Source organism: Danio aesculapii, chromosome 11, assembly GCF_903798145.1.
Source record: "Danio aesculapii chromosome 11, fDanAes4.1, whole genome shotgun sequence".
Taxonomy (NCBI): Eukaryota; Metazoa; Chordata; class Actinopteri; order Cypriniformes; family Danionidae; genus Danio; species Danio aesculapii.
The window spans coordinates 41,145,564-41,217,652 of NC_079445.1; the positions used below are offsets into that span (position 1 = coordinate 41,145,564).

At 36.5% G+C, this 72,089-nt stretch overlaps 3 protein-coding genes across 10 annotated transcripts in view; 2 read left to right on the forward strand and 1 right to left on the reverse strand.

Moving 5' to 3' along the window:
• The window catches only part of si:dkey-264d12.5 (cingulin), a 30,909-nt gene extending 26,772 nt beyond the window's left edge, over positions 1-4,137 (forward strand). For all 5 annotated transcript variants that reach the window (XM_056468634.1, XM_056468636.1, XM_056468638.1 and 2 more), the window contains 3 exons: positions 701-837; positions 3,784-3,889; positions 3,983-4,137. In XM_056468634.1, coding sequence (XP_056324609.1) covers positions 701-837; positions 3,784-3,889; positions 3,983-4,042 — 303 coding nt within the window. In that variant the 3' untranslated portion in view covers positions 4,043-4,137. The remainder of the gene's footprint in view (positions 1-700; positions 838-3,783; positions 3,890-3,982) is intronic.
• Positions 4,138-14,064: 9,927 nt separating this feature from the next.
• On the reverse strand, positions 14,065-50,377 carry znf362a (zinc finger protein 362a). 2 transcript variants are annotated; one of them, XM_056467875.1, is made up of 9 exons: positions 50,275-50,377; positions 40,125-40,188; positions 36,504-36,750; positions 34,865-34,990; positions 27,242-27,575; positions 25,019-25,243; positions 22,386-22,464; positions 20,970-21,128; positions 14,065-17,990 (listed from the first exon to the last, which is right to left on the reverse strand). In XM_056467875.1, the coding sequence occupies exons 2-9, from the start codon at positions 40,185-40,187 to the stop codon at positions 17,874-17,876; spliced, it is 1,350 nt and encodes a 449-aa protein (XP_056323850.1). In that variant the 5' UTR covers position 40,188; positions 50,275-50,377; the 3' UTR covers positions 14,065-17,873. The 2 variants fall into 2 exon arrangements, with proteins under 2 accessions (XP_056323850.1, XP_056323851.1); XM_056467876.1 differs by lacking the exon at positions 50,275-50,377 and adding an exon at positions 49,570-49,740.
• A 3,734-nt stretch (positions 50,378-54,111) lies between these two features.
• LOC130237615 (uncharacterized) lies at positions 54,112-65,146 on the forward strand. Of its 3 annotated transcripts, none has more exons than XM_056468609.1 (3): positions 54,112-54,230; positions 59,023-59,180; positions 62,491-65,146. In XM_056468609.1, exons 1-3 carry the CDS (start codon positions 54,171-54,173, stop codon positions 62,687-62,689), a joined length of 417 nt encoding a protein of 138 aa, XP_056324584.1. In that variant the 5' UTR covers positions 54,112-54,170; the 3' UTR covers positions 62,690-65,146. The 3 variants fall into 3 exon arrangements, with proteins under 3 accessions (XP_056324584.1, XP_056324583.1, XP_056324582.1); XM_056468608.1 differs by having other exon boundaries at positions 58,944-59,180; positions 62,491-65,145; XM_056468607.1 differs by having other exon boundaries at positions 58,956-59,180; positions 62,491-65,145.
• The last annotated feature ends 6,943 nt before the right edge of the window (positions 65,147-72,089 follow it).

Genomic DNA, 72,089 nt, shown 5'->3' on the forward strand with positions numbered 1-72,089 from the left:
ATAGATGATTCATCTGAAAAATCGACCTTCTACTACTTTTCCAAATGATCAACTAGAAGCCAAGTTATTATTTGTTGTTCTTGTAACTGGGATCGACGACAAGACTTTTATCAGGTACATAGGGTTCCCATGCTTTCATGAACAGCAGATTCAAGGAATTATTAAAGCAACAATAATTTTAAATCAAGCACATTTGTAATTTATACCTCGGCATATGTAGAACCATTGAAAGTCCTTACTGTATTTAAAATTTCACTTACACTAATTATTTACATTAATAATGTCAAAGTAATATTCACAAATTTACCATTTTAAACAGTCATGTTCAAAGAACTTTAATAACATTTGCTGAATTCAATACTGGTAATTTTCAAATGCACTTTCTGCATTATTAATAAGATGTGCATTATTTGTCAGTGTTATTGTACAAGATTTAAATGTAAGATTTTAAATTCAAGATTCTCCCATTTTTTAATTCTGTTTTTGGACAATTGAGTACAATTATTGAAATAAAATCATAAACAAATTATTTAAAATTTATTTCAAGCTCTTTCAAAGACCCGTGTTTGTTTTTTAAACTATCCAGGCCTTAAATCAATTCAAGTACTGAATTCAAGTACTTTAAGAAGAGCGGGAACTCTGAAATGAAGAAATAAACAGTGTGTGTGATTATTAAATGCTGCTGTTTGTGTCTCATCAGATGTCACACATGATGAAGATGGTCATGTCTGAAAACCAGAGTCTGCTTCAGAACAACACAGATCTGCTTCTACAGCTGCACGATTCTGAAGAGATTCAGAAAAACACTTCACACATCGTCTCCACCATGCAGAGGAGGTACTGTTTAATCCACAGTAGATATATAGTACTGTCAAAATACTGAGAATTCAGCTTTGAATCATAGAAATAGATGACATTTTAAAATACAATTAAGGTGGGAATGAAATCAAAATGTACTATTTAATTTGCTAGTGCACGTTGTTATTCTTTAGGTGAACAATTAATCCGTGCAAGTACATTTTTAAGTTGACTTTAAACAAATGATTGTTTAGGAAATTATCAATTCAATCTGAGAATTTGCTTTTCCGATGTCAGTTTGACTCCTTCAGCCACATTATTCTTGACCACGCCCCTTTTACCATTCGTTTGCTGTGAGGGAATGATGTGCAAAAAGAAAGCCCCTCCCCCTACTCAATATTCAGTTTTAGTTGGAAGTACTTTAACAAGCTGAAATAAAAGTCTCAGCAACCTCCGGTTCACGGGGACTTTAAGAAAACAGTTATTTGTAATTTTTAGGTCGGTCACAATAATCAATATATCAATTTATCACACAACACATGGACATGACCTCAATCGCCCATACATAAAAAACAATTCTAGCAATATATAAGCTGATTGTGCAACATCTCTATCTCTATTGGGGGTGTAAGTATGGTTAAACAAACACTATAGTATTTACTATAAATGACTGTAGTAATTTTCATTTGGGTGTCTGACGACTGAAAATAGATCTGGTAGCAGATATCACAGCCTCTGTTACTTTTTACCTTGCACTGTTTTATTAACATTTATTATTATTATTTATTTAGAATATGAGTTTTCACATTCTGAATCCACTGCCCCATTATTAAATTGTTAAAATGACTATAATTAAATTAAATATTAAGAATAAAATATGATGTGTTATTTAGAAGTGTACTTGCATTGTGATGATATTATATTGTCATTCTGGCATTATATGACGAGTGGAATAAAATGGTCTTAAAATGACAATAATATTGTTTATTGCAATATATCGTACAACAAAAAATAGATAGTGTGACAGGCCTAGTTATTTTTACTGAAGTAAAAAAGATATAATACTCTTTTTACAGTATCAAACCAGTGCAATGAATGACCTTAGTCCCTTCATGCATCAGGGGTTGCCACAGCAGAATGAGCCGCCAACTTATTCTGCATATGTTTTAGACAGAGGATGCTCTTTCAGCTGCAACCCAGTACTGGGAAACATCCATAGGCACTAATTCACACACATACACTATGGCCAATTTTGTTTACTCTATTCACCTATAGCGCATGTGTTTGGACTGTGGAGGAAACCGGAGCACCGTGAGGAAACCCATGCAAACACTGGGAGAACATGCAAACTCCACACAGAAATGCAAACTTGACCCAGTCAGGACTCGAACAGTCTTGCTGTGAGGTGACAGTGCTAACCACTGAGTCACCGTATTATTGCGACTATCTCAGATTGAAACAATAATTCTGCATTTTGCTACTTTTTATCTCAGAATTTGTTTGTTTTTTCCTCAGACTTTACAACTTAACAAGCAACTCATAATTTTGACTTTTTAAGACATAGTAACTTAAATTTTGGACTAAATCATAATTTTGACTTTTTTGAAAGGGGTTTCATATAATTGAGACATGCTGTATTTCAGAATTGACTTAGCACTGTAAGATAGTCACAAAAAAAGTTTCTAAGAATGAAAATAATGTTTTCATAAGAGAAAAAAGTATGCAAGTTAGTAAGTGCAGTATGTAAGTTTGACACACAGTGGTTGAACTAAGTATTGCAATCCTGGATCAAAACAAACGCAAGCGCAGGTTGCCAGATTGAGGACCAACAGGAGCGAGTCTGACGATTGAGCCTAAAGGCTGATTTAAACTGTGTTCTAAATAAAAGCAACGGCACACAATAGAAGGAATATTTTCATTTTAAAAGGAGTTTTTGTTATAACCAACCCTTAATATATTATATATATATATATATATATATATAAATATATATATATATATATATTAATATATTAGAAACAGCTCCTATTTCTCACAGCTGAACAACAGAAAACTGACATTGATCAGCTCAGGTACACCTCATGTGCTTTAATCAGTTTTAAATGCTAATAATGAGAGTTTGAATTTCATTTTACATGACATTTATTGCCATATACTGAAAGCAGCAGCAGATAGTTCAGCTCAGATCTGGAAAATAAAAAACTTTAGAATTGTGAAATAATGCAAACCAACACATATCAGTGATTCAGCATCTACATTTAATCATGTTAAAGAGGTTTAATATGTAATAATTACAGTATAAACATTACCATTTCATAAGTGCACCATTCTGTGCTTCTGAATGGCTGTATTTATATTTCGTGTGTTTATATTTTGTCGTGTTTTGTCTGGTGCAAACAGCCAAATTGCTTATCACTGCATGTCTCGTCAAGTAGCATGTTGTTAGGACACAGGGTTACAATGTAACCCGCTCACCTAATGTTTATGTTTGTAATATTTATATTATTTGCTAATTAATAATAACCACCTAATGTGGCACTCTGAATCTGCGCCTTATATCGCAGTCTGCTACTGTCCACCTGAGGTCACATTTCAGTCACGGACGCATGCTTTGAGAGCCTTCATGACTGAATGAATGAAATAAGCCGTTTTCCGCCAAGGCAACCCGGGGTGCTAAAATATATTTGGCTAAACTGGCAGTGGGCGGGTTAAAAAACCAATACAAAGGCAGAAGTTCTAGCACGTAACTCACATTTTCAAAGCAGAATATCTGACTTCAGCATTGGTTTTCAGATAAACAAGAATGTTCACTTAGCATGTTTCTGAAATATCCGCAAACTATTATCGTATATTAATGCTTTAGAAGAGTCAGAAACGTACATACAGCACCTTTAAACAAAACAGACTTTCACTAATAAATCTCACATTTTTTAACAGAATTCTTCACAACCCATCCAAACCGTGTTTCTCGTTTAACTTCCTCAGGATTAATTTGCTTGAAGAAGAAAACAGTCGACTACAACAGACAACAGCACAGATGTCTGAGCACATCGAATGCCTGACGACACTGGCGGAGACCGACTGTGATGATGTAAGTACATTCATTTAAATGTAATTTTGCAATGTAACTATTCTGTACGTTTACGATCAGTCTAATGATCTTTGTTCTCTCGTTTTATTTCAGGAAGTCAGTGCTGGGAGTCGTGTTATCGAGGGTGAAGACCAAACCACTCTCCCTACATAAACATCTTCATTTCTCTTTTCATTGTGAATCATTTAAATTATTTTTGTAAACTCAAATATTTCTAAATAAATGTCTGCGTCTAGATCACAACAAAACCTTCCCTTTTCCTCATGAGACATAATTGGCTAAACTGGCATTGGGTGGGTTAAAGGGACCAAAAAAAAGACAGACGTTCTGACATGGAACGCACATTTCTTAACTTCATAACAGAAACTTGTACTTTATTGACTAATACATTTATTTTATTTTCTGCTTAGTCCCTTTAATAATCTGGGGTCACCACAGCGGAATGAACCACCAACTCATCCATCATATGTTTTACGCATTGGATACCCTTCCAACTGCAATCGAACACTAGGGAAACATCTATACACTCATTCACAGTCATACACTAGGGACAGTTTAGCTTTACCCAATTCACCTATAGCGCATATGTTTGGACTGTGGGGTAAACTGGAGAACCCGGAGGAAACCCACACCAACACGGGGAGAACATGCAATTTCCACACAGAAATGCCAACTGACCCAGCCGAGGCTCGAACCAGCTACCTTCTTGCTGTGAGGTAATCGTGCTACCAACTGCGCTACCATGCTCCCCTTTTAATGACTTTATCATTGTTTTTCAGATAAACAAATATGTGCACTTAGCATGTTTCTTAAATATCTGCAAACACATCCTTGTATTTTTTAGGCTTTAGAAGAGTTAAAAATGTACATACAGCACCTTTAAAATATTTTTCTAGTTCCCTCATGTGTTTTTCAATTCATCTTACACACCAGTATTCAACAATAGTTTTGTTGGATATGTTCATATCTAATATAATCTTACAATTTAGGACATGCTGGGTGTCCATGCACTTAGGAAGTCATTAAGAATCAGTGCACATCAGTTTAAGGAGGAGCTCTTCTTCCTGAAGAATAACAATGAATGTAACTTTTGCAGTCACGCCGCTAAACAAACTCTAAACAAACTGTAGTCCCCATGCAGCACACAAGGTTTGAGTCTATGTATATTCTACTACATGAACTTCAGGCTATCAATACAGACTCCACAGGTACTAACAGCAGCCTGAAAAAAAATCAAGAGGAATTTGGAAAAATCCATCAAGGTTTGCTCCTCCTTATCTGCTCTCACTTCTGCAGATATATGTACCCTCCAGAAACTTGTGTTCTGTGAATGAACGTCGCCTCGTGGTTCCATCCCTAAGAGGGAAGAAATCACTTTCCCGAACTCTCGCATTCAATCTGCCCAGTTGGTGGATTGAACTCCCTAACTACATCAGAGTCACTTGCTGTCTTCAAGAAACGACTAAAAACTCAACTTTCCTTCCTAATCTGTAACTGCCTCTCTGGCTATACCACTAACTGTACTCTCTCTCTCAAAAAAAAAAAAAAAACATTCTAATGCTTTGCTTCTTAGACTTTACACACCTGAAACTTGTCTATAGCACTTGTTCACTGCTGCTCTTATAGTTGTGTAAATTGCTTCCTTGTCCTCATTTGTAAGTCGCTTTGGATAAAAGCGTCTGCTAAATGACTAAATGTAAATGTAAGGTGACCCGCAACATCAGCACATCATCAACTGGGGAAAGGTTTGTTTTATTTTCGCACATTTGAGATTTTCTCCTTAATAATATAATTTCAGGAAAGTATTGTTTGCAAACTCTAAATAAGGAAATCACATAATCAGCCAATTACTATCAAGACACAACACAGTTTACAGTCAATTAAATAGTGCTGTGCTGCTTTTGAAGCAACACTTGCATGCAATTTCAGACCTGATATTCAATTTAGCGGTAAGCAATAGCAAAGTCTCTTTTATATTCTATTGTCTTTAGCAAGTCATATAAGGCATGGGCCGGTATAAGATTCCTTAATAACCTTGGATAAAAATATCCCGGCTTGACCAGATTGTGATCACTGCTCTAAAACATATTATTTTTAAATGTCTGGGTAAAAAACAACATCTTTTTTCCCCTTTGAACAATATATTTTATTTTGAGAATGATTTAAAATATTTTGGAGCAGTAAACATGTCCGGCTAAAGAATTTAAATAATCACTGACTTCTGCTGTCTTCATTAGTTTTAAAAAAAAAACACATATTTCTTTACAATTTAAAACGACATCTTTGGATATCTTTCTCATGGAGATAATGTTGTCCTAAAAAAACAAAATAATAAAATAGTCCACATACCTTAGGAATGGTATAGCAAAAAATTTGGCGGTTTTAAAACCTTGACTTTTTTCAATTCAATTCAATTCACCTTTATTTGTATAGCGCTTATACAATGTAGATTGTGTCAAAGCAGCTTCACATAAAAGGTCACAGTAAATAGAACCAGTGTAGTTCAGTTTGTAGTGTTTAAGTTCAGTTCAGTTTAGCTCAGTTCAGTGTGGTTTAATAATCACTACTGAGAGTCCAAACACTGAAGAGCAAATCCAACGATGCGCAGCTCTACAGATCCTGAACCATGCAAGCCAGTGGCGACAGCGGAGAGGGAAAAAAAACTTCACTAAAGGCGGAAGTGAAGAAAAAAAACCTTGAGAGAAACCAGGCTCAGTTGGGCACGATCATTTTAATTTCTCCTCTGGCCAAAGGTCTTGTGCAGAGCTGCAGTCTCAGTGGCGGAGGCTGGAAGCTGGCCTCAGCGAAGACTCGTCTGTCTCTGGAGCGTCATAGGAAACAGTCTCATGTTCTCCACTCTTCCATGACCAGCGCAGTAGTTGTTCAGGATTCGGCCAGGTCCAGGATATGGAAACCTTGGGATCATCTCGTCGTTGGTCTTGGATCGAATCAGTGACTCTGCATAGTCTGAGGGCCTCGGGAAGAGTATCCCCAGGTGGAAATGGAGAATAAAGAAAATAATTAGCGTAGCTGATGTTCACAGTGTATATCAGCAAGATGCATAACCTGTGTGGAAGCCCCCTAAGTGGTGCACTAAGTGTATGCTTTACTGAACAGATAGGTCTTTAATCTAGTTTTGAATTGGGAGAGTGTGTCTGAGCCTCGGACGTTATCAGGAAGGCTATTCCAGAGTTTAGGAGCTATAAATGAGATTTACATATTTAAATTAGAAATTAGAACTGCTTACTGCGGTACTTACTGTGGTACTTTTCCAAACTGCGGTATACCTTGAAAAAGGTTATCATCCCATGTCTAAGTCATATATAGTGTTACAAGTTGTCAATGTTCAAAATTGAATGAATGTGCAAAAATAAAACCAATAGCTCAATATAACATCACTCATCCTGCACAACAAACAAACACAGGCTCTGCTCTCATAGAAACCACTAGGCATGGGATGATAACCGGTTTTAAAGTTTACCACGGTTTGGAAAAGTCAAGGTATTAAAACCATTACGTTTTCCTTTTATACCGTTCCAAAGGTATGTTTAAGGTTTTTCTTTTCCTTTTTTTTAACGTGTTTTTACGATTATTTTAGTTAGTTTAAAGCAACAGTACCACCAGCAGAAAAGGCCCTTCCACAGCAAAAGCTGCTGGTCAGCCCACAATTCAGGGAACATCTGAAAAACAAATCACTTATAAACCAACATACAAACATGCTATGAACCTGAAGAGTGCAGTGGGCTTCCTTTATATCCAAAGAAAGATATCCAAAAATGTATTTTCAAGTTGTTTCCTTAAACTAATGAAGCTAGCAGAAGTCAATGGTTTATTTTATTTAGCCTGACATGTTTACTGCTCCAAAATATTTGACCCAGACATTTAAAAAGAACATTTTAGAGTAGGCATGGGACAATAACCGGTATACCGCGGTTTGGAAAAGTCAAGGTTTTAAAACCGCCAAAATGTTCTGCTATATCTTTCCTAAGGTATATGCAGGATTTTTTATTTATTTTATTTTTTAGTTTATTAGGACAACAGTATCTCCAGCAGAAAAAATAGAAAAAGCATGCACAGCGGCCTCTCGTGGATTTGCGAAAACAAAAACTGCAAAAATACATACCTTCCAGGACGTATTTCATGGTCTCCAGAAACGTCCATGGGACTACGTTCTCAGAATGAGCCTGGGTTGCAAGATATCCAAAGATGCCATTTTAAAAATGTGTTTTTGAAACAAATGAAGAGAGCAAAAGTCGAAGCTTAGTTTTTATTATTCAGTCTGACATGTTCACAACAAACTGAACTACACTGTTCCTATTTACTGTGACCTTTTATGTGAAGCTGCTTTGACACAATCTACATTGTATAAGCGCTATACAAATAAAGGTGAATTGAATTGAATGTTTACTGTTCCAAAATATTATAAATGTTTTGTGTTCAAAGGGGAAAACAGTTTTTGTTTTACACCCAGACATTTAAAAATAATATATTTTAGAGCAGTAATCACAATACCGTGAAACTGTGAAATTTTTATCCAAGGTTATTATACCTTCAGAATCTTATATCAGCCCATGCCTATTTTAGAGTAGTGTGCACAATACTGTGACATTTTTATCCAATATTTTCATACCATCAGAATCTTATACCGGCCCATGCCTAGATATCACCAAAAATATCAACACACACACTGAATCTAGTTTATTCAAGATGCAGCACATCACTGTATCTAAATAACAACGTTTAATTCAACATTTACTCCACCATCACTGTCTGGATTACGATGATTAAAAACGACTGAATGCATGACAAAAATTCTTTAAAACAGTCTAAATCAGTGGTTCTCAAACTGTGGTACGTGTACCGCTAGTGGTACGCAGGCTTTCTTTTAGTGGTACATGGAGGAATCTCTAAATAATTAAAGTGAAAAAAATGAACACACTTTTAACCCTTTGTCATGTTTGATAACCCCGATGTGATCAGTAAAATGACTTTAATAGGCCAAACCTTTAATTTTATTTTCAATTTTCTAATGTTTGTTATGTGTTCTTTCATTTGAAGCTAATTTTCTTCCCATATTTGTAATGGTTGTTGGGGGTGTATCTCGTATTTTTATATCCCAATGTTGACAGGTATAGTTTAATCTTGCTTTTCTGACACACAAAACCCACTCTAATGCGCAGCAAGCAGTTCTAATTTCTAATTTGAATATGTAAATCCAATTCATATATTTAAAATACAAGGTAATGTTTAGATTTAAAAGATATACAAAGTCATATATACATGCAACATATATTTCAAAATTTATCAAAAAGAGTTTATATATGAATATGATGACATAGAGCCTATATTTATGAGGTCCAAGGAACATTTCCAGGTTTTGTTGAGATTACTTTACATTTAAGTACAGCCGTTTTCTTTTTAAGAACAGTGGTATATTTAATTAACTTTTAAAAGCACATTTTAATTTAAAAATAATGTTGAAAGTGGCTGACTATAATATATATTCATAATAATAAGAATTAATCTGCCACGTTTTTAAACTGTGCAGAGTTTTAGCTGCTATTTCTACTATGCTACTGTATTCCAATACCGGTCATTATGGTAGAACTTATGTTTTTTCCGAGGTGGTACTTGGTGAAAAAGGTTTGAGAACCACTGGTCTAAATAAACTGTAGTGTAACAGTTTCTCATTTACGTCAAACATTAAGCACCATTTAATACAAACATGAAGCTATGATACAAACACAAGCTAAACTTTACTCCATTCAAACTGAGCTACAGGTTAGCATCGCCGCTAAGGTAATCAATAACACAATCAACATACCTTTTGCAAACAGCTTTACTGATGGGTTTTAAACTCCTGGGGTTATTTTGTGGAATCAGATGTGTCCAGATTCAGCCTAAAAAAGCAATTTTGGAGGTAAATGGTGAGAATCCAGTATTGGTGTGTGTGTGTGTGTGTGTTATTTGTTTGTTGTTACTAACAAGGAGCACATCAAACAAAAATCTGGCAAACTGAGAAAAGGCTGGTGTGCGTTTTTATACCCCTCTGCGCACTTACGTCACTACGCCCGCTCTCCAGAGTTTGCAATCACGTGGTTCTGGTGACCCGCGAAATTCAGATGGAGGACAGGAAGTAAAAACCTTGATTTTTGATTCATTTTACAAAATAATTAATTTTGATGAATGCATGATTATTTTTTTGAATTGTAAAACTGGCTATGATACAATCGATAATGTTTTAAGGTTGAAAATTTTTCTTGGGAAGTTTCACATACACAAGGCAAAAGTAATGTCTATTACACCCTCCTTTAATTTTTTCTGTAAAGATTTTAAAATATTTTATAATTCTTTGACCTCAATAACAAGAAACAATGAAGCTATAAAAACCTCTCTAATAATGAAAAAAATTATCAGTACAATCTAATAATTTTAATAAGATGGATCCCCTCAAATATGTTTTTTTTTTTTTTGTTTAATGTATGTTCTGCATCACTAAGTTTTGTATTACTGTTACACATGTTATCATATAATCCTGTATGCTTGTCAGTTATATGCTCCAATTAAAAAAATAAATAAAAAAAGGAAGTAAAAACCTAATGGGAGACACAAATAGCAATTATAAAGCATTAAACAGAGCACCTGAAACTATTGGCTGTAGGTTGTGTGATTTCCCCAAAGGCCTAAAATTAAGATTCCCATATTATTTATCTTTTATATGTGTAAGAATGATATGATTTACATTTTGTTGCAGCTGTTATTTGTTTCATATTGCAAGGGTGCCCTCATGTGTTGTACTTGGGAGCTGCAGACATGTATCGTACATAGACATTATAAAGGCTAAAACTAAAAGGGTTCCATTAGTTATATTTCACAGTTCAGTAAAAGTGTTGACCAAATACTGTGTCTTCCTGCCCTTTATAGGGAAAACTGGGCTGCAAATCCATACCGAACCAAAGAGAACCAAGAAAAAGTCTTTAACCATTTATGGTTTAACCATTTAATTCCATTTATGGGCAGTTGCCATAACAGGAAACTTCTTTAAGTCGCAATTCTGACTTTATAACTCGCAATTTTGACTTTGGAGTGTTTTATTTTATTTTATTTATTTATTTATTTATTTATTTATTTATTTATTTATATTCAGTGGCGGGAACGGGCGTCCATACTAATGTTACTCAGTATTGAAGTATCAAAGATAAATATATTAAGAAGATATTTAGGCTATTCATATTTTTAAAACGTTGTTTGTAGGCTCAATTAGCGTGTTTTTTAAACATGTTGATGAACTGCTACATTTCCTTTCGTTAAATATTTCGATAATACATTGATGTTTTGACTTTCTGTCTCCAAGATTGCAATGCAACTTTCTAAATTATCTAAATTAAAATATGCTGTAAAGGTGTAGGCTAATAACCAGGGGCGTTGCTAGACAAAAATCTCTACTGGGGCACGTACCCCCTTCCCTCCTAAACCTAATTAGGTTTGTTAAGTCTTTACCTCCCTGACTCCTCATCCCTCCTTTTTGCTTCATACAGAAAAATCTATCAGGAGTCATGCTTAGTAAGATCACCAATATATTGTTTAAACTTTAGTTTTGTCCACTTGCAAAACAAAAAAGGCTGTTACGCTGGTTTTACAGCACATGAGCGGCGCGTAACAAGCAGCCTGCTTTTTTGGCGCGCATGTTAACTATCGGGACTCTCAGAAGAAGAGCAGCGCGTGCGCAAGCAGCGCATGCGAGAGGCGCGCGTGTTCTCTGCGCACACGCGTAGATGCGTCAGTTTGCTTTTTGATTACATTGCTTTCACCAGCGTTGCTTCAGTTGCACATAGAGAATAACGTCTTTATTTCGGAATTACCACTCTTAATAAATACACTTGCATATGAAGTAAATCATATCTCAATGCATTTACTGGGGCACTGGAGATTTTCACTGGGGCACGTGCCCCAGTGAATTGGGTCTAGCGACGCCCCTGCTAATAACTATTTTATCTTTGACTGCAGCCGATTAAAACTGCTGGTTTTGTCTGGCCAGAGGAGAACTGCACAGTGTAAAGCTGCAATGGACGCAATAGCATTCCGTAAAAGGCAATATATGTTTAATCCTATATTTTACAGTCTATGGTTTAATCCTTGCGCTATTTTGAGTGAACGTAATTAGAATCGATTCTGGAGTCGATTCCACTGACTTCAAAATTAGGAGCCGAGAATCAGAATCGACTCCAAACAAACCTGGCTAAAGGTTTTCTTTTTTATTATACAAATATCATTAAAATGTATTATTTTACCAATGTATTATTTTGATCGTTAAACCACTCAATTAAACAAACATATATACATACATATACATTTATATTTCTTGTTATTCTGACGTAACCTAAGCCGTTTGCTGACGAGACTCTTGGCAGTTCGCGCTTCGACTAGTTTAAAAGGATGATAACGTTTAACGACAGAAGCTACATTATACGACGTTTCAACCTTCAACAAACTAATGTTTTATAAGCTGTTTGGAGTTCAATTTTGACGGCATCCATTCACAGCACAACTTAATTGGTTAACAAACGACAAAATGCCAAATTTCTGCAAAAAAACAAACAAACAAGCATAAACCTACTGAGGGTAAGCTCATTTTCATTTCCCATTTTGTGGCGGTTAACTACAACAAGGTGTCTGCGGGGTCTTAAAATGTCTTAAATATTAAAAGAAACCTACATTTTAAACCTTAAAATGTCTTACACTTATTAAGTCTTACTCAAATATCGTGTTGTTGCTCTCAAATCTTCTGTAAATAAGTTAGGTCTTAATTTTCTTTTGTTTATATAGAACATTACCCAATCTGGCCGTTAACACCCATACAATCACCAAAAATCCATCTTGATAAAACTTTTAACTTATTCCATTTACCATAATGGTTAAATTATTTTCCTTTAAAACTATAACAATAAAACAAAAAAAATTGTATAAAAGTTCTACATGTATTTACTGCTGAGCAAGCTGACCTGGACAGACTTTTGTGCATACATTAAGTTTATTATAGTTTTTAAAACCTTTAACTTAAAACATTTATCCTTTTTTCCCTTTTAATTTTTAAGAAAGCTTATGTTAAAAACTATATAGGTATACAAAAAAAGACTTAAATTTACTCAAATGTTGTGTTGTAGATCTTAAATCTTTTGTAAACAGGTCTTAATTTTACTTTGTTCATATATAGCAACCCAATCTGGCCATTATCACCCATACAATCACCAAAAATACATCTGAATAAAACGTTTAACATTTAAGAATGTAATTTTTAACTGTATTTACTATAATGGTTTAATTATTTTCCTTTAAAAAAGTAACATTGGTTTAAAGGTTCTACATGTATTTACTGCTAAGGAAGCGGACCTAGACAGACTGTTGAGCATACATTTAGCTTATTTTAAGACCTTTAAAACATTTAAAACAAGATGTTGAAAAAAGGTGCATGTATACAACTAGAGCTTGTCTGTTTTGACACAATTTTTAAACTATTTTGCTTAGATTTAACTATTTCTTTTTTTAATAAATGATCATATAATTAAGTTCATTAAATTATATTAAAAATGTTTGATAGGGCAAATTAAAATCTTTTCCAGCTGAGCAAATCGAAAAACTTATCAACATTTAGCCCTGTATTAGTCTAAAATTTCATTCATAATAGTCTTAAAGTAATGTACTGTAATGTGTGTATTTATTTAGTGCATTTATTGAGTATGGCCATACACCCAAAGTGCTTCACAATCAGGGGGGGGGGGGGGGGGTCTCTCCACACCACCACCAGTGTGCATTCACTTGGATGATGCGACGGCAGCCACGGGACAGCGGCGCTAGTGCGCTCACCACACACCAGCTATAGGTGGAGTGCAGAGACAGTGATAGGACCAATTCTGTGGATGGGGATGATTGGAAGGCCATGATGGGTAAGGGCCAAGGAAGGGAATTTGGCCAGGACACTGGGGTTACACCATTGGATTACACCCCTACTCTTTACGAGGAGTGCCCTGGGTTTTTAATGACCAGAGAGTCAGGACCTCAGTTTAACATCTCATCTGTAAGTCTTCAATTTAACTTGCTAAAACCTGCAGACACCCATCAGACATGTATAATATTGTGGTAACCTAGAATGCAAAAACACACAGAGCACATACACCAATACAGAAGTTTCTCATTTATTTATTTGCTCACTTTTACAAAGTCTTTTCCCTCTCCATGTCTTGACTTTGCATGTAGCAGCAAAGGCAAATCTTATAGAGTACCACAATTCAAGACAATTAAAAAGGTATATTTTATAATAACTAGACATGTAGTCATTTCATATAAACTGGTTAACACTTAAGTACTGTATAGTTTATTTACAGCATGTCCATGCTAGGAAATAAAATTACATAAAAGTACTGAGTACACAAGTAAACACCAATATGGTATAAAATATATAAATGTGATGGTAAACAACTAGTGATAAAATGGTTAAGGCTTAAAATGTGTAAAATTAACATGTTAGTCGTTAATATTTAAACATGATAATAAGTATAAACATGTATAATAAGCCAAGGAGGTATTCTAGACATCAATACAGCTACACAAATCTCATGGGCAACTCCACATTGTTATCCAGCTGCTTCTTTCCTTTTTGTTTCACCAAATTTTGTGCACATTTTTGAAGGCTGAATTTTCAGAAGAAAGTGTCCGAAATCATATTTTATCCAAACAATATTTAAAAAAAAAAAAAAATGAAGATAATTTCAAACATTTTCCCAAAACTCCTGAAACAATGATTGAATTACTATAATGCAGTAATAAAAACTGCCTGATATTAATTTTGTCAAATAAATATTTCATATTGGATGAATAAAATATTTTAGCACATCAAATACTACAATAATGTATGTACTCTTTAATTTAAGTACTAATGGGCAGCATGGAAATAACACATCTGTGCTTCAGAAAACAAAAACAAAATCTTAATGCAATATAAAACGGAACATTTCTTGATCATTTTAAGTCAAACGCGTGCTGACATCTGTAACATAACACAAGGTGTTTGAGTCATTGCACATTTACACTTTTTGTATAAAGTGTATATTATAAACCAAGTGTTTCTATTTAGAAACCTTAATCTTTTGCCTTTTTCATATTTCACTTTTGGCACTAGACCAGAAAAATCTGATCTGTATGATCTAGGGCTGCACGATTAATCGAAAAAAGATCACGATCTCGACTCGACCACCCACAGGATCTTAATCCAGCATCTCTATGATTCAGCTAATTATATTTTTAAGTTTGGGAGAAGAATAGAGGCAGTCGCACAAGTCTTTACTTTGTTTTACATACAGTTGAAGTCAGAACTATTCGCTCCCCTTTGAATTTTCTGTTCTCTTTTTAATATTTCCTAAATGATGCTTAACAGAGCAAGGAAATTTTAACAGTATGTCTGATAATATTTTTTCTTCTGAAGAAAGTCTTGCTTGTTTTATTTCTGCTAGAATAAAAGCAGGTTTAAATATTTCAAAAACTATTTTAAGGTCAAAATTATTAGCCCCCCTTTAAGCCATATTTTTTTTTCGATAGTCCATCGTTATACAATAACTTGCCTAATTACCCTAATCTGCCTAGTTAACCTAATTAACCTAGTTACGCCTTTAAATGTCACTTTAAGCTGTGTAGAAGTGTCTTGAAAAATATCTAGTCAAATATTATTTACTGTCATCATGGCAAAGATAAAATAAATCAGTTATTAGAGATGAGTTATTAAAACTATTATGATTAGAAATGTGTTGAGAAAATCTTATCTCCATTAAACAAAAATTGGGGAAAAAAATAAACGGGGGGCTAATAATTCAGGGGGCTATAATTCTGACTTCAAATATATATGCTTCCTTTACAAATATTACTGAGAATATTGCATATAAAATCACTAATAAGCAACAAAAATGGTTAATTGTTGTAATTTACAGCAGGCTATTTATTAAGAAATGTAAAAAAAAATCTTACTTAATAATAATAATTATTATTATTAAGTAAGATATTGCTTATTTTTGTTGAAAAGTCTACTTTTACAATTTGACATTCAAACCACCGCAGAAATGTTCTAACCATTACATTAAATATAACCTACTATAATTGAAACCATTAACATATAATCTAAATATATATTTGTTTTCACAAGCTTTGTAGACGTACCATAAATGACGCTTTTAAATAATAGGTCACCTGTAGTTTTCGTCATGAGTCACAGCTGTGTTCAAAATGACATCAATGTTTTCAAAGTGCACTATTAAGGGAATGCAATTGTCAATATGAAGATCGCTAAAACTAAACTGTATAAATACTTTGAAAGCAAATTACACCAAAGAGAGATGACTTTAATGTTTTTTTAAAATCATTCCAAGTTTAAATGTTAGAATGTTCTAAATGAATAGGGCACGGGGGATAACAGGGAATAGAACACAATCAGGAACTATGCTTCTAACTACAGCTCTAAAGGAGTAGTTGCAAGCGTACAAGTTTGCGATGCAGTTTGCGAATGTTTGTTGGAACGATGAATTTGAAAAAACACCAAATCAACGAACTATGTTTTTAACAACGGAACTGCGACTTTAGTTGACTAACGATGGTTTTCGGAAACACACCCCAGAGCAATCATTTGGGAGTCGTGAGGGAAGTATGATTTGCATGTTTTTTTTCCCTTAAAGTGACGGCAGCCATGACATGAGTGCACTCGGCAGTGAAAGTAAAACCAAAAGCATGCACATCATTTAAGTAATCATATCACATTTTAGAGTTATGATTACGACAATAATTAGATATGTTTTTTCTTTCATAAGGAACACAGAGTGTTGTGCATGAAAATAAATGTTTAACAGTGTCAGTATACCTACTCTAGCTTATATAATGTTGAATATAATGCAAAAGGGAATCTGACAATGACAAATGTCTCATTTTAACAGTGAAAAAAAAGGTCTGATAATGTCAATGACTAAAGTTGTCAATTCAACTTTAGAGTTATGAATAATTGTATTCTGATGTCATCACTTGACTGAGCATTACTGACCAGGACATAATTAAAGTCTAGTCAAGTCCACTATTCAAAGTCTATACAAAATTGAGCAGTAGACCCACACATGGGCCTAATATTATTATTGATATTTTACCATATGTTTGAGAAATAACAATAATATTAGCTTACTCATATTAACCTTTATTTTACATCTACAGAATCGTGAGACAATCGTGATCTTGATTTTAAGCCAAATGACTCTCATTTTAGGCAGAATCGTGCAGCCCTAGTATGATCTCTAATAGATTAATCTCGCAAAACATCTAAATGTGCTGATTTGTCCATCAATTCAGATCTATAACAGTCCTCTTGAAAAGTTCACTTTAACGCTAAAGCTATTTCAGTACAATTTCCCTGTAAGTTAGGAAACGTATTAATGTGAATGAAAACATTTTATGATTGACATTATCAAAACACTCTCTAAACCAACTTTGAGTTGCCCAGAAGAAGGGGATTTTATTCTCCCCCAAGACAGCATAGAAAAATATGAGAGGAGGTACTGGACTTGGTCCAAGCTTAAAACATACAACGTATGTCTTTCTGATTTCATAATGCATAATACCTACAGTCCCGAACGTTTAGCTGCCAAGAGCAATGCCTTTTATTGTCATAACAGACCGGAAACGTTTAAAGCCAAAACTGTGTGGCCTGAAAGTGCTGTGAAACCATCTTTGGATTTCCCGATTTTTCCCTCTCAACCCAACGTTGAGCTGGAAAAGACGAAAGTGGGTGATAGAAACACTAAATCACTGCTGTGTTTGAGCCTCTATCCACACACAGTCTAATACCTTTTGGAATGTTCTCAAAAAGTAAAACAAACTAACAAACACACTAAAAATAAAGCCAAACCACCGAACAGGTGATTTTTGCTTGCTTATACAGGAATGGGGGAAGAATAAGCTCTCAGATGAGGGAAATGCGGACTGGAACGCTGGGAGATTCAGCTCTCGGTGGTGACTGTTGACTGACCAGATGCTCCACCACTGTATGCTTAGACATGTGTTTCATTAGGTAAGTCTCCTGGAAAAGGACAGCGAATGAGCAGTTAAACATATTAGTCAATCGAGAAGAGGAAAAATATTTAGCGTAACACTTAAAGGCTATAAACTGCATGAATATTATCCCTACTAAATCATAAAATTATGCATTTAAGTAAATCCAAGGGCACATGAGAAATTACACATTCCAGTGGTTCTCAAACTGTGATACTATGCAGGGACAATTTGTAAATTTAAATATGCAAATATTTTAATAAAGCTAAAATGCTGTATTCTGTAAACCTGTAAAAAACAACAACAACAACAAAGTATTCAAAGCTAATGACAGGGTTCATACACATTTTTACTACTAAATTTCCTTGACTTTTCCATGATTTTTCCAAGACTTTCAAGTAAATTTTCATGACTTAATGTTTGATGCAATGTCTACATGTGTGGTAAAAGAAAAACAATGCGTGTTAATTTATTACAGCATATCGTAAAACACGCAGCAATCTATTTAGTTTCAATTTATATTTATGTAAAATTGATTCAGATAATGGTTATACCGTACTAATAATGTGAGAGTATGTGATTGGCCAAGGACAGAATAGAAGTCAAGACAACTAACCCAAGGTTTCCGATACATTAATTCTTCCAAGGCAGGGTGCCACACCAAAATTCATCCCGCCACGGTTACATTACAGCTTCTCATTCAAAACATTCAGTCGTTGTTTTTTTAAATAGCGGGTTATAATCACACTAAAACATATTAAAAGGTAAGTAAATTACAACAGCGCGAACTTTTCTGAAATCGTAGTAGTGCTGTGCGTTATTCGTTTAACCCTTTAAGGTGACATGCTGACTGACTGAAATATAAAAGAAATGCACTTCCCGGTGATTCTACAATGGAAATTTAAAATAAGTTATAAATAAACATCTAAATAAATAGGTACATTGCAAAAAGGTTGTTGTCTTCTTTCTAGTCCAAATATCTAAATCAAGAAGCATTTTCTAGACAAGTAAAACATATTGTCTTGTTTTCAGAAATGAGTCAAATTGAATGAATTTTCCCTTAAATCAAGCTAATTAATCTACTAGCTGGGTAAGTAAAATAATGCTGTTTTTATTGTGAAATAAGAATATTTTACTTACCCCACTGTCCGCTTATTTACCTTTTTTGAGGCTAAATATTGGATATTAGATATCTGGATTAGAAATAAGACAAAAACTCTAAGAAAAGCATTTTTGCAGTGTAACATTTTAAATACTAACGCAGTATTATCACCATCAATATTTTACATATACGTGTAAACTAGTACATATTTCACCACAATGCTTTTAAATGTTTTTTTTACTTTAATATGACAATTGTTAGATATAAACACTAGATATTGTATACGGGCCCTGAGTATGCATAAATACCACTGCCTTATTTGTACAGGGCTCCCAGGGCAAAAGTCATTCAACTGCACCAGTCAAGACTAAAGCCAGTCTGAAGATGCTGGACTTTTGCGCTGCGTATGGGTGCAGTCACGAGCAAACAAAGCATAAAGGCAGAACATTTCATAGGTAAGATTTAGTTTTTTACGTTTTTGTATGTTCGAACTTTTGTGCTAAGCAAGTAACGTTATTGATGATAATACAGGGTGGGCCATTTATATGGATACACCTTAATAAAACGGGAATGGTTGGAGATATTAACGTCCTGTCTGTGGCACATTAGTATATCTGAGGGGGCAAACTTTTCAAGATGGGTGGTGACCATGGTGGCCATTTTGAAGTCACCATCTTGGATCCAACTTTTGTTTTTTCAATAGGGAGAGGGTCATGTGACACATCAAACTTATTGGAAATTTCACAAGAAAAACAATGGTGTGCTTGGTTTTAATGTAACTTTATTCTTTCCTGAGCCCCCTCATATGTACTAATATGCCACAAACAGGAGGTTAATATCACCAACCATTCCCATTTTATTAAAGTGTATCCATATAAATGGCCCACCCTGTACAGTCATTTACTGCAGTGACCATAAGGCAAAGTAGCACCAACTTGCACTAAATACTAGGCTTGTGAATAAAATCAGCAGACAATTGAAATATGACAACAAGACGCTGCAATTCTCTGCGATTGGGGGAATGAAAGTACTCCATTTCTCTCTCTCTCTCTCACTGTGGTCCATTTCACTTTTCCTCTCGGCTGCTGGTGTGACTTTTCCTCCCCTCTCTTTTCCTCTCGGCTGTATGCAAATTTCCGAATAAAAGCGCAGGAGTGGTCGGTAACTCTGGTGTAATTTTAACAGGAGTGGGCAGTCTCACAATATTGCTCCCGAGCGAGCAAGCAAGCACGCGTGGCGCGCGCGCGCGTGTGTGTGTGTGTTTGTTTGGTGCTGTCTATGTTTGTGTATGTGTGTGAATGAGAGACAGTGTGGTGCTGTGTGTCCATGTGTGTGTGTGTGTTAATACAGACAGCTTGTTATAGCCACCCCCCAAAATACAAAACTGTGTATGGAAAGCATCGTCAATGCACCGTGATGCACCGAAATATCGAATTGAACCGAATCGATGGCATGAAAATCGTAACCGAACCAAACCAAACCGTGAGACCAGTGTAGGTTCACACCTCTACTTATTAACCTAGTTAAGCCTTTAAATGTCACTTTAAGCTGTATAGAAATGCCTTGAAAAATATCTAGTCAAATATTATTTACTGTCATAATGGCAAAGATAAAATACATCAGAAATGAGTTATTAAAACTATTATGTTTGGAAATGTGTTAAACAAATCTTCTCTTCATTAAACAGAAATTGAGAAAAAAAAAAAACAGGGGGGCTAATAATTCTAATAATTCATCTGATAGAGCTTTTTGGACCCAGAAACTGATGGTTGAAGCAAGCAGATTCAGCATGTCACACTGCAGGACACATGAACTCAGTCACACACAGTTTATGGTCTGCAAGTTTGAGAACCACTGCATGAGCCATTGTGCAGTGAGCATAATAGAGATGGAGTGTGTACTCACTGAGGTGTAGGCTCGTCCACACATGCTGCAACAATAAGCCTTGGCGTTTTTGATGGCGTGAGCTGACAGGTGGATTTGTAGAGATGCAGAGTCGGAATATGCACGGTAACAGTTGGAGCATTTATAAGGCTTGTCTTTATTATGTGATCTCTGATGAGACTGTGGTGAATATCAAAACACAAAAAGTTCTTGTTATACACTTACACAAAATATATGTAACTGATATATACAGACAACCCTGACATTATTAATTTCCCCTCAAATTCTGACTTCAAGTTTTTGTTCAAGTGTAAATTCATTCATTAATTTTCCTTCGGCTTTATCCCTTTATTCATCAGGGGTCGCCACAGTGGAATGAACCACCAACTATTCCAGCATATGTTTTAAAATGTGGATGCCCTTCCAGCCGCAACCCAGTACTGGGAAACACCCATTCACACACATACACTACGGCCAATTTAGTTTTGGACTGTGGGGGAAATCGGAGCACCCGGAGAAAACCCACACCAACACAGGGAGAACATGCAAACTCCGAAATGCCAACTGACCTGGCCAGGACTCAAACCAGCCTTCTTGCTGTGAGGCGACAGTGCTAACCACTGAGCCACCGTGCCACCCTCAAGTGTAAATAAAAGGTGAGAGATATTTTTTCCCACTATGATGACTCTTGTACATCACCTTATTATATTTTGGGGGAAGCCAAAAAAACTCATTGCTGGTTGAATAAAAGAAACTTTAAATCAGAGTTTGCCAGGGGTTTGAATAATTTCAGGCTTGACTGTATATGATATATAAAGGCTTTTTAATTACTGCTAAGTACAATTGACCATAAAAAGCATGGTTATTTTAGAAACGTTCAAATGGGATAATAATATAAGTGGGACAGTAAAAACTAAATCCATGAACACGGTAATTACTTTAAATAAACTATCATATGGATAAAAGAAATCAGTTATCTATTAAAAAGTTTTTAGTTTACCTCAGTTTATCATATATACAATATACAAAAATAACCACAACTAAAACTGGAATAAATTTAAATTATATAGATCCAAAACATATTGTAAATATAATTAAAATGACAAAAACTAAAGCCAAAATTTAAATTAAACTGAAGATAAATAATTTTTATATGAGATTTAAATATACGTTTAGCTTGTATACAAGGCAGCATTTCTAATTTAGTATAACTTTACACATTAAAAATATTAAAATATAATTATTACAATAAAAACAATTCATTAGAATTATACTAACTTAAATGAACAATTGTTATTTTAAAATCTTATATTTAATAAAAACTATATTAGTGTACATTGATGAATTACACTGGTTTAGTTAAGATGCTCTGTCACGTGACTATACTTGTTTGGTAAAATATGAACAGCTAGAGAAGAAGCCATGTTTGGGTCTTACTTGCAGATTGGAAAGCTGTGTGAAAGCCTTTTCACAGCCTGGTTGGAGACATTTATACGGCCGATCACCTGTGTGGATCCTAAACACACGAGCACAATGTGACCAACAATATTAACAACCGGAATTTCATAGTTTGTTGACTTAGAATGTAACAAGCACATAACATTTACATCTAAGCATTTTCACTTCAAGATGGAGCAATTTTGATACAGTTTCACCTGGTATCCACACTACTTTAGAGTTTTAAAACCTGAAAAACGGTGATTGTGGAAGCACTGAAGAAATGTTTTCGTTTGAACAAATGAATGAACACAAGCAAATGAAACACAAGCACATAGACTACATTTACACTCAAGTGCTTTCATTTTAAAATGCACAAATTTCATTAGTTTCACCTGGCATATCCACTACTTTAGACCCTTTTTAGACCCTCAAAAACTGCAATTTAAATGTTTTTGTTTGAACAATCCAACAATCAATTGCTTATTGAAATTAAATGAGCCCTTAGAATAAAACACAAGCACATAGGCTATATTTACCCTTAAGAGTATACACTTTAAAATGCACAAATTTTGTTACAGTTTCACCTGGTGTAAACACTACTTCAGAGTTTTAGACCCTCAAGAAATGCTACTTTGGAAATACTGATGAAATGTTTTCATTTGAAAACTCCAGACAGACCAAAATACAGACTTTTGCACACCTTTATGGATTACACACAAAAAATAATTTGCATCAGGGTGTATTGTATTTTTTATATTTTTTCAAAGAATTTATAAAGCAATTTTAAGCTGATCGTATAAAAACCTGTTCATTTTTATATTACATAAACTGCCACATATTGCACCCCTCGATTCCCCTATGTTCTTCATTAATATTTCCCACTCATAATAACAACTCTCTGGTGGCATTCATGCACATTTAACTCATAAATGCAATTTATCTGACATGAACCCATAAATGAAGTCTTAAAGTTCCTGTGAAATGAAAACGTTATTTAGATGATAGCATCAGTGTGTTGATTTTGAGAATATCTATAATCTAGTGTAGGGTTGGGTCGATAGATGATGCCACCGTCCATCGCCCATAGACATCATGATGCTGAGCTGACATCGCGATCCTCCGCCCTGCCCCTGTCACAGCAGCAAGCCGCTCACAAAAAATACACACTTAGGCCCCGTTTACACTAGGCAGGGCTCGTATAAGATTCTAGTTGTATGATAACCTTGGATAAAAATATCACGGTTTCACGGTATCACAGCATTATGATTACTGCTGTAAAATATATTCTTTTTAAATGTCTGGGTAAAAAAACAATACTTTTTTTCCCCTTTAAAAACAATATATTTAATTTTTTGAAAGATTTTTAATATTTTAGAGCAGTAAACAATCTAAATAATATCAATCTAAATAATTCAAATGAATCATTGACTCTTGCTGTCTTCATTAGTTTCAAAAACACAGATTTCTTTACAACTCAAAACGCCATCACTGGATATTTTTTCTGCTGCAGTTACTGTAAAAATAATGTAAATAAAAAATATTACACATACCTAAGGAACGGTATTACAGCAAATGTTGGGGGTTTTAAAACATTGACTTTTCCAAACCGTGGTATATCATGAAAACGGTTATCATCCCATGCCTAGCTTACACTAATACATAGAACAAAAATGATCCACGTCCACACTGGCGTTTCACCTAGCATTTCTGAAAAGCCATCCTTCAACACTATACCGCTGAAAACGCACATCACATGACCACACACACACACTGCAGTGTATGCACATGTCTGAGCTCCAGCAATCAGCGGTTGCTTTGAGCACAAAACCCCAGAGAGCAGTGCATGTGGGACAGTTTATCAGGATGTACCGCTGGATGGCGTCTCACTAAAGTTGTTAATCGTGATATTGAATTAATCTTTCCTCTATCTAACGACTCTTCTGTCTTATGAATCTATCAGGTAACGTGTCACAGCGTCAGTACACTGCTTTAATCTTTCGCTTTCACGCTTGTACTTAGTGATTTTAGTGTAAACCTCAGGATACTGTTGGTTGTGCACATTTTTTACCTACTAAGTTTGTGGACGCCATTATAACGACACAGATCACTCTGCCTATTCATGCCAGAGTCCTGCGGAAAAAGTGATTGACAGGTGGTAATCTGTGTGTAACTTATCTTTATTTATTTATAATTTTGTTTTGGGTAAAACAAAGACCACGCGGGTCAGGTAGTTGAAATGGTAGGCTACAAATAATTAATTCATTATGGATTAATTAATTATTTATAAATAATGTATTCACCGCCGCCTACGACGACGATGCCATCGTCCATCGCGATGTTTCCAATTAGACATCGTGCGATGCCAAATTGTTCGACAATCTAATGTGCTCCAAATACAGTGAAAACATTCACATTTAGAAGATATAAACATCCAAAGCTTGCAGTTTGTCACTTGATCTCACCCACACTCACTGGCAGAGCTGTAACAAAACGCTATTGGCTGTTTTTTAAAAAGGGGAGGAGCTACTGTATGTCCGGCCCTGTCTTCATGTTTCGGTTGATATAATGTCATAGAACGAAAAAATAAAAAGAACATTTCAATGCACTCCATGGGACCATTAAAGTAGTACCTGGTGTGCTGCTGTAGGTGTGAGAGCTGGCGAAAGGATTTCTCGCAGTAGGAGCAGTGATACGGCTTGACGCCCAGGTGGATGCGCAGGTGTTGCGCCAGGTACGAGGCGTTGGCGAAGGTCTTGGTGCAGTGAGGGCACTTGTGTGGCTTTGCTTCTGTGTGGGACTTGGAGTGTATCTGCATGTCTGACTTGGAGAAGAACGTCAGCGGACACACTTTACATCTGCAGGAGAAAATGCAAAATTACAACATTTAAAACCTATGACATAGTATTATTGGAATGATTATATAATGTTTGTTTTTTTGTAAAAAAACCCAAAACATTTTATTAGAAAATTCGCAATTACAATTTTTTCCCTGTATACAGCCCTACTTTACATCTAGGGCTAGGTGATATGGGCAAAATATTGTCATGATATATTTTTTCCATATTACACAATATTGAATCACAATATTTATTTATTCTTAATGAAAAGGAAAATGCTTTCTATGAACAACTTTTTTGGTTATTTGTTGGTTTTAGAAATTCTGTAAATTCCCCACTGCCTCCGGTGGGCAGTAGCACACACCGAAATGAGACGCAGATTTAGTTTCAAATGAGCTGGTTATTAATTAGCAAATAATAAGTGAGCAGGTTACATTGTAACCCCGTGTTATAAGAATAAGCTACGTGATGAGATTTGCAGTGATGAGCAATTTGGCTGCTTGCACCAGACGAAACACGACAGAAATTTAAATACAGCCATTCAGAAGCACAGAATATGCACTTACTCATGAAAGTGAAGGTTTTTAATCTAATTAACACGTAATTAACCTCTTTAACATTATTAAATGTTCATGCTGAATCACTGATATGTGTTGGTTTTGATTCACAGATCTAAAGTTTAATTTCAAACGGTTTATTTTATTTTCCAGATCTGAGGTGAACTATCTGCTGCTGCTTTCAGTATATGGCAATAAATGTCATGTAAAATGGCTTTCAAACTAACATTATTAGCATTTAACACTGAATAAAGCACACGAGGTATAGCTGAGCTGATCAATGTCAGTTTTCTGTTGTTCTGCCATTTCCAAAATATCAATTCGAGGTGTTGATTAGAACAAAAACTCCTTTTAATATGAAAATATTCCTTGTATTGTGTGCCATTGCTTTTATTTCTAACACAGTTTAAATCAGCCCTTAGGCTCGATCGTCAGAGTCGCTCCTGTTGGTCCTCAATCTGGCAACCTGCGCTTGCATTTGTTTTGAACCAGGAATGCAATACCTAGTTTAACCACTGGGTGTCAAACTTGCATACTGCACCTTTAATATAAATTTTTTGTGTCCGATAAGAATCGTAAACATTAAAATATAAATTAAAAATATCTGGCCTGCTTGTTATTCCTTAAAATGATGATTATTATTTTATTACATTATTATTTATTAATATTAGAGTACTACTTTAAGTAATACTTTTCAGTATGAAATATTATATTCAATTTTAATGTATAGTCAATTTCTTGAAGTGAAATCAAGCTGGTTGCATTAAAGAACTTTTCATTTCGGTGTGTATTATGGCAAGTATTCTCAAATTAAAAAGGGGTAAAGTGACTCTCAAGACGAAGTTCTTCTGGACTGCATTAATATTTCAGGATGCAACATTGCATTACCACAGTATAAGCAATTAATTTATCAGCTGATGCATTTCCTGAGAATTGTTCCCATGACTTTCCATTGCATGCTCTACTGATTAACCCTCCTGTTGTCTTTTAATTCTGTATGCACCATTCACCCTTCAGGTCAAAAATTACCTGCGTGTACTAAACCTCTAAAATAAAGCAGCAAAAGTGGATTTCAATACTTAAATATATTTTGCATGAAGAAACAACCTCATGTTCATCACAAACTCTGTCAATGTGTAGTAGACACACAAAAAAATTGTACATTCTTATTGTGTGTGTGTGTGTGTGATTGTGTGAAACAGTAGTTTTTGTGGTCTAAAAATGGTAGCTGCCAACTGAAGGACAGCTGTTGTACCCCCAATGTGTAAACAGCTCACCAATCTTCAAGATAATAAAACATTGTTTATGTTTAACCCATGAGTCAACAGGAGGGTTAAGATGTTTTGACATAATTTTTGTACCCAAATGAAATGCATGCCATACATATATTGCAATATGGCCGAAAATCTCATGTTTATTTAAACACCAATCATCATGTTGTAATTTCCTGAACTCGCACCTGTAGGTTTTGCCCTCTTTAGCAGTGATGCTAACAGCTGACTGTTCAGCTCCAGAGGCCAGTATTGGATAAGGAACTACTAATAGCGGCCCAGATGTGTTTTCAGCCTTGATCTTTTTGCGTCCTCGTCCTATGCTCTTCATCGGAGGCCCCATCAGCGCTCCACTGTTTTTCAGAGCCTCCATCCCCGGGCCTCCAGTCAGTCCTGAGAGGAGGTTTGCAGTGGGAATGCCCTGACGGGACTGACCGCCGATTGTCGGAGAGGTCGGGGTGCTCGGCGTCACACTCTCCGATGTGTTGTGATTGGCATTTCGAGAAGACGCTAGCGACAGGCCTGAAAATAACAGATAGTAGCTGTGATTAGCACAAGTCATTTTACAGTTTTAGAGAAAGCATTTTTCCTCTCCAATTAGTGCACTACTTTTGTAATGTTTTTCAATGTAAACCATATCTGTCAACATTGGGATGTGAAAATATCCCAATCCCTGTCCCCCCTAACTAAATTAATAAATCTTTTCATCTGGACCCGTTTCATTGTAAATAAACAATTGAAACGGTCAGTAATATGTTTTTATTACTTTTATTATTATTTACAAAGGATAGAATAGTATACATTAGAAAAAGTTAAAGTTAAGCCTATTAAAATAATAGCTATTATAAAGAAATTGAATCAAGTTATCAAATCTCATTAACCTTTTCTTCACTGTATAATTGAAACATTCTGATTAAAGAGCAGCGAACTAATCTCTTATTTAGATTTTGCATTTGATTACATTAAATAATAGAGGTGTCACTTTGAAATTGCACAGATCTGTAATGAAAGCATTCGATTGCTTTCCAAACTGTTTATGCTCATTTAATACAAAATTTGTTGTGTTTAAAAGAACCCACTGTGATCGACACGTTTAGATATTATTATTATTATTATTATTATTGGTATATGTCTGCTCAAACATGCACCAAAACCCAGAGTATCCACTTTCCCCACCGCTTTAAATCAAGTGTACAGAATCCGTTAGGGAAACAGTGTCTATTGATCCCTTTGGAGTGCATCTGACAGTCACACACCGCTACATGAACTGACTGTTTTGAGGATTGCATAGGACGGTCGCCTGTAATGGAAATAAAGGGAATCCTGCCGTTTTTTATATTTATTTCAATGTGTTTTTATGCCTGAATAAGATGAAAGCAAAAAACAGATTCACATTTAAGAGCAAGGGGCGTCCCCTGGTGGTTCGGTGGTATGGGTTGGGTATAGGGAGGATCGGCTCTCTAATGTTTAATGCCACCCTTCATAGAAAGATTAAAAATACCAGAGAAATACGGGAAAATACCTTTATGGGATGATAGCAGGATAGAATTGTAAAATACTGGAGAATCCTGGGAAAAACCTGAGGGTTGACAGGTATGATGTAAACACACGGTTGACAGATGTGTGTGACCGTCATGCTTGCGTCTTTTGAAGCCATGTGCTTTTTGACGTTGTATCAAGTTAAAAGATCTTCAACTTTTACATGCATGGCAGCTCATCACTGTTACTTCCATAGCATTGAACCAATCAGAAGAGCTCGAAGGTGGGGCAACCGTTACTAGTTTATGTTTACAGGGGCTCAGTGGATGTCCGGATACCCTCGTGCTTTATGCTGTGCTTTTTTTTTCAAACCATTTTTTTGGAAGCAAAGATGCTTTCTGTGTGAGTGAGCCCTTGGAAGGGTTAAATATGTTCACTTGGAAGGGTTAAATACCGGGTACAATTTCCAAGTATGGGTTACTGTACCTGGTCACACATCACTTTACCTTTCACATAAAATAAATATGTTCATTCCACAAGATTTGGATTTAACCATTAGTTTCATATGAAATCATTTGCATGTCAACAAATATCTTTATGTGTGTTTGAGATTAACTATATCAACTGAGGGGGCGCTCGAGAGCACCGAATGGAGTAGACGTAGTTTGAGGAGCTCCTCCAAAACCTCGAAAAAACAGCTTAATTTAATCATAATCAAAACGAAACGACACATTTTTAAGCTTGAAGTCAAGATGACGAAACCTAAAACGAAGAAATGTGATCAACCAGCCAATGCAGACGAACAATCAATGGAGAAACAAATTCTGACTGAACAAGCGGCTAGTGCTGTCAACGACGAGACCACGGCCTTATCCCCAATCTTGGCAGCAATCCAAACATCTATTCAAGCTATGGATAAGTCGATGAATGACAGATTTAACTCTATCGAAATAACTTTGTCGCAAATGCAAGCATCGCTTACCGAAACTAACTCCCGTATCTCCGATCTCGAGGGCGCGAGAGTTGAGCATGACAACCGCATTTCTGAGTTAGAAACTCTCTGCAAGGATATCGTGGCTGCCAACAAAGCCCTATACGTCAAGCTTGATGATCTGGAGGGCCGCTCCCGTCGGCAAAATATTAAAATTGCGGGGCTACAAGAGAAAATTGAAAACGGTCGCCCAACGGAATTTGTGGAGAAGTTGATACCGGCCGTCCTGGGAGACCAAAACTTTCCATCGGGAGTAAAAGTGGATCGCGCACATCGTATTGGACCCCTGCCAGCCAAAGGATGCCGCCCTCGGATGCTAATAGCAAGAATCCATCATTTCCCAGTTAAAGAACTAATCCTGAAATTGTCACGACAGCAATCGCCTCTACAGTTTGAGGGTATGCAGATCTCTATATATCCTGATTTGACAGCGGAGGTCATGTCGCAACGCCGAAGCTTTGACGGCGTTAAAAAGAAATTAAAGGAGGCTGGTATCAGATATGGACTACTGTTCCCCGCGCGTCTGATTGTCACTCAAGGATCGGAAAAGAGGATCTTTAATTCAGTCGAGGACGCCGAAGCATTCGCCAATACAATCATCACCACATCTTGACTTCATCTTACACACGTACACTTGACAATTTCACAGTTGCTGCAAGTGTATTGAGCCGGTGAGTATAGACTTCTCACACCGCTGGCCCGGGCTCTCGATGCAGTAAGGCGAAGACTATTACAAGCGCCCGCGCCTACCAATACAACCAAGACATTTGACTCTAACGTTATATCGAAAAAAAAAACTCTCTTTCAGGATTATGGCTCGGACATTTTGTTATACCAGTGTTCGTTAGTTATTGTTGACTTGTTCACTAGTTTTGTTAATTGTATCAGTCGAGGGTAACGAGGAGCCGTTTATTATTATTCTTTTTTTTTCTCCTTTTTTTCCCCGACGGTTAAGTTTATTGCAGTTTATAAGTGTCCTTATAGCTCCTTAGGAAGCCTGGTAGCTCCACGGTTCATATGGGGGTTGTATTCTCTACTCCGCTTCATTTGGGGAAGCGGATAAAGGAGAGGGAGGGTGGGAGGGTGCTGGGGTTTTTCCTTTTTCATATGTGTATGTTAAATGTTTTATGTTTTGTCTTCATTGTAATATCTCCAGTTCCATACAATTATCTAAAAATCCAAGCTCACCTGTACTACCATATAATATGCAGTCCTCAAACTGTAATGTTACCTTAGCCAGCTGGAATGTGCGAGGCATTAATAACTGGGTTAAAAGGTTCAAAGTCTTTTCTTATTTGAAGTCAATATCTGCTGACATCATATTTTTGCAAGAAACACATATTAAGCATAATGAACAAAGACTTCTTAGATCTAATTGGGTTTCACAGGTGTTCCAGTCTACGTTTTCATGCAGGGCTAGAGGAGTGGCCATTTTGCTCCGCAAAACAATACCTTTTAAGCATATATCTACCATCAGTGATCCAAATGGTCGATATGTTATAGTCTCTGGTTTAATTTTTTCTGTACATGTTACATTATTGAATCTATATGGACCAAATTATGATGACCCATCCTTTTTCCGTAAAGTTTTTAATCTTGTCCCTAATTTATCTAACACACATTTAATAATCGGTGGCGACTTTAATCTGGTTTTAGATCCCACCCTGGACAGGACTCCTGCACGTCCTGTGGACCACTTTCCTAACTCTACTACCACCTTAAAAGAATTAATTAACTCATTTGATTTAGTTGATGTTTGGAGGTTGAATTACCCGACCGATAGACAATATACATTTTTCTCTAACGTTCATAGCTCATATTCCAGAATAGATTTCTTCCTGGTCGACCACAAGGCTGCTTCATGTGTAACTGCAATTAAGCACCACAACAGAATAATCTCAGATCATTCTGCAGTGACCATTTCTCTTGACCTTTTTGAAATTAAGCCCAATTATAGCTGGCGATTCAGTCCTACATTACTCTTTGATCCTCATTTTTCTCAACACGTAACAGAATGGTTGGATGAGTATCTTATGTTTAACGATACAGGGGAAGTATCCGATTCAACACTGTGGGAGGCACTTAAGGCGGTATTAAGGGGATACATAATTTCATATGAATCTAGCCTAAAAAAACAAAGGAAAAAATCCCTGTCAGTAATTGAAGCTCGTCTTAATCAGCTTGAACACTTACATGTGGACTCAGCAGATCCTGAGGTTCTCAAAGAAATTGCAGCATTAAAACTAGAGTATAATAAAATTTTTTCAGACCAAGTCAGTAATATGCTATTAAAAATAAAGCAAAAGCAATTTGAGCTGGGAGACAAACCAGATAGGCTGCTCGCGCGTCAGTTAAGGAGTATTCAAGCTAATAGAGCCATTCACCAAATTAGGAAGGAGGATGGAACCCTAACAACAAATCCCAGTGACATAAATAAACGTTTTAAGGAATTTTATGAGGCCTTGTATGAATCTCGAGCTTCCACTGAGCCTACAGCCCTTTCCCACTTTCTTCAATCACTACACCTCCCCAAATTAGATGAAGCAGATCGAGATGCCCTTAACACAGAGATAACTTTAGATGAAATATTTGAAGCCATTGCATCTTTCCCTAGCGGTAAGGCTGCCGGACCTGACGGCTTTGGAATTGAATTTTATAAGAAATATTCTCAAAAGCTTGCCCCATTGATGCTGAGATTATTTAATCATTCTATTGAAAATCAGGAATTTCCACAGTCAATGTATAATGCAAATATTTCACTAATTCTTAAAAAAGGAAAAGATGAAACAGATCCAGCATCATATCGCCCCATAGCCCTTTTAAATTCAGATCTGAAAATTTTTACTAAGATCCTTGCAAACAGATTAAATAAATGCATAGCAAAAATTATTCATCCTGATCAGACCGGTTTCATTCCTGGGCGCTTTTCATTCTTTAATGTAAGACGTTTAATGAACATTTTATACTCAAAACACGATTCTGCTTCAAATGTCGCCATCTTATCCCTGGACGCCGAAAAGGCGTTTGACCAAATTGAATGGAACTATATTATTGCAGTGCTTCAGGAGTTCGATCTGGGAGAATCATTCTCTTGCTGGGTGAAAATGCTTTATGCCAAACCTAGGGCTTCGGTGCTCACTAATTTTGATAAATCTTCACAATTTGCATTGCATAGAGGCACTAGACAGGGGTGCCCACTCTCACCCCTGCTTTTTGCCATAGCTATAGAACCCCTTGCGACTGCTATTAGAAACAACCCACTTATCTTTTCACCTAAGATAGGCCAATTAGACCATCACATATCACTTTATGCTGATGACATTATCCTCTACCTACTCGATCCAGAACAATCCATCCCACCCCTGTTAGATTTATTGAAAACTTTTGGAAAGTTCTCTGGTTACTCTGTGAATTGGCAAAAAAGTGAACTCATGCTTGTATCTGACAAGACTAACCTAAGCTTTTTACAGAACCTACCTTTTAAAATAGCAGCAGACAGTTTGAAATACTTGGGGGTTATCATACCGAAAAAATCAAATGATATCTACGAATTAAATTATTTAGCTATGTTAGAGAGCTTAAAGCTTAATATAGAAAGTTGGAGAACCCTTCCGCTGTCTATGGTAGGACGTGTGAATGCAATCAAAATGGTAACATTGCCAAGATTTCTATATCTTTTCCAAAACCTTCCAATTCTTTTGCCCAAAAAGTTCTTTAAAACTCTCGATTCGATCGTGTTACCATTTGTGTGGGGCTTTAAAGCGCACCGCATCTCCAAACTACATGTATGTAAACCCAGATTGCAGGGCGGATTAGGCCTGCCAAACTTCCAGTATTATTACTGGGCTGCGAACTGCAGAGCCTTATCCTACTGGAAAAAATCTCATCCTGCAGGGTCTGCAGGTGACATTTCATCTTGGCTCACCATCGAGCAGAGTGTTACAAACCACTCTCTTTCTTCTCTACTTTTTGCGGCGCCCTCACCATCGATAAAAGTAGTCAACACAAACTTTATACTTAGCAGCTCTTTCAAAATATGGTGTCAGATCCGGAAAGCATTTAAGTTGCCACCTACCACATTGTCCACCCCTATTGCTCATAATCACGCCTTTAAGCCATCACTCAATGACTCCACATTTTCAGTTTGGTCCAGTAAAGGAATGGTCACTGTAAAAGACTTGTACATGGATGGAAAATTTGCTACATTCCCTCAGCTGAAACAAAAATTTGATCTTTTACCATCACATTTTTTTAGATATCTACAGCTGAGAAACTATGTTCGTACATCTATCCCCCACTTTGAACTATTAGCAGATGAACATGATGTATATAAATTACTTTCTGCCTCTCCTGATGCCTCTAATTTGATTTCCCATTTTATAGACATTTTTAATGATCAGTTTGACATATCGACCTTGTATTTGAAAGATTCCTGGGAGAAAGATTTAGGCATTCAAATTACCAATGAGGACTGGGAAAAGTCTGTCAAGGTCATAAATTCATGTTCTATTAACTCCAGACATCAACTAATCCAATATAAAGTAGTACATCGGCTTCATTATTCTAGGGTTAAACTTAATAAATTCTACCCCTCCATTTCCTCTAAATGTAACAAATGTGAATCTGCGGAAGGCTCTTTAGGACATCTTTTTTGGTCATGCCCAAAACTTTTTGAGTTTTGGAGCGAAATTTTCAACTTCTACTCTGAGGCTTATTCTTGTGACCTTGCCCCTGATCCAGCAATCGCTGTTTTTGGTTGGTCTGACTCACTTCGTGGGTTTAGTCATCAAATTAAAAAAGCTGTTCAATATGGAATGGTGTTAGCTAAAAAAATTATTCTTTATTTATGGAAAAAGCCATCAAAACCACTTTTTAAATCCTGGCTTTTAGAACTCTCTACCACTTTACATTTAGAGAGGCTAAGACACAATCTTTCTGATAACATTGCCCGCTTTGAAGCCACCTGGAAACCCTTTTTTAATTATTTATCAAATGCCCAGGATAACAGTTTAAAGGTATAACCCTGTTATCATCTACAAGATCACCATATTGCCTGCGCCCACTGGCCTAGATATAAATGTGCAACATTGTTGACCCATGTATAATATTGGAGGAACTGGTGTAATAATGGTTTAAAATCTTTTTTTTTTCTGTCCTTTTTTTTTTTTTTTTTCCCCGTTGCTTCTGTTTTGTCTTTATAATCGTTATTGTTTTCTGTATCGCTCTGTGTTGTTATAAGAAAATAAAAATATAATATTCAAAACTATATCAACTATCCCTTTAATGCACAACAGAAAAAACAAAACTGCATAACAATAATTAACATGCATGATATATATACCTGATAGATGATTCGCTCTTGATGGCTGGTCTATGATTTGCCGCAAATGCCAGTCTTCCCACAAACCTCTTGCTTTAATGGCAGTCTTGTCGTCTAGATTCAGGTTGACGTCACCCAGAATACGACCTTTGCACAGTAGACATATACTGATATTTACTAATACAATACGCTGTGATAATGACCATGCATGGGGGGGGGGGTTAAATTCTGTCGACAATTACTTATTTAAACTTTTAGAAAGCATTTGAAGAATTCAGATTGTTGTTCATCACATGCATAAAGACTTAATAGGCAATTTATTTATTTTCACATGCTAATTTGCTATACAACATGCCCACAATTGTGACAAAAAAAATTCAGAATGAAAATAACACTGACAGATTTTGCTTTAGAAACCACCTAAAGTTACTAATAATGGCACATCTTATTAGTGATCATGTGCTGAAAGTTAATCCACCATTTACACTTTTCCAAGAGTGGATAAAAGACTTCCATTGGCTTCAAGTCTGCTATGAAAATAACTAAAGCCATTCACTGGAAAGTCTGTGGGACGGGGTTTGCAGGTAACTGCGTTTGGCACTGAATCTACACATTTTAAGCGTGAGAGGTACTGTATAATCCTTCATTTAATCCTCACGATGCTGTCAGCCGTGCAAGCGGCAGCTATATGTAAAATTTAACACAGCTCATGAAAAGACTGTTATTGCTATTAAGATTACATGCAAATAATAAGTTATATATCAATATAAATGTGGGGCGGGGCGATGGATCGCGATGTTGAGTGAGGCCTATTGGTCATCGGCCCAACCCTACTTAGAATTTTTGTCTTGTTTCTAGTCCAAAGATCTACATTTCAAAGCAAAAAGATCATTTTACTACCCCATTGGTAGATAATTTTGCTTGTTTTTAGGAAAAACATGGTCAAAGCAAAACAATATTTTTACTTGATCTAAGAATTTTCAGATATTTGGATAAAGCAAAGTATGAAAAGCATTTCAAGAGTTCCCACTTAGATATGCTTGGCGTATAAAGCAGGTTTGGCATGCTGTCCCGGGAGAGAACCCTGAGCTCGGAGATATTTGAGCCCAGGGCTCCCGCCCGGTCGATAAGCATATCAGGAGATCCGAGATCAGGTAGGTCTCGAGAGCTCCCCCTTTAGAAAAGGGAGGAAAAGGAGGAGATGGGGTGGAAGGGGGGATTCTTCCAAACGAAGATAGAAACAGTAGGGAGAAAATGATCCATTTATAGTAGACTAGGATCACTCTGATTGGATTATTACTGATTACAGATGAGTGGCCAGCCGTGCTCAATCATATCACGTGCTCCTCTCGAAATTAGTTTATGAAACTTCACTTGTTTTCCATCGTGATTATTACATTTTTGTACTTGAATACTGTCAGACTTCCAAGAAAACCATCAAATAGTGCTATTCAATCCATCTTGTGAAACTGTATCGCAATATTTATCACAGAGAAAAAAATAAATAATCACAATATCAGACTTTTCCAACACCCTCAACATTGCGTATCCTGCGATGTGACTATTGCGGACTCACACAATGCGATATCGATGCTGAAACCATATCTTGTGCAGGCTTAGTTTCAGTGTTGATGTGTGATTGATGCAGTGGAGGACTGACCTGTGACACTGCTGGAAGCGGGCCGTGCATGCAGGGCGATGTCGGGCTGGGATGTCCCATGAGCATGAAGCCCTGGCATCTGCTGTAGTTTGGGTGTTGCTATATTGTGCTGCCCGCCATCTGTGCCCGCTGATGGAACCAGTAAGGGCTGCTGGGAAGGGACTGAAGTGGGCTGCAGGTGTGGAGGTCTGATTTTCTCCGCCATGAGCTGCTCCTTGATCTTGTTGATCAGCACAAGGTTGTCCAACTGGGAGAAACAAGGGGAAAAATATGAGAAGGCTTCTGTTTCTAGTGACATGACGAGCCGATGGAGTCTGCTGTACACTGAAAATGTGGTTCATTGGATTTACAACTATTTTTAAGCTAAGTGGTTGCAAACTATTTATATGGACTGACTTTTAAACAAACAAATGAAGTTGAACATTGCTAAATTTAAGTTATGTTTAAGTTAAGTTCAGCTAAGTTTAAGTTCAAGCGCATATTAATTGTTTGCAACCGCTTACCTTAATTTAATTAAATTTGATAAATAATTTTTTTCAATGTATCATACTTCATTCACAGAATTTAAGGCCTCTAAACTGTCAATATGATCTAAACATTTGTGAAAAATAAAGTTTTATGATCTCAGTTTGCTGATAGTTTGTCCATATTAGCAAGAGAAAATCCCTCAGCTTCTTGTTCATATTAACTTTTATATTTTTGGTCTTATTTCAAGATGAACACTTACTGGACAGAAGCAGGTTTACATACAAAATAAATGTTAATCGCTCAGTCATTATCATTTCACTAAGACATATTATTGGGAGATATAACATGATAAAACTGATTTTATATACATTTTATTTAATGCTTTTTATTAGGGCTGCAGAATATATCGTTTCAGCATCGATATCGTAATGTGAGCATCTGCAATAGTCACATCGCTGGATCTGCAATGTCCAATCGAGATTATAGTTACTAGGAGCCAGAGTTGATTTGTGGAGTCATTGCAAAGTTTAATCAAATCGTTTTCAAAAGGTTTTTCATTTGCATTTAAGACCTGTGACTGTGTGAACATTTACCTTTAAGTAAGTAACTTTAAGAAAGATTAATTATATTTATGTATATACATTCCGCTATGGCAACCCCAGATTAATAAAGGGAAACTAATAAGCCGAAAAGAAAATGAATGAATGTGTATATTCGGTTGAAGTCAGAATTATTAGCCCCCCTGTTTATTTTTTTCCCCAATTTCTGTTTAACAGAGATTTTTTCAACACATTTCTAAACATAATAGTTTTAATAACTCATTTCTAATAATCTTTGTTATGATGACAGTAAATAATATTTGACTAGATATTTTTCAAGACACTTCTATACAGCTTAAAGTGACATTTAAAGGCTTAACTAGGCAGGTTAGGGTAATTAGGCAAGTAATTGTATAACGATGAACTATCGAAAAAAAATTAGTTTAAAGGGGCTAATAATTTTGATCTTAAATGGATGTTAAAAAATTAAAAACTGCTTTTATTCTAGCCGAAATAAAACAAATAAGACTTTCTCCAGAAGAAAAAATATTATCTGACATACTGTGGAAATTTTCTCTCTCTGTTAAACATCATTTGAGAAATATTTAAAAAAGAAAAAAAAATTTAAAGGTGGGCTAATAATTCTGACTTCAACTGTATGTATATATATATATATATATATATATATATATATATATATATATATATATACAGTATATATATATGTGTGTGTGTGTATATGTACATACATGCACACACACACACACAATAAAGACTATACAGTGTTATTACACTTAATTACTTAGTGTACCTGAATAGACTCCCAAAATAAAAATAACACATTTATTTCATTTGTAACTTTGCTCTACTTTATTTGTCAATACTTGTGAATAATTTATTATATTTTATGCAGTTGCTCTCTCCAACAAAATCATTCCAATCTATCTAGAATTATGAATTCTTTCCAAATAGAGCTTTTAATTTAATCTAGTAAAATTATACTCAATAATCACAATATGCAGAAAAATCTAATATTGCAATGACACTTTTTTCCAATATTGTGCATTCATTCATTTTCCTTTGGCTTAGTCCCTTATTTATCAGGGGTCCCCACAGCAGAATGAACTGCCCAATATCACACAGCCCTACTTTTATATTTAAAAAATCTCAAATTTTGGCACCAGCTGTCGTCATGATTTGCTCAGCTTGACCTCGCAATAAAATCGAGGCTTTATTTTCCATTCTATCATAGTATTTAAACTACAGTGCTGTTGAATGCTTGATTCTGATTGGATGATAAACATTCTAAGGCGTGCAGTTATTTTCAGAAAGTAGTTTCAGGCAGATTTCGAGTGCATTACAATTTCATATCCAGGGTTTCTACGGGTTACATCTAATCAAATTTAAGACCTTTTTAAGAACATTATGAATGAAATTTCAGACTTGCACAAAGCCAAATGTTAAATTTTACCAATGGTCCAGTTAAAACATGTTATTGTAAGGAAGATAATTAAACCATATTGGAAAATAGAGTTAATAAATAATCTTATGTTAAAACATTTTTTAATAAGATGGAATGTTAGTGATTGGACGGGTGTTGGCCCAGTTGAATAGCTTTACATGGACATAGAAAAATTAAGACCTGTTAAGGATGATTTAAGACCTTCAACACAATATTTTAGTCAATTTAAGACTTTTTAAGGCCTAAAATATCGTTTTTAAAATTTAAGACATTTTAAGACCCTGCAGACACCTTGATATCACTACACTGAATGATTTCAGTTACAGATACAACAGTCAAAAATCACTAAAAATCATTAAAAACTGGATGAGAGACAAGAACTTGATATATGTCTTTAAATACAACATCTGAACAATGTCTTTAGGTGTGCTAACCATTGTATGATCAGAATAATAGACTGATCCATTGAATTTTTGAAAATAATGCACACCCAAGGCACACTGGTACTGTACTGTTGTGTGCATTATTTTCCTAACAATTTAATCATTACTTATAAATTATATTATTTCATTTGTAACTTTGCTCTATTTATCAATGCTTGTGAATGGTTTATTATATTTTATGCAGATGCTCAGTCTTACAAAATCTTTACAATTATTCTAAAATTATTCATTCTTTCCAGATAGAGCTTTTAATTTAATCTGGTAAAATTATACTCAATATCGCAATATGTATTGCAGAATAATCAAATATTGCATTGACACTGCATGCAGCCCTGGTACTGTAACTACCGCTGTGTGCACCATTTTCCTAAAAATTTAGTCTAATAATTACTTATAAATCAGCTTGTCATCAGTTAGACCTTACATAAAATATAAATGCAGAAGTACAATAGAAATATAGAATACACATATGTGTGTTACATATGTGTCTGAAAAATAAGATGTTTTAAACTCTAGACTTTAGGGTTTAAGTTCCTTTATCTGTCGCAACTAGTAAACAAACATCATTGATTGTGAGAACTGGTCGTCTAGACAAAGATTACAGCTACTCCTGAACTATTGATTATGTTACTATGCAAATTATTTAGGTAACAGACCTAAAAATAAGTTAAATTAAATTAATTATTTAAAGCACATTAGCTTTCCTTACCTGACCAGGAATGGACGGTGGAGGAGGCCAGAAGTATGGATTATTGAATCGAGGTTCTGCCATTCTGAAACACAAACACAGTCACTCTTGATTAATAATGCTTTATATTAAGAGTCATCAACTATAAGTGATTTGTATGATGACAACTGAGGCAAATAGAACTTTTCGCTACGCAGCCAAAACACCCACTGTTGATAGAGACACTATCGCTGGCCCTCTGCTCAACACAGACAGACTGTGACGCATCAGAACAGCATCATGTCTCGTCACTAAAAAATGATCCTCAGGAAAACACCCAGGAAAACATATTTCAGCACCCAGAATCTCCAGAGCCACAGCCTCTGTCACCAGACACGTTCCCATTATCACCTTGCTCGCCTCTCTTGGGTTTCTCAAAAAAGATGGAGGAACTGGTGCATGCTGGAACTAAACTTTCACACTCCATCGCCGCAAGCCCCCAGTTACCAACCAAAAAGCGGCCTGCTCCACAACCACCTCTGAGCCCACGTGGAAGAGCCCTCCGACATTTACCCCACCGCCAGGGCCCAAACAACAACGCACCATCTTCAGCTGGTGAACAAAACTGCTCTCCATGATGTGTCTCGGGTGCCTGCTTAGATAACAGTGTCTTTATCAGATGTTTACAGAACAAGCAGGAACCCAGTGTGCCTGTAGCTTTCTCTACACATATATGTGTTGTATTACGTGACAGAAAACCGAAGACTTTTTCAGGCCGTATAGCAAATCACTCAAATCTTGTGTCTATTAAATATAAATCTGAGACTACTGTAGCAAAAACAGCTAAACTGTTAAGTTAGCACTTTTAAACATCCGATCACTCAACAATAAGTCACTTTTAGTCAATGATTTCATCAGCTCAAATTGCCTTGATTTTATGCTTTTAAATGAAACTTGGCTAGATGACAGCTGTAGTGCAGCAGTTCTGAATGAAACAGCTCCTTTAAACTTTGACTTTTTGAGTGTTTGCAGAGCCAATAGGAGAGGTGGAGGCATTGCTGCCCTGTTTAAAGATGTCTATGAGTGTAAACAAGTGTCATTTGGTGACTTTTTGTCTTTTGAATATCTGAGTATAGCACTAAAAGGTGCTCCACGTATCTTACTGATCATTATCTACAGACCTCCAAAATATTCTCCAGCTTTTATTGATGATTTTACAGAGCTGTTATCATTAGTAACCTCTGAATTTGACTATTTTACCATTGCTGGGGATTTTAATATTCACATTGATAATCCAGAAATCAATGCTGTAAAGAACTGATGACTGTTTTCAACACTTTTGATCTGACTCAGCATGTTCAAGGACCCACACACAATCGTGGACACACTCTTGATCTACTTATAACTAAGGGTTTACACATTTCATCAACTGTTGTTAAGGATGTTGCACTATCTGATCATTTCTGTATTTTCTTTGACATATTGATCACTCCAGCTATTAAAGACAGATCTGTCTCTGTCAGAAAGAGATGCATAAATGAGAACACTAATGAGCAGTTTATGAAGGCCATATCGCTAGCACCAAGTATATCTGCAGACTCTGTTGATTCTCTTCTTGATTTGTTTAACTCTAAAGTTAAGAATGTCATAGATGACATTGCTCCTGTTAAAGCCAAGAAGATAACTAGCAGGCAAAGGGGATCTTGGTCTAGGTCCCCAAGAATTAAAATAATGAAAAGACAGTGCAGAAAAGCTGAGCGTATGTGGAGAAAGACGAAACTAGTAGTCCATTATAATATCTATAAAGACAGTCTTCGTGCTTTTAATATGGAACTAAAAACTGCTAGGCAGACTTTCTTCTCAAGCCTTATAAACAGCAACGTAAACAATGCTCGTAAACTCTTTGCAACGATAGAGAAACTCACAACCCCCCCCAGTCGGATTCCCAGTGAGCTACTCTCTGAAAGCAAATGTAATGAGTTTGCTCATTTCTTTACTGACAAGATCAATAATATCAGAAAGGCAATCAGCTCATCCAATCAGCCAAGTTGTGTCGACGTCAGATTAACTCAACCACAACTTAAGAAATCAGACATTATGTCCGATTTCATGGCAATTAATGGCAAAATCTTAGAAGAGATCGTGCAAATTATGAAAACATCAACCTGCAGTCTTGACACGCTCCCCACATCATTCTTTAAAACGGTGTTTACCTGTTTAGAAATGGATCTTCTAAAAGTGGTAAATGCTTCACTTCTCTCAGGGATTTTTCCTAACTCACTTAAAACTGCAGTTGTTAAACCCCTCTTGAAGAAGAGCAACCTGGATAACACCATATTGAGCAATTACAGGCCCATCTCGAATCTCCCTTTCATTGGCAAAATCATTGAAAAAGTTGTTTTTAACCAGGTTAACAAGTTCTTAAACTTCAAGGGATGTTTGGACAATTATCAATCTGGTTTCAGAGCACATCACAGTACAGAGAGCGCCCTTATAAAGATAATCAATGATATCCGCCTAAATACAGATTCAGGCAAACTAACAGTGCTGGTACTGCTTGATCTCAGTGCTGCATTTGACACTGTCGATCACAGCATACTTCTGGATAGGATGGAAAACTGGGTTGGGCTGTCTGGGACGGTCCTCAAATGGTTCAGATCTTACCTTGAAGGAAGAGGTTACTATGTCAGTATAGGTGACCATAGGTCGAGGTGGACACCCATGACATGTGGAGTCCCACAAGGCTCGATTCTGGCACCTCTCCTGTTCAACCTTTATATGCTCCCTCTGAGCCAAATAATGAGAAAAAACCAAATCTCCTATCACAGCTATGCTGATGACACTCAGATCTACCTAGCCTTAATGCCTAATGACTACAGCCCCATTGACACCCTCTGCCAATGCATTGATGAAATTAACAATTGGATGTGCCAAAACTTTCTTCAGTTAAACAAAGAGAAAACTGAAGTGATTGCGTTTGGGAACAGAGATGAGGTTCTCAAGGTGAATGCGTACCTTGGCTCTAAGGGTCAAACAACAAAAAATAAGGTCAAAAATCTCGGTGTGACTCTGGAGTCAGATCTGAGTTTTAATAGTCATATCAAAGCAGTTAGTAAATCAGCATACTATCATCTCAAAAACATTGCAAGAATTAGATGCTTTGTTTCCTGTGAAGACTTAGAGAAACTTGTTCATGCTTTTATCAGCAGCAGGGTGGATTACTGTAATGGCCTCCTCACTGGCCTTCCCAAAAAGACAGTCAGACAGTTGCAGCTCATCCAGAACGCTGCGGCCAGAATTCTGACCAGAACCAGGAAATCAGAGCACATCACACCCGTCCTCAGGTCTTTACACTGGCTCCCAGTTACATTCAGAATAGATTTTAAAGTATTATTACTGGTCTATAAATCACTAAATGGCCTAGGACCTCAATACATTACAGATATGCTCACTGAATACAAACCTAACAGATCACTCAGATCTTTAGGATCAAATAGATTAGAAATCCCAAGAGTTCAGTCAAAGCAGGGTGAATCGGCTTTCAGCTACTACGCCCCTCGCTGCTGGAATCAGCTTCCAGAAATGATCAGATGTGCTCCAACATTAGGCACGTTCAAATCAAGACTGAAAACACATCTGTTTAGCTGTGCCTTTACTGAATGAGCACTGTGCTACGTCCGACAGATCGAACTACTATGTTTTTCTCTTCTTTTTAATTCTTTTATAACACATTTTATCTGCTCTTATTTTATTTTATTTTATTTCTATTTTTACCATTTCTATTATTTGTTTTTTATTTCTCTTATACTTGTTTCTTTTATTCCTGTTTATGTAAAGCACTTTGAATTGCCACTGTGTATGAAATGTGCTATATAAATAAACTTGCCTTGCCTTGCCTTGCCTTACAGCATATTTATTTTTAATGCCACTACCAGATTCTGAGATGAGGACAAAAGGGAAGCAAGCAAGGATATTTTGATTTGTTTTTTAAATGAAAGAAGGATTCAATCAGACAGATCCAAAGGTCACAGTGTTTATTGGCAAAAACCACATTATAGTGAAGTGATACTGAAGGCTTTCGGCTCATATGTGAATGAATGAGAGTGAGGAAATGATAATAAATGAGGGGGAATACACACTGCATAGATCCAGTCTGACCATCCCTGATTATTTATTGATCACAAATGCAGATCTAATCTAAAGAGATGACTTAAAGGAGGTAGTTCAATGCAATATAGTAGGTGATAAATGACATTCATCACCCATTTATAGTTAAAAAGCAATATATTCAAGAATAAAACATAACATTTAAGGTGTTACTGAAAAACTGTGTTGAGAGACTTAAGATTTCTGTAAAAATCGCATACACAAACAAGAATTCTGTACACGATGTTAGGATATTCAGTGCATCCAGAAAGTATTGATAGCGCTTCACTTTTTCCACATTTTTTGTTATGTTACAGCCTTATTCCAATATGGATTAAATTCATTTATTTCCTTAACATTCTACACACAATACCCCATAATGACAATGTGGAAAATGAGTTTTTGAATTTGTTGCAAATTTATTAAAAATATTAAACCTAAAAGATCACATGTACATCAGTATTCACAGCCTTTGCTCGACACTTTGTTGATGCACCTTTGGCAGCAATTACAGCCTCAAGTCTTGTTGAATATGATGCCACAAGCTTGGCACACCTGTCTTTGGGAATTTTTGCCCATTCCTCTTTGCAGTACCTCTCAAGCTCTATCAGGTTGGATGGGAAGCGGCGGTGTACAGCCATTTTCAGACCTCTCCAGAGATGTTTAATAGGATTTAGGTCTGGGCTCTGGCTGGGCCACTCAAGGACATTCGCCGAGTTGTTGTGAAGCCCCTCCATTGATTTTTTGGCAGTGTGCTTTGGGTCATTGTCCTGCTGAAAGTCTGAGGTCAAGAGCACTCTGAAGCAGGTTTTCATTCAGGATGTCTCTGTACATTGCTGCATTTCCCTCTATCCTGAATAGTCTTCCAGTTCCTGCTGCTGAAAAACATCCCCACAACATAATGCTGCCACCACCATGCTTCACTGTAGGGATGGTATTAGCCTGGTGATGAGCGCTGCCTGGTTTTCTCCAAACGTAACGCCTGGCATTCTCTCCAAAGAGTTCAATTTGAGTCCCATCAGAGCAGAAAATTTGGTTTCTTATGGTCTAAGGGTCCTTCAGATGCTTTTTGGTAAATTCCAGGCGGGGAGTAGCTTCCATCTGGCCACTGTTAACATACAGGCCTGATTGGTGGATTGCTGCACAGATGGTTGTCCTTCTGTAAGGTTCTCCTCTCTCCACAGAAGAACGCTGGAGCTCAGACAGAGTGACCATCAGGTTACTGATTTTTATATTTAATAAATTTGCAACAATTTCAAAAACTCTTTTTCAAATGTCATTATGGGCTATTGTGTGTAGGATCTGGAGGAAATAAATGAATTTAATCCATTTTGGATTAAGGCTGTAACATTAAGAAAATGTAGAAAAAGTAAAGTGCTATGAATACTTTAAGGATACACTGTATTAATATTTTTATAAAGTAGTTCACATTCCAAAATTAACATTTGCTGGTATTTTACTCACCTGTGGTCCCTGACAATATGTTGAGTTGTTATGAAAGCAATTCTGTTGCCTGTAAGCTTTTTTTTGCTTCCCATTGAAGACTATTATAATTGCACATTACACCTTCATAACATAATTAAAATATAAATGGATTGGCATTAGGGCTGCACAATATTGCAAAAATCAGACATTGCGATATATATTGTGATATACTGTATCTATAGAATTTCACCAGATGATTGAATAGCACAATTTGGAAAGAATTTATATAGTCATACTTTAATTTAAAAGTTCAATTCTTGTAATTAGCAAACCATTAAATATGACTTTTGCTTTAATAAACTCCTAATTTGCTTCTTATTAATATATAATAATAAGGCAGTTTAGGTATTGGTCTAGGGATGTAGAGTAAGATCATGCAGAATATGTAGATTATAACTTCTAATAAGCAGCCAATATCTCAATAACATGCATTCTAATAAGTAGGGCTGAACAATATATGGTTTTAGCATCGATATCGCAATGTATGTATCTGCAATCATCCTATTGCAGGATTATATTATTTATTAAATATGACAAAATATATTATTCAATTTTTTTATTTATTTATACAATGATGGCCATGTTATTTTACATTTGATTGTTCAATTTCTGTACTTAAATACTGATAGACTCTGCAGAAAACCATAAAGCACTGTTCATTCATTTATTTTTGCTTGTAATTTAATATCTTTTATGCAGATGCACTTCAAGACTTGATCGTCTTAATTGATCTAAATTAATGAAATCTTTCCAAATAGAGCTTTTCAAATCATCTGGTCAAATTCAATTAGTATCGCGGCAAAACAAAATATCTCAATGTCATATTTTTACAATATCACGCAGCCCTGCTAATAAGCAACTAGTTAATAGTGAGAATTGATCCCTAAAAGTGTTATACACTGTATTTATTTTGATTGATTGGGATGATTTGGGAGTGAATCATGCATAACATGTAATAAACAAACTACAAGCATAGATGAACGCAATAAACAGTGCATGCTTAATGGTTTTGTATATTTAAAATGTAAAAAACATACACTGCAAAGTCAACTTTGATACATCTTGTTATGTGACTATTGTGGATGCACACATTGTGATATCGATGCTAAAACAATGTATTGTGCAGTCCTAATTGGCATATTATTTTGTTTAATTCATAACACAGTATTATGTATACGATACAACAAAAAGCAAACTCGCACTGTTCGTTCACACACCTACAGATTACTGAATAATGCCAAACTCAACATGAAGCCTGCTGGGAAAATCAAACAATTCTCATTGCATTGCTTCTAGTGTTAGAGAAAAAGTCAAATGCATTATAAGAGTACATTAGATTGGCTATATACAGATTATTAAACGGAATTTAATGCAAAATCACAAAGAGAAAGTGCAATGACAGCATATGACCTAAAAATGACAGATTTATGTGGAAAAGTGAAAACGTTACCCCACAGTTTGAGCAGGAAGTGAAACAGACACCCTTTCAGCATCATTAAAGAAATATTCAGCAGGGTCTGGGCTCATATATTTGGACATATCGCTTTTATTATTTTTGGCTTGGCTAAATGAATTTCTCCGCAAGGCCCCTTAGTCAAACACTCTTAAGACTGCCAAAACATTCATAGCGCAGTGTCATGGACATAATATATGAAAACGATACGCCTTAAGTAATCACACCGTATGGAAACATTTCCAAATGTCTAAAGCTCCCAATGGGCAAAACTGAGCAGGTAAAGATTAGAGGAGCGGAAGGATGAACGTCACTGTTCCTGTTTGTGCATTACAACCACTTCAATAATACTGTGGTGAAAACAGACCTGCAGAATTGTGGGAATTAATCAAAAGTAGTGATGGGGAAGATTAATCGCGAATAATAGTATCCAAAATAAACATTGGTTTTAACTTAATATGTGTATTATATATATATATATATATATATATATATATATATATATATATATATATATATATACTCACCGGCCACTTTATTAGGTACACCTTACTAGTACCGGGTTGGACGCTCTTTTGCCTTCAGAACTGCCTTAATCCGTTGTGGAATGGATTCAACAAGGTACTGGAAATATTCCTCAGAGATTTTGGTCCATATTGGCATGATAGCATCACGCAGTTGCTTCAGATTTGTCGGCTGCACATCCACGATGTGAATCTCCCGTTCCACCACATTCCAAAGGTGCTCTATTGGATTGAGTTCTGATGACTGTGGAGGCCATTTGAGAACAGTGAACCAGTCTGAGATGATAAAGGGATGGACATGGTCAGCCACAATACTCAGGTAGGCTGTGGTCTTGACACCTTGCTCAATTGGTACTCATGGGCCCAAAGTATGCCAAGAAAATATCCCCCACACCATTACACCACCACCACCAGCCTGAACCGTTGATAGAAGGCAAGATGGATCAATGCTTTCATATTTTTTATGCCAAATTCTGACCCTACCATCTGAATGTCACAGCAGAAATCGAGACTCATAAGACCAGGCAAGGTTTCTCCAATCTTCTATTGTCCAATTTTGGTGAGCCTGTGCCAACTGTAGCCTCGGTTTCCTGTTCTTAGCTGACAGGAGTGGCACCCGGTGTGGTCTTCTGCTGCTGTAGCCCATCAACCTCAAGGTTGGACGTGTTGTGTGTTCAGAGATGCTCTTCTGCAGACCTTGGTTGTATCGAGTGCTTATTTGAGTTACTGTTGCCTTTCTATCAGGTGGAACCAGTCTGGCCATTCTCCTCTGACATCAACAAGGCATTTGCACCCACAGAACTGCCACTCACTGGATATTTTCTCTTTTTCTGACCATTCTCTGTAAACCCTAGAGATGGTTGTGCGTGAAAATCCCAGTAGATAGGCAGTTTCTGAAATACTCAGAGCAGCCCGTCTGGCACCATCAACCATGCCACGTTCAAAGTCACTTAAATCACCTTTCTTCCCTATTCTGATGCTCAGTTTGAACTGCAGCAGATCGTCTTAACCATGTCTATATACTTAAATGCATTGAGTTGCTGCCATGTGATTGGCTAATTATAAATTTGTGTTAACGAGCAGTTGGACAGGTGTACCTAATAAAGTGGCCAGTAAGTGTATACACGTACATAGAAACAAACTTATACAAAACATTTTTGTTACATATTTATATATCATTTTCATCATATACACTTTTTATCTTAATCTAAATAAGCACTCAAAAATATGCATGCATGCGTACATTTATATATACAAAAATAAATATACACAGCACATACACATATATATTTTGCCAAAACAAACTTTTTTATTTTGTATGCGATTAATTTTTGCACAAAACTGATTAAAATGCATTGCTTAAAAAGTTTGGCCTACATTATCCATACTAAAAGACTGCAAATTATATCAGTTTATTATGAAGATTAACTAATTAGTAGTTATTCTTCATAATAAACTGATATAATTATAATTGAACAGTAATTGTAATCGATAGTAATGGTATATAACAATTGATAGCAAGTGTAATTAATGTAGGATGGCAGGATTTGGGAAATATGTAACACAAAAAACATACAAGTGCATATTCATCATTTATAGTTGGTGCATTACTCATATTTTAATGCATCTTTAGAACAAATATAAATAATAACAAACACTAATAATAATGTAATGCATCATGCAAACTAGAAAGCTTCCTATTTCTTGACATTTAATGAAGTTAGATCAAGTCTGTGAGTCACAGGATAACATTTAAAACAATTGAATATGCAAATAAACATCGCAAAACACCTTAAAACTGCGTGCAAATATTAAATAAACATTAAAGCGGAGATTGACACGTCTTGGGCTCTTCAATATGAACTGAGGAAAAACTTACTCAACTTTTCTTTTATTCTGTCCGCATCCTCGAAAAGCTCCTCAATTAAACGCGCGCCGTCTTTTGATCGAAGATTACATTCAGAAATCGCTCGCAAAATAACGCGAACGGACGCGTTCCGTGCCTTGCGAGAGCGCAGGTCTCCGGTGTCTGCCTCTCCCACATTCTCAGACAGTTTTATTAAAAATTTCAGACAAAAGGAAAACAAAAATGGCAGCCTGTCTTATTTTTATAAGGACAGGGCGCCATATTCTGCAGATCCCAAATTTTTTAGCGACAAAAAAAATATAGCGCGTGCGTTCAGCTCATAGGCGCGACGCGTAAAACGCCGCATTATTTGCATTAAGTGCGCGAATGATTGTTTACTTAGATCTGCAGGTTTGAATAGCCCGGCTGGAGGAGGAAAAAAAGAGAGAGGGAGAAAAAAAAACGAGACTTCCTACAACAATCATGCGATGCGAACAAATCACGCAGATGGAAACAGACGCGCATCAATGTTACATTTCTCTCCTGACGCATCAATGCAAACGCGTGCAATTGCGTTATTGTTGCAACGCGAGCGTGCTTTTTGATTTCTTTTGCTTTTATTTGAACTTTTTGCTCACTCGAAGCACTACAAGAACTAGCATCGTTTTCGCGCGTCGTGCAAATGAACCAAAAAATTCACATGCAATCGTGAAGATGAGAGGAAAGCGATAGACATACCTTGCACACCTCGACGGAGGATTTATTAGATGTAATTAATGAAAGCTTGAGATGTTGTTTCGGCTTTGCCTTCAGAGGGAGTTTCAGACCTTCCGGGTCGCCTGGTGTTCACTTCTGGGTGCTGCAGCTCCACAGATCCATATATGAGCACATTTACAGCCATCAAATCACTAAAACATCTCTTGTGCACATTTCTTGAGTCCTGTGAGCTGTCGTTTGCACAATATGGAGCATGCATGAATGGAAACTGAGATGTTGATTAACTTATATCAGATTCACAAACATATACTGTACATATACTTTTCTATTTAAAAGCCATCAGCATTAAAGAATTGTATGTCTATGTCTATGGGAGATTTCAAGGGGGTCTGGAAATGTTTGGAGATTTTTTTATGTTAATTAAGAAAATATATTAATAATAATAATAATAATAATAATAAATGTAAAAAAAATACAATAGAATAATTATTTAGAAATATTTTATAAAACAAAAATATTTAGAGATTTTTATATATAAATTAATAATAAATAATAAAACAATACTCTAGAATAATTATTTATTTTATAAAACTGTAAATTTTTTTTAGATTTTTAACATTTTTTAATAAATAATAATAATAAATAATGATAAATGTAAAACAAAAACACAATAGAATAATTATTTAGAAATATTTTATAAAACTAGAAATGTTTGGAGATTTTTAAATGTAAATTAATAATAATAATAATAATAAATGTAAAACAAAAATACAATAGAATAATTATTTTAAAAGATTTTATTAACTAGAAATGATTGGAGATTTATGTAAATAAATAAATAATAATAATAATAATAATAATAATACATGTAAAACAACAATACACTAGAACAATTATTTTAAATATTTTATAAAACTATAAATGTTTGGAGATTTTTAAATGTAAATTAATAATAATAATAATAAATGTAAAACAAAAATACATTAGAATAATTATTTTATTGTATTTTTGTTTTACGTTTATTATTATTTATTTTTATTATAATATTAAAATTGTTTTGAGATTTTTATAAATGTAAATTACTAATAATAAATAAATGTAAATCAAGATACAACAGAATAATTATTTAAAAATATTTTATTAACTAGAAATGATTGGAGATTTTTTTATGTAAATAAATAATAATAATAATAATAATAATAATAAATGTAAAACAACAATACACTAGAACAATTATTTTAAATATTTTATAAAACTATAAATGTTTGGAGATTTTTATAAATAAATTATTAATATTAATAATAAATAATATAAAAATGTAAAATAAATATACACTAGAATAAGAAATATTTTATAAAACTATTAATTTACATTTATAAAAATCTCCTAAATTTATAGTAATGAAAATAATAATAAATAAATGTAATACAAGAATACAATCAAATAATTATTGTAAAATATTGTATAAAACATTAAAATAATAATGAATTGGAGCACAAATGAGCTGAAATTGAGTTGTGGATTAACTTCAGTCACAGAGTCTAAAACCTATCATGTGCGTTTCCTATTTAGAAACATATTGAAATGCATAAATTGCAATGCATCAGCATTAAAGAATTTGATGTTTATTTGTAACAGTGGAGGCTTTCAAGGGGGTCTGTGGAAATGTTTCCAGATTTTTTAATGTAAATTAAAAATAATAATAAATGTAAAACAAAATACAATAGAATAATTATTTTATATAATGATTCCAGATCCAACGTAAAATAAAAAAAATTAATGCAAAATGTAAACATTGTACTTTCAAGATCGCAACTTCTCCAGATGCTGTTCTTCACGTTACTTTGTGCATCTGTGTATAATACTGCGCCCATCGTAGTGTGTAATACTACAGTATTACCGTAATAAACGAAGTATTTTGTGACACTACAAAATAAACATTTGAGCATAATAAGAAACGATAGATTTTTGTACATACGACATGTATATGGTCATGTTGTACAGTCCTATTTTATTTTTTACACCTTCATTTGGTGAATTTGAGTTGTCATTGTGTGAGCTGAACAGCAGATGGCAGCACACGCGCGCTCCACTTCAGTCTGACTCGTGCAGCGTTCTAACCCATTTGCATATGTTTTATCCTTTTGTATATTTACATTATACCATGGTTGTTTTTTATGGGGAAAAATTAAATAAAAGCAATAAAATATTTTATTTCCCTCATATTAAATCTACAGTTTTTTGGGGGTAAAATAACATCTAATTTGATGTATTATTTTTTTGTGCAGTGTCTTATTTACAAATCTAAAACTACAATTGCATGTACACACAGCACATACACACAGAGCAAACTCTAATATCCATAACAAAACATGCATATAGTTGCAGAATTATGATTCGGTTGATCTGCATTGCTCAACAGGAGAAACAATTAAAATATATATATATTTTAATCACAGACCAAAGCTGAAAAATAAACTAGCCAACATATTACACATTTTAATAATGATAATTATAAAAAAAAGTCAAAATATTAAAGCCATCAACGACAATAAATAAATAAAAACCTATTAAGAAAGATAATGTTTGCTTAAATGCCACTGGGATTAAATATTGGCGTTTTAATGGATCTCAATGGAGAAATGTTCAAAAAAATAAAAGTTGTACTAAAGTTTATGATAGGGCTGGCCAATATGACAAAAATCTCATGATAATGATATCTATATATATATATATATATCACAATAATAATATAATTTTGGCATCACAGTGGCTCAGTGGTTAGCACTGGCACCACACAGCATGATCAGAATAATAGGCTGATCCATTGAATTATTGGAATATCATGCATTTCTAATGTGCATTATTTATCTAATAATTCAGCCTAATAAATCCTAATAATGGGGCAGCACGGTGGCTCAGTGGGTAGCACTGTCGCCTCACAGCAATAAGGCCGCTGCTTTGAGTCCCGGCCGCACCAGTTGGCATTTCTGTGTGGAGTTTGCATGTTCTCCCCGTGATGGTGTGGGTTTCCTCCGGGTGCTCCGGTTTCCCCACAGTCCAATCCCATGCACTGTAGGTGAATTGAATAAGCTAAATTGGCCGTAGTGTATGTGTGGGTGTGTGTATGAATGAGTGTTTTCCAGTACTGGGTTGCAGCTGGAAGGGCATCTGCTGTGTAAAACATATGCTGGATAAATTGGTGGTTCATTCCGCTGTGGCAAACTCTGATGAATAAAGGGACTAAGACAAAGGAAAATGAATGAATGAATATTACCATTTCTGTTAATTAAATCAATAGTTAATAGTTAATTGATTGATATATTAAATAATAATTATTGTTATTATTATTATTATAAATAAATACTATTTTTACAGCCTTGCAGACATAATAATGTTCTGCTTAAATGACACGGGGATGAAATATTGCAATGGAGACATTTATAAAAATACATTTTGGGGAAATGTTTGTCCTGAAGCTTCTGAGTGCTGCTATTTGTTTTGTACCTACTGATTATCTAAATATAACAGCAAATGAGGGTGAAATATTGAAATGCAATTAAAAATGTGCCAGAACTGATCCTCTTTGCATTAACACAGCCGAAAACGTCATGAAAATGAAAAACATAAAGATGCGCAGGGGTTAAAGCCAACGCAGTGATGCACAATCATCTGTTACTGTTCCTGCAGGAGCACAGAAATACAGCCCGGCATCTGAACACCTGTGGAGGAGGAGGAGGAGGAGGAAGCAGATCAACAGGTTTCTCCATTCAAGATCCTGTCAAACAGACACTCCCACGCACACACAAGCTGTAAGAGCAGGTGAGACAAAAACACAGCGTTTAGACACGTCCCACAGCAGGAGGGTGAACACACACACACACACACTGAAACTCACAGACAGCTGTGGAGAGAGTATGCCGGAGTTTCTGAGGGTCTGTGGAGCTGCAGATTCAGATTCTTCATCTCTGCTTGCGGTGAGTGAATGAATGAGTGCTTGATCTGGGCCTGAAATCATCACATGACTCTGTACATAAACAAGTGCCGCATGGGGAATGGAGATCTATGCATGCTCTTTGATATATGCATGGGGATTGTGGCTGTCATTAGAATATGCAGATGAGTAATGATGGAGGAGTGAAGGCAGGCTGTGTTCAGATGGGTGACATTTCACCATCAGTTCAACATTCTGTTTCTCTGGATTTATTAGCTGTGAGTTTGAGTAAAATGTGCAGTTTTGTTGTCCTATACACTTAAAATATGATGTTTGCTGTTTGGTCAAACTACTGTTTTAAAACGAGCTGAACCAACTCAATTATTGGGCGTTTTGAGCATCTTTTTTTTGTGACAACTCAATTGTTCAATCCACCTAAATTGGTGAGGAACCCAGCTTTTTTTACAGTGTACACTATACACTCCATACACTATGCTGGAGAGGGGTCTGGCTGCAGACTCGGTGCAGTGCAATCTGAGCTGCATCCAATGCTTTTTAAAGGGCTCACCTAACCCCACCCCTAACCCTACTCCTCACAGTGATGTCACTCGCTCCATTGAGTGCATCGTGTCTGACATTGCACCGCTGAGTGATGCAATCTCAGCTTGCATCATAAAGGCTGCATCCAGATACTATTGCATCTCTGGGTAATTTCAAACAAATGTTGGGTCAAATATGGACTAACTGAACTGTTGGGTAAAAAAGGTGTCATTCAAATTTAACACAAACGTTAATAAACAAAAACTTTACTGTAAAAATGCTGGGGCCCGCACAATTCCTTCATGTTGTTTCAACACAAGTCATTCGTTTTCTTTTCAACGTAGTCCCTTTATTAATCTGGGGTCGCCACAGCAGAATGAACCGCCAACTTATCTAGCATATGTTTTACACAGCGGATGCCCTTCCAGCTGCAACCAACCACACCCATACACACATTGACACACACTATGGTCAATTTTAGCATAACCAATTTACCTATACCACATGGTTTGGACTTGTGGGGGAAACCGGACCACACCAACATGGGGAGAACATGCAAACTCCACTCAGAAATGCCAACTGACCCAGCCGAGGCTCGAACCAGAGACCTTCTTGCTGTGAGGAACATGCCACCCACTGCGCCACCGTGTCGCCTCAACACAAATCAATCAAGCTAACTCGATCGTATTTACAAATTTAAGTAGATTAAACATAAAACAATTAGGTTATCCCACAAAACCCCTCAGGAATTGTGCTGATTCAGCTCATTATAAATAAGGGGTTAGAACAAGCAACAAAAATATTTGGTGTCACTTTATTTTGATGGTCTCTTTAACGCATTGTGTTGAATTTAAGTTACATTGCATCTAATGTAGATGCCAACTAATTCTCATTAGAGTTTAAGTAGACTGTAAGGTTGGGGTTAGTGTAAGCTGACATGTACTTGCAAAGTCATTGGTCAGTTAAATGTCAGTTGAAGCAGCAGTATCAGCAGATATTAAGCAGACGGTCTACTAATACTCAAACTTAACTAGCTTGTAGTTTCAATACAACTTTTAGTGAACAAAATGTGCAATACAGACCGTCAAAATAAAGCTTTACCAAACATTTTTTGGGTGTTGGAATCACTCTGATTTTCACATAAAAATGCAGGGTTGTTGCAACTCAATGTTGGGTCAAATACGGACAAACTCAACTGTTAAGTGTTGCACATAAAATGTCATTTAAATAGTGTTGTTTAAATTAAATACATGCAAAAAACACTTTATCTATCACACACAGTTGAGTGCGTCCATATTTAACCCAACATTGAGTTGCAAGAACCCTGCAAGTCAAAATCAGAGTGACTCCAACACCGTTTGTGTTGTGGTGACTAAAGATTCAGATAAACATGTCTGAATACTTTATCCATAATAAAAACAAAAATGCTCCTAAATGACAACTGCTTGGGTTTGAATGAACATTGTTAATACATATTATCCCATCAAAGTCTTATAAAATCTTACAAAAATGTTGGGCGAGGCAGTGGCGCAGTAGGTAGTGCTGTCGCCTCACAGCAAGAAGGTCACTGGTTCGAGCCTCGGCTGGGTCAGCGTTTCTGTGTGTAATTTGCATGTTCTCCCTGTGTTCGCGTGGGTTTCCTCCGGGTGCTCCGGTTTCCCCCACAGTCCAAAGACATGCGGCACAGGTGATTTGGGAAGACTAAATTGTCCCTAGTGTGTGAGTGTGTATGGATGTTTCCCAGAGATGGGTCGCGGCTGGAGGGGCATCCGCTGCGTAAAACGTGCTGGATAAGTTGGCGGTTCATTCCACTGTGGTGACCCCGGATTAATAAAGGGACTAAGCCAAAAAATGAATGAATGACAAAAATGTTTTTGATCATTTTAATAATCATTTATTAATAATTTAAGGATTTTTCACTCATAAACAGTCATGAAGAGACAATATGTTACAAAAACAAGCAAAAAAGAATATTTTTGAAGAAATCAGATGTTTTTTGATCAAATAAATATTAACATTTTATTAAAACCTATGGCTAATAAATCTAAAGAAACAGTCCTTTTCCCTTTTCCACTGCCGTATATGTTAGAATAATCAAAATGAACAAATCTAGTAGAAAAGAGTGTTAACCCTTATCTACAGTCCAAATTGGCTCCCCTTTCGTTATGTTGGTGGCTGTTTTTGCCCCATTGACTTCCATTATAATGACATTTTGTGATTGCTAAGGCATGAGACCATACTGGGCATTAGTTGTTATAAGATTCTGACGGTGTGATAACCTTGGATAAAAATATCACGGTATCACAGTATTGTGATGATTACTGCTGTAAAATATATTCTTTTTAAATGTCTGGGTAAAAAAACAACACCTTTTTTCCCATTTGAAAACTATATTTTATTTTGTAAAAGATTTATAATATTTTGGAGCAGTAAACATGTCAGGCTAAATAATTCAACTGAATCATTGACTTCTGCTGTCTTCATTAGTTTCAAAAACACAGATTTCTTTACAATTTAAAACGGCATCTTTGGATATCTTTTTCTGCTGACGATACTGTTGTCCTAAACAAATATAAATATATATATAAAAGACATACCTTAGGAACGGTATTACAGAAAATTTTGGCGGTTTTAAAACCTTGACTTTTCCAAACCGTGGTATACCTTGAAAACTATTATTGTCCCATGCCTAGACCAGACAATCATGCAATCTTAATAATTGCTGGTTTTCTCTGTTGGGGAGAGGTCAGATTTGTCATTTTTACTGTTGATCATCAGTTGGCAGCATTAACCCTTTGGATAGGCCTGTGCAAAAATGTTTCTGACTTTTATATGGAGTTCTGTGAAGTAAAACAGCAGATTATAGTGCGTGTGCAGAAATACACTTAATGTTCTAAGAGCTCAGCTGGTTATATTTCTATATTCTCAAAGATCTCACGGAAAGTGCGCAAAGGTCTCTCTTACACTCTCGCACACACTACACTACATATAACCTTTTTTTTGCACCGCAACTGATGATCAACAGTAAAAATTAGTGAATTTGACCTCTTCATTAACAGGAAAAACCATCAACAATCAAGAACGCATGATTATTTGCTGTCATAGATTTGCAATTAAAAAAATCAGAATCAGAATCAGAAAGAGCTTTATTGCCAGGTATGTTCACACATACGAGGAATTTGTTTTGGTGACAGAGCTTCTACAGTGCAACAGCATTACAGAGACAGGACAAAAAACAGATAATAAATATATTTTAAAAAATAGAAGTAAGTAGTGAGTGCAAATATACAGATTGACAAGTGTATGTACAGGTATATTACTATATACAACGTTATATGTGCAGCTGTTATGTGCAAATTGGCATGTAAGTGTGTGTTTAAATAAGTGTATATGTGTATAAAAGTGTATAGCAAGTAGTGATGTTGGTTCCACAATTATTATCATCAAGTGTTCATGAGATGGATTGCCTGAGGGAAGAAACTGTTTCTGTGTCGGGCTGTTCTGGTGCGCAGTGCTCTGTAGCGTCGACCAGAAGGTAAAAGTTCAAACAGGCAGTGTGCTGGGTGTGAGGGGTCCAGAGTGATTTTGGCAGCCCTTCTGCTCGCTCTGGATAAGTACAGTTCTTGGGGAGTAGGAAGGGTTGTACCAGTGATTCGCTCAGCAGTCCGAACTATTCGACGTAGTCTTTGGAGATCGTATTTAGTAGCTGAGCTAAACCAGACAGTTATTGATGTGCAGATGACTGATTCAATGATGGAGGTGTAGAACTGTTTCAGCAGCTCTTTTTGGGAGGTTAAACTTCCTCAGCTGACGAAGAAAGTACAGCCTCTGTTAAAATGTCATTATAATAGAAGTCAATGGGGCAAAAACAGCCACCAACATAACGAAATGGCAGTCAATTTACCCAGTGTATTGTCGAATTAAAAACAAAATTCAAAGCATTTAACCAAAAATGTGTGTCAAAATAAGATTTGTCACCAAAAGTCATTACATCTGCTCAAACAGGAAGTCGTGGCCAAATTAAGACTCAAAATCAGCTCAGAGTGGATGAAAACATCCCCAACACACACACACACACACAAGGGTTAATAGTGAACAGGTTTCTAAAATAACTCAGCGAATGTTCATTATTGTGTGTGTTGTCTCTTTAAATGTGTCGTCGATCTGCAACACACAGTTCTGTAAAACAAAAACACTTTCTTTTCCTCCATGCAAGCACCACCATCAGTCTCCTTGCAGGAAACGTGCAGCATGTCTCCGAAATGAAGCATCAGCTGACAGTGTGTTTTTGTCAGGCTGAGGATGGAGGGCGTTCTGGACGCTGCGCTGTGTGTGTGTGTGTTCAGACTGACGATCAGTTTACTGTTGTGTCCATCTATACTCACACACAGCATCACTGCGGTCAGTCTGTGCTGCTGCTGCCTGGTTCTCTTCACAGACCTCGTCGTCACCTGTAAGCACAACATACACACATACATACACACGCACGCTTACAGCTTATTTTACACCTAATTTAGCATTTTAACACTGAGACTGATGCTCGCTTTCTTCCTAGGGAGCATAAAGCATGTGTATCTAATGTCATTTTGATTGTAACGTCTACATTTTGAAATATAAATATGCAATTCAGTTTCACACTCATTTTCAAATGACTTAATGGTGTCTACTATTTTTAGCTGCTCACTCACCGTGGCTCAGTGGTTAGCACTGTCGCCTCACAGCAAGAAGGTCGCTGGTTCGAGTCCCGGCTGGGTCAGGTGGCATTTCTGTGTGGAGTTTGCATGTTCTCCTCATGCTCGTGCTCCGGTTTCCCCCACAGTCCAAACACATGCGCTATAGGTGAATTGAATAAATTAAATTGGCCGTAGTGTATGAGTGTGAATGAGTGCGTATGCATGTTTCCCAGTTGTGGGTTGCAGCTGGAAGGGCATCCGTTGCGTAAAACACATACTGGAATAGTTGGTGGTTCATTCCGCTGTGGCGACCTCTGAAATAGACGAAGGAAAATGAATGAATTCAAACACATAATGTGAATAAAATGCGCACTATTATAAATACATACAATGTATTACAATACAGACTCCTTCATGTAAACAGAGTCTTTATTCATCATAAATAAATCAAGCCAGAGGAACAGGAAACTGCACATTTATTTACTAAAATAATCACTGTTTTAACTTTAAGCAATCGCCCCAAGATGTTTAGAGTTTTCTGGATTAAATTTTAAGGCTTTTTAAAATGCCAGTTAAAGCTTTGCCAGTCCCACACAAGATAATTAAGTGTTTTATAGCTATATAGAAGTTTTTTAAGTAATTCTGAATAAAGTTTACAAGCTTTGATTTTCACTCACAAATCGAGCAAGATGCTCAAAGTAGACAATGTCATTGCATCCATCTGACTTATTACAAATAAAACTGATGATGATGTCATCCCTAAAAATGTATAGCATGCACGCACACACACACAAAATAAACACTTCATTTCATGATTATTGAATCGTATTCTTACTCTTTTCTTCTCAATTAAGTCATTTTATATAGAGTTTAATGTTATAAATATATTTAACAGAGAAACAACACTTTAACGGGAGCAATGCAACAAAGCACATTTGAAAGCATCATTTCATGAGAATAAAAAAAACAAAACAAGATTCCAAATAACTTTTGAAGCAAGAATAAAAAAAAGAAAAATTGTGTCAATTTTAGAAATTGCATTACATCAGCCGCACTGTAAAAAAATACATGTATACACTACCTGACAAAAGTCTTGTCATCGATCCAGTAAGAGCAACAAATAATAACTTGACTTCTAGTTGACCATTTGGAAAAGTGGCAGAAGGTAGATTTCATCTGTTGAACTGCATCTCAATCATCACTAATACTGCAGAAGACCTATTGGAACCCACATGGACCCAAGATTCTCATAGAAATCAGTCAAGTTTGGTAAAGGAAAAATCGTGATTTGGGAGTGCATGAGAGATCTGCAGAGTGGATCAACAGCCTGAGGTATCAAGACATTTGTGCTGCCCATTACATTACAAACCACAGGAGAGGGCAAATTCTTCAGCAGGATAGCGCTCCTTCTCATACTTCAGCCTCCACATCAAAGTTCCTGAAAGCAAAGAAGGTCAAGGTGCTCCAGTATTGGCCAGCCCAGTCACCAGACATGAACATTATTGAGCATGTCTAGGGTGAGATGAAGGAGGAGGCATTGAAGATGAATCTAAAGTATCTTGATGAACTCTGGGAGTCCTGCAAGAACACTTTCTTTGCCATTCCAGATGACTTTATTAATCAGTGATTTGAGTCATTGCAGAGATGTATGGATGCAGTCCTCCAAGCTCATGGGAGTCATACACAATATTCATTCTGTTTCCACTGCAGCATGACTTTATATTCTATACTGGACATTATTTCTGTTCAGTGACAAGACTTTGTCTAAGCAAAGTCAGATCTTACTGTCCTAATTAAATATCAAGGCATGATCATATTTTATTTTGGTCAAATAAGCGTAATCTAGAGGCCTTTGCCTTTCATATAAGCCACTTCTGATACCAAATGATCAACTAGAAGACAAGTTATTACTTGATGTTCCTAAAACTTGAATAGGGGATAAGATATTTGTCAGGTAGTGTATAAATTAGGACTTTTCCTTGAATATTTCTTTATTTATTTTTTGTATCATTATAGGGCCTTGAACTTTTTTTCAACAACTTTGGATGTTGACAATTTTGAAAAAGTGACTTGTTGACATTTGAAATTAGTGTTGCAGTGTTGTGGTAAATTGCAGTACAAAAAGCAGGTAATAAACTGTCAGTGCCTTTTCTGTTATTTTACAGACTTATATAAATATACATGTTATTTTTTTATACAATATGTTGTTTCAAACTGTTAAATAGCAATAAAAGTCACATTATTAATCATCACCATATATTATCATGACCATAAATAAATGGAAAAAAATACAGAAACTGTTCATTTATGTATATATATTTTTTTTTTACAGTGCACATTTAGATTTTGACGCTCTCAAAGGTGCTGTATGTTTTTGACTCCTCTAAAGCATAAATATAAAATAATATGTTTGCAGATATTTAAGAAACATGCCAAGTAAATGTTCTTGTTTATCTGAAAAACAATGCTGAAGTCAGATATTCTGATTTGAAAATGTGAGTTACGTGCCAAAACGTCTGCCTTTGTTTTGGTTAATTTAACCCGTCCACTGCCAGTTTAGCCAATTATATTTCAGCACCCCGGGTTGCCTTGGTGGAAAACCGCATATTTCATTCATTTATTCAGAAAGGCTCTTAAAGGGCACCTATGGTGAAAAATCTACTTTTCAAGCTGTTTGGACAGACATATGTGCATGTATGGTGTATTGACCATCATATTGGGGTGATATAAACACACCCAGTCCTTTTTTTTTAATTTAACAACATAAAAACAGTGGACCAATTGGAGCAGTTTTCAGACCATCATGATAAATGGCATTCAAACTTACATTATTAGCATTTAACGCTGAATAAAGCACATGAGGCGTACCTGAGGTGATCATTGTCAGTTTTCTGTTGTTCAGAAATAGAAGGGGTAGTCAGGCACACTCCTGTATTCTCAATCTGGCAACCTGCGCTTGCGTGTGTTTTGCAATACCTAGTTCAACCACTGGGTGTCAAACCCACATCCTGCATCTTTAAACGTTTAGTTTTGCAATGAACTCTGTCTACTGACTCACTCTGGTGTGACATCTGTGTTGTGCCCCTGCAGTGTTCCTGCTCTACATGTGGCTGATGGAGTTCTGGACGATCCCCTTTTCAGTGTCCTCAGACATCATCGGCCTGCGCTTCCTGCTGTTTCTGTGTCAGGCTTATGCAGTGGTGCTGCTCTTAACACCTCCTCTGATGGCTGTGGAGATGCTGATACACATGCTGCAGCCTCAATCCCACCACAAGCAATGCCTTTCTAGGATAATCGGCTTCTTGGGATGCTTTCTAGCATGGATGGTGAGTGCGCTTTACTGCAGCCATGACTGGACACTGGAACGGATGTCTGTGGAAGATTGTTTGAAGAAAGACGGCTGGCTTGTTTTGTGCCTTCCCCATTCTGATGACTTATACGGCGCTCTTCTTGCACTGGTGGTCCTGTTCAGTTTGACAGGGGGTTTAATCAAGATGAAGGCGTCCCGTAGACAACCTGAAGATGACATCAAGCAAATGCAGACGTCACTAACTATGGTGGAGTGTGACAAAGCCGGCGGCAGCTGTGGTGTTCACAGGGTTGGGTTTGTGTACAGTGAGCTGCAATGGTTGAGTCCTCAGAATGATATGCTGAGTGCTGAACAAACCGGTTTGACAGACGGTTACATCCAGAAACAAAGGCAATCAGCCAGCCATAGAGCGATTGCACAGTCTAAAAGTGATCTTCTGCTGGAGGTCTCGTCACTGCTGTGTAAAACAGATCAGCGGATCTCAAACTTCACACACTGCTGGCTTCATGAAAGGGAAAGTCCCTGCTTGGGGCCAGAAGTGTTCACAGGGTTGGTATGCGTGGCTCTGGTTTGCTGTTTTCCCACAGTCGTCAGCAGTAATGTTCTTCTAATCTTTAACCTGGAGAAGCTGGTGGTGTACAGTTTGAAACTCTTATCACTTTCAGTCAACAGGGTCCCGCTTCTGTAAATGATGCTGGACAAAAAAAAAAACTCTGAATGACCTCTGACACTGATTCTGTTTTGGAATGGATGGTTCTGTAAACACTCTTTTCTCTTACAAATGCCTTATTTAGATTATTAAAACCCGGTTTATATACACAAAAATGGTTTAAAGATTGAACGTTTCTTTTAAAGGTTCAAGAAACCCTCAAGTACTTTTGAAAAAAATGTAAACAGATTTGTGTTGAGCATCAGTTAAGACAACGTCAGCACCTGTCAGCTTTAATCGTGGGGAAAACTGGATCCTTTTGAGCTTTTGTCAGCTGATTTCATCTTCTGTGTTTAAAATGATTTTAGGGGCGCGATCAAAATCAGTGACATAGCACGAGTCTGCTAGTGTAGTGATGATGCGTCGATTTCTCGTTATTATTCATAGCAGAGTTTTCTTATCCTATGAGAAGAGCCTGCCTCTTAATTATTCATGAGAGCACGTGCTTTCCGAAAGAAAGGCAGACCTGTCAAGCTGTGGGACCCAACGAGGTCGTATGTGTTTGTTTCCATGATCCACGTATGGGGTTTGTTGCACGTTTTTCCCTGCGATGCTGTCAGGGCCGATACAGCAAAGCTGTTAGTTTGCAGCAAGCATTTTTGTTGAGAGAGCTGTACGAGAATTGGAGAATGGTGGACTTTGTCTTTTATCAGTTGAGTTTGTTAACATTCAGACACATCGCCTATCTGTGCTGCTGTGTTCACCTATATTTAAAAATCACCAGATTGCCGGCAGGGCTAATGGTTGAAACAGATAGGGAGAGAGCTGCAGCTCTGCTTCACTGTGTTTGCATTCAGACCCAGGATTCAGGAGGAGAAGTCCCCCTCATTTATAGTGTTTGTATAAACATGATTATCTTTATATTGATATAACCAGTGTTGTGAACTATTTTCAATGAAAAGGCGCTAAATTTGCCGGAAAAGTCGCTAAATGTCAATAGATTACATCATACGTCAATTTGCATAATACTGACGTAATCACGTCATGTCGTTTCTGTTTGTTTAACAGCCTGTGATTAATAAAAGGGTATTTATAGTAGCACTATGCTTTATATATGCATGTCTATTTAATTAAATGTATTGCTGTTTGAATACAGTATATCACTATAGATGTGTAGTGAATTAGCAGTAATCTGTCAGATGTTCCGAAACGGTCACTAAAATATCTGTGATTGTGAACAAGGTCCATTTAAATAGTTAAAATAGAGAAGCAGAGGCGTGATCTGCTCTCAGGCTGCAGGTGGGAGAGACTGCTGTATGAGGACTGGGCCGCCTGTCAGTGCTCTGAGGCGGGGGAGAGGCCGGCAGCATGATCCGCAGCTTGCTGAGAAGAGTAGGGAACAGTTCAGTACGTGCACATGAGAGTCTATACAAAGTCTCTAGTAACACACAAAAGTCATTAGATTTGTTGCTAGTTGCTTTTTTGATAATTTGTCGCTAAGAGGGTCTGTAGAGTCGCTAAATATAGCGACAAAGTCACTAAGTTGTCAACATTGGATATAATAAATTGTGGTTGTGTATATGAAGTTACGAATAACAAATGTAGCAGGACTTTAAATTACTTACGGTTTATTTCTTTGCATTTTAACTTTGTAAACTATAAACTCATGCGTCTCCTCACGGTTCGTGTCTCATTTTGTGAGCCGACTGACAACAGTTGTTCTCCCGCCCTTTTTCCCCTGCTCTGCCGGCCACGCCCACTCCTCCCTGTGCTCGCAGAGCTCCACGCCCATCTCAGAGCATTTTTTGAAAACATTCTGAGGTGGACTTGAACTGAAAGAGAGGGGGGTTTCATGACCCTTTAAAGTGCCAAAAACAGAAAGAAATCTCCTATAGCAGTGTTTCTCAACCACGTTCTGTGTTTCATCCACCAACACTGCATGTTTAGCATGTCTCATTTGTCTTTTACACCCATTACAGGTCTTTCAGTCTCTGCTAATGAGCAGATGCGTCTGAAATCACATACTTCCATACTATATCCGCTTGTTAAGAGTGACGTCACGCGAAGCGGCTTCCGGGTCCAAGCGCTCTATCAAACTGTATGAGGAGACGTAACAAATGGAAATAATAAACATTTACAAAGTGATGTAATACTTTCACAAATCACAATCGCAATATTTATATCCATGCCTAATATCTGATGGCCAGAAAGTGATTCATTTTTTATTAATTGTTCAAATTTTGGTATTTGTGATTCAGTAAGTTCAGAGACTGTAGTGTACACTAGGATTTTATGTAAATTGACTGTAATGTGTGATAGGACTGAAAAGTGGCCATAAACGAATATTTTCTCAATTCAATTGAGTAGCGGCTTGAACCTGGAAACAGTGTTTCATACGTCACCGATACGACATGACTTGCAGTGTTCATCAGTGGCTTTGATGCATTTCTCACAACACTATTCACATCTGCATAACAGTTCATGCATTTCTCAAAACAATTAGTACAAACTGCAAAACCTAGAGAATAACCTACAAAAGAGCGTCACTTGCTCAAAATGGAGAGCTCATTCCTCAAAAGCAAGTATTGAGTATTGAGTAAGTGTCAGTGTTATCAAGATGAAAAGTCCTGACCCCATTGTTTATGAATAAGACAGTCAGATGGCTTTGTCATGTTTTCATTATGACACTTTACTCTCTACATGTTTTTCAATGCAATAAAGTCAGAATTCAGTGAGACTTCCTGAAAATGCTCAAGACAGCACCATATACTGTTTACACAGCTGTTTGAAAACTACAGTAAAGTCAGACATCACTGCATTAAGTGAGATATTAGAGTACAACACACTGAATATGTATGTTTCACATCTTTACTGCATTTGCTCTTTACAATTTTATTTACTCACAGCATTGTGCAGAAGAATAAAAACACCCTTATTTACAACATACATACTTGATTTAGGTAGAGCTGAGCACAACTGTAGACAATACTGCAGTACATATTAGAACTGAACCTACAACATACACAGGTCTGTAAATCATTCATCAAACTGTTCAATTTAGATTTGCTCATTTTCAGGAAAAAAAGATTGACATTTTATAAATAAAATCAGCTAGGCAGATTTTGACAGCTAGTTCAACATTTGTGTATGTAATGACTCCAGTAATGAAGTGAGGACTATTAGCTTTATATGGAAAGACTATTCAGCATTAATTTTGACTGACATGACATAAGCAGATGATAATGTTTATAAAGCAGCAGAGAGTAATTGAAAGCAACTGATGCATGTCCAAAAGCATTCGCAATGTGTTGGAAGGAATGAGAAACTGCTGCTGTGATGTGCACAAATTAATAACTGTTTAGAGAAATGCAGGAACTGTTGTGCAAATGTAAATTGTGATGTGAGAAATGCACCAAAGCCACTGAGAAAAACTGTAACAAGCAGATAGAATTAAAAAATAGTACGCAGGTACCTGGATGACCTACTACTTCCAATGAGATTCTGAAGTGCGCATTCGATGGATGATACGCTATCCCATAATGCACTGCGAGATAATTCATGTATGGGAATGAAGCGACGTAACTGACGTAGGTAGGTCATGTGATCATAACAAAATGGTGGATGTAGTACATCCGAGTGGTTAGCACAGTCGCCTCACAGCAAGAAGGTCGCTGGTTCGAGTCCTGGCTAGACCAGTTGGCATTTCTGTGTGGAGTTTGCATGTTCTCCCTGTGTTGGCGTGGGTTTTCCTCAGGGTGCTCCGGTTTCCCCAACAGTCCAAAGACATGCGCTATAGGCAAACTGTTGAACTTAATCGGCCATAGTGCATGATTGAGTGTGTATTGGTGTTTCCCAGTACTGGGTTGCGGCTGGAGGGGCATCCGCTGCGTAAAAAACATATGCCGGAATAGTTGGCGGTTCATTCCACTGTGGCAACTCCTCATAATGAAGGGAATAAGCCAAAGGAAAATGAGTGAATGAATAAAGAAGTGTTCAATTATAAGTCTTTTGAAGAGGCGAAAGAGAGACTCTACTAGAGTATTACTACAGACTCCTGCATTTCTGAGACCCTTCTTCTTTTTAAAGCACAGATAAGGTTCGAGTAAAGTCTGAAACCTGCAGAAATAGTTCATGCACTCCTCCTCACGCGCTGAAAGACAAACAAATTTGAGGGATCATCTGAGCACACGTATCACAGCACAAATCTGATATACCAAGACAAACGACGGTTGCCCAAACAGATGCGCTGAGGATTCATGAGTTTATGAGGTGCATTTTCCTCACTAAGTAAATAAAGTGTCAGCTTCGAGAGCAGCAGCTGGTTTCATATGAGACTGTGGCGTTATTTTTAAACCCGAAACCAGTTTACGGCTTCTCCAAAAGAGGAACGGGGCCTGAGGGGAGCTGTGCTTCACAGAACAATACTGACATATGAGCAGTGGCATTTAGAGTTAACATAAAAAATGTGCAATAAAGTATTTATGCCAGGAGAGAGGAGTGCTCGGAGGCGCTGGAGATTTGCCATGAGCACATTCATCAAGCTTTTCAAGTTGACGAAGAGTTGGATTATCATGAAGAGGAGCGTTCATGACCCAACAGGTGAAATTAGGGACGATCGCAAAGCTGGAGGGGAAAATGAAGCGTTTCAGATGCTGACGTCTATCTCTCGACAGTAGAGGTCTCCCTGCACCGTCTTGAGGAAATCTGCATTTGAAGCTTTCGTTAAGCAGCCTTGTTTTGCTCTTCGGCAGCTGTAGTCTGGAAAACACCACAGGGCACGACTGACAGCACTGAAAGCCTTAGCAAAAACTCAGGACTTGCAGAGACACATGCACGGCACCAACAACAAGTCAATCTCTGAAGAAGAAAACTAAACAAAGACAGCGGAGGAGCCAAACTGACGTCAGAGAAGGCAGCGCTGAAACATTTGGTGAGGGTTTACAACACAACGCTTTAACACTGAATTAAAAAGCGCTTTTGGTCGTCACATCAGCATTTAGGGGGGTCAAAAAGGACACACTTTATATTGATGGTCCGTTTGTTGAATTTAAGTTACATTGCAGCTACATTAATTCAATTCACCTTTATTTGTATAGCGCTTATACAATGTAGATTGTGTCAAAGCAGCTTCACATAGAAGCTCATAGTAAATAGGAACAGTGTAGTTCAGTTTGTAGTGTTTAAGTTCAGTTTAGCTCAGTTCAGTGTGGTTTAATATTCAGTCCAAACACTGAAGAGCAAATCCAACGATGCGCCGCTCTACAGATCCCGAAACATGCAAGAGGCGACAGCGGAGAGGGAAAAAAAACTTCACTAAATGGAGAAAGTGAAGAAAAAAAACTCAGACTCAGTTGGGCACGACCATTGTAATTTCTCCGCTGGCCAAACGTCTTGTGCAGAGCTGCAGTCTCAGTGGCGGAGGCTGGAAGCTGGCCTCAGCGAAGACTCGTCTGTCTCTGGAGCATCACAGGAATCAGTCTCATGTTCTCCACTCTTCCATGACCACCACAGTAGCTGCTCAGGATACGGCCTGGTCCAGGATATGGAAACCTTGGGATCATCTCGTCGTTGGTCTTGGATTAAATCAGTGACTCTGCATAGTCTGAGGGCCTCGGGAAGAGTATCCCCAGGTGGAAATGGAGATTAAAAAGAATAATTAGCGTAGCTGATGTTCACAGTGTATATCAACAAGATGCAGAACCTGTGTGGAAACCCGCTAAGTGGTGCACTGAGTGTATGCTTTACTAAACAGATAGGTCTTTAATCTAGTTTTGAATTGGGAGAGTGAATACATGCCAACTAATTCTCAGAGTATAAGTAGAGTGTTAGGGTTGGGGTTAGAGTTAGTGTAAGTTGACATGTACTTGCAAACAGCGGTGGATTTAGTGCTTTTGATGGCAATTCCAGCCATGGGGCCCAAAAGTTCTAAAATGCACCTTCTGTAATTATTATTTAGCTGTTTTTTTTTCTTATATCAGTCCATTTCCTTTTCTACAGTTTATCTTATGCTAAATAATAATAATAATAATAACATGTAAAGCACCTTGTAAAACTGTTGAAACGATTTGTAAACTTTATTTATTGAACACAAGTGGATAGATTTGTTTTTTCTAATGTCCAATTTCTGCTTTTTTCCTTTTTGAACACTTTTGTAAACATTTAACCCCGACACCCCCCGCCCATCCCACCCATACATACACACAGACACTTTTCTTGTAAAAACGTATAACAGAAAACGGAGTAGAAAAAAATCAAATATTAACAATAAAACAAAATGAATAATAATAGTCCAATCTGAGATGATGATAAATAATTTCAAATAAATAAATAAATAAATAAATAAATAAATAAATAAATAAATACATTAGCTAGTTACGTCAATAATGATGTGCTACCTAATTCTTGGTTATTATGGCTTTAATCGTGCTGAGGTTGAACCGATGCGTCTAGTTTAGGGAATGACGGATCTGGAGAAAAAAATGCTGGATTAAAAATAATAATAATAATAATTCCGACCATTTCTTAAATAATCACTTCCAGAGGTGTTAAATCATCCAAATAATCTAGTAGTGGCCTCCAATGAGTATAAAACCTGTGAGACGAGCCTCTGAGAGAGAACTTAATCTTCTCCAATTTCAAAAGACTGAAGATGTCGTGTCACCAAACTTTGATTGAGGGTGGTTGGTGCGATTTTCACATTAAAAGAATTCTTCTGCGAGCCACAAGGGAGGAACAGGCGATGACATTATTTTGAATGTTTGTGACATGAAAATCATCTGGGGGTTTTCCAAAAATAGCGATAAGAGGGTTTGGGTTTAGATTAATGTCCAAGATATCTGAGATTGCCTTGAAACGATTGAATTCACAGCTTAAAGTAATAAATGAACTATTTCGTTTTTAAAACTAAATCTTTTACTGATTTGACTGCTGGACTGCCAACACAATCTCACGGCAATTCGTAACTTTTTGATTTAGTGGCTAATTCGTATGAATTCGTACGATCTAATTCGTACATTTTCGTACGATTTGCTCATCCCCCAATGACGGTTGGGTTTAGGGGTGGGGTTAGGTGCCACGCCTCCTTTTTAAAATCGTATAATTTTGTACGAATGAACTCGTACGAATTCGAACGAATTAGCCACTAAACTGACAAAACGTAAAATACTTACGTTTTCTCGTGAGATCAGGCTGGGACTGCTCCACGATTGAAGGTGGTGGACACATTTGCGCTGATGTACTAATTACCATCAAATTTACATTATTTTTAGACTCTCACTGTACAAAATATGATATAAAACAATGTTATATATAACTTACTGTATAGCTATCATTTATATTCATAGGTATTTATTTGGGGGCCCTCAGATTTACGGGGGCTCTAAGCGGCCGCTTATCTTGCCTATTGGTTAAATCCGGCCCTGATGGCAAAGTTTCTTGTAGTCAGTAAAATGTCTGTTTAGCAGCAGAATCAGCAGATATTAAGCAGACAGTCTATTAATACTCAAATGGACCATCAAAATAAAGTGTCACCAATAAAATTACCTGTAAAATTACCACATTGTAACTTTTTGGCAAAAGGAAATATACTAATTTTAGTGTTTTCAGTGTTTTCTGCATTAATCTAACATGGCCTGTCACTATTTTTTAGGGGACTTCATTCATTCATTCATTCATTTTCTTTGCAGTTTAGTCCCTTTATTAATCAGGGGTCGCCACAGTGGAATGAACCGCCAACTTATCCAGCAAATGTTTTACACAGCGGATGCCCTTCCAGCAGCAACCTAACATCGGGATCACCCATACACTCTTACATTCACACACACACACTCATACTCTATGGCCAATTTAGTTCATCCAATTCCCCTATAGCGCATGTGTTTGGACTGTGGGGGAAACCGGAGCACCCAAAGGAAACCCACGCCAACACGGGAAGAACATGCAAACTCCACACAGAAATGCCAACTGGCCCAGCCGGGACTCGAACCAGCGACCTTCTTGCTGTGAGGCGACAGTGCTAACCACTGAGCCACCATGTTGCCCAGCTGTTATTTTATTAGATCAAAATATTTCCACTGGTGAAACCATGTTTTATAACTGCACACAGAACTAAGCTGAATAAATCAGTGTTTGTACACTTTTGTTAGGACAATATTTGGCTTGGCAAAAACTGCCTTTAAAAGCTTTCAAGTGAAGTTGTTGGGAATGTATATTACTAATCAAGAGTTTTGATATATATTTGCAGAAGGACATTTTCAAAACGTCTTCATGTAGCATGATCTTTACTCAATATTCTCATGAATTTTGGAATAAACAAAAAATTGATGACTTTATGACATTATATAATACACTACCTGACAAAAGTCTTGTCGCCTATCCAAGTTTTAGGAACAATAAATAATAACTTGAGTTCTAGTTGATCATTTGGTATCAGAAGTGGCTTATATAAAAGGCAAAGGCCTCTAGATTACGATTATTTGACCAAAATAAATATGATCATGCCTTGATATTTAATGATTTCATTAGGACAGTAAGGTCTGACTTTGCTTAGACTAAAGTCTTGTCACTGAACAGAAATAATGTCCAGTAGAGAATATAAAGTCATGCTGCAGTGGAAACAGAATGAATATTGTGTCTGACTCCATCATGAGCTTGGAGGACTGCATCCAGACATCTCTGCAATGACTCAAATCACTGATTAATAAAGTCATCTGGAATGGCAAAGAAAGTGTT

Coding starts and splice junctions, on each gene's coding strand:
- LOC130237615 (XM_056468608.1), top strand. CDS start 59,030: ATGGAGGGCGTTCTGGACGCTGCGCTGTGTGTGTGTGTGTTCAGACTG. Junction 59,181..62,490: donor CACAGACCTCGTCGTCACCT/GTAAGCACAACA, acceptor GTGCCCCTGCAG/TGTTCCTGCTCTACATGTGG.
- znf362a (XM_056467875.1), bottom strand. CDS start 40,187: ATGGCAGAACCTCGATTCAATAATCCATACTTCTGGCCTCCTCCACCG. Junction 22,465..25,018: donor CACCTACAGCAGCACACCAG/GTACTACTTTAA, acceptor TCGTGTGTTTAG/GATCCACACAGGTGATCGGC. Junction 17,991..20,969: donor GTGGACGAGCCTACACCTCA/GTGAGTACACAC, acceptor GTCCTTTTCCAG/GAGACTTACCTAATGAAACA.